We start from the raw sequence: 72,089 nt of genomic DNA, 5'->3' as shown, positions 1-72,089 counted from the left end.
TCACTAGAAACTTTCTTGAATGAATAGGGAGAGATGAACTTCCCTGACTCAGACAAGAAGTGATTCAGTTTCTGACAACCGCATAAAAAGGACAACTTTGCTCCCTCTAAATAAGAGTGTATCTCTAGAGTTGTGTGAAAACAATAGGCAGCTATTTCACTCAGTCAACCGTGCATACTTAGTTTCACCAGAGTGCAGAGAAATAGAGAGATGGGCGTTTTCAATAAAAGGTGTTATTTATTGAGCAGTCTTCTTTCTCATGCAAGAGAAATGAATTGCCACAATTGCAATACTTATCATAAAGTAAAGTGCATACAGTAAAAGTAGTATTATGAAATAATACTGTAAAAGCATTGATATGGTTTCTTAGCCATATGATACTTTAAAATGGATAAAATATATACATACATAAAAACATTTGACTAACGTACTCAACTGGTGCTTCTAACTATGCCTACCCCAGTGTACCTGACCTAAGCCTAATACTTGGGAAGGAGTAAGTAGGTAGCAGTTTAAGTTAAGTTGGTTAAGATTGTTTTGCCAAGAATCTGCATCAAGAATTCTCTTAAGGGTTTAGTCAGCTCCGTACCTTGGTAATAGAATGTGGGAGGTCTGGTATCTCTTTCCTCAGGACTCGATCCCCTAGCAACCCGCAAGGGTAGGCTGGAAACACCAGAGCTGGATTTTCTCGGCTGGAGAAAAAGACAGCGTCTCTCTCAGTGCGTCAAACGGGAGGGGCGGCTTCCGTGGGCTCTCGTATCAGCTGGGCTCTCGGGCAAGTAGATGGCCGCTCTGCTCGAAACCACTGTGTGTTTGCTTAAGGCAACTGTTGGTGTATTTATACCTGAAAGGTGCCGAGTTTGACGTAGGTTGGACATAAGACATCAATAAGAACTAACAGTTCTTTCTGACTCCAGGAGTTCTTGTTCAAATCAAAACAAAAGCAGCGGGGGATTCCCCGGGCTGCTGGAGGCTTGGTTTGTTTAAAGAACGCGTTGTGCTTTCTAGGAGTTGATGGGAGTAGCCGTGCTGTGCTTTGGACTGCATGGGCTATTACTGAATATAGATATGATTCTTATGCCTTTATCAGGACATTATTGATTATAACCAAATAAGGGCAAGAATCAGGAATATCGAATTAGGGTCCTAGATAGAAACACAACACCCACTCCACGGATTAATGTCCATCATTACTAAAAAACTAAGCAATAGTAAACATTTAACGATGCATGTGTGTTTTCCGACCCATGCCAAAATGCATATTTCGCATTTGAAATGGTATATGGTAAATACACGAAAATGAGTGTTGGTACTGCACGCTTTTCAAGCAGTGTCATCATTCAGATAAATGCATATAAATATCAGCTGAATGAATTGCGAAAATTACACATGAAATGGCTCTGAATACAGAAAAGAACGTCGAGACCATTCCATCACATATTTATACAAAATGCTGTATATGTGCTAGAGGCTGAGGTAAAATATTGTCTCTAGTATCCTAAAAATAGAAGCTTTGTTCTCTAAGAATAGTTCTACATTAAGCAGAGTATCATGTGCCAAAAAAAAGTAAATATTTTGGAAAATGGACAAAAATAATTTCTCTTTCAGGGGAAATATAGGCCCAGATGTAGGTAAAATAGATTTACCGATTTTTAATTACCGAATTCTACCGATTCGGTAATTAAAAATCGGTAAATCTAAGGGGTGGATATGTAGGAACATCCAGATGTTCCTTTTACCGAATCGGTAAACATCTGTATTTACCGATTCGGTAAATACCGACAGGTAAGGCCCCATCCATTCCTATGGGCTTTGAAGCCCATAGGAATGAATGGGGCATTACCGGTCGGTATTTACCGAATCGGTAAATACCGATTTTGACAAGGGTGCAGGGGGTGTCACTTTGACACCCTCTAGCACCCCCAAAAAAGATTTGGGGGCCATGTGGCAGGCATACCTGCCCTAAGGGCAGGTCTGCCTGTCATATGGCACAGGTGTGCATGCACACATGTGCATGCACACCGGAATCGGTATTTTACCATGAAGTTGGATTTCATGGTAAAATACCGATTCTGTAAGGCTTGTGGGACTCAGAAGAGTCCCACCTACATCTCATTGTTACCGAATCGGTAAAAATACCGATTCGGTATTTTACATATTCGGTAAATTTACTGATCGGTAAATTTACCGAATCTGTAAAATATGTGGCCCTACATACCATTTTGTGAATTTCGGTCGGTAACGGCCGAAAATACCGATTTTCGGCCGTTACCGACCGACCTACATCCGGCCCATAGTTCCAAATATTTTCTGTAGCTTTGTTTATCAAAACTGAAGGCCGAATTCAGAGTTCAGGGAACGCTTTGTTCTCATTGTTTTTATTAAGATTTATTCTCGTTGTCTGGAGAGAACATTATTTCAGACAGACCCGCAAAAAATTGGTCTACAACATCAGGTGAAAGTTCGACCAAGTTCGAAAATGCTGCAACTGTGCAGTTCTCTGCGTGATTGCTATCATCAATGTTTGGATCAGCAATGCTCATAGAAGGTTGTACTTGTTTGGTGCTGCTTTCCTCTCGTACCTCACCGCCACCTACTCGTAGTGGTGAAGTCTCAACGAATGCCGTCATCAGAATGGGTAGCCGCTGGGGACAACACGATGCATGAGTTGTTACAGGACCTAGCAAAGTATCGATATCCTTTGGTACTGCTGATAGTAGTGTAAGACAGACGTGTAACACGCATTCTTCTGCGCATAGCAGACATCGAAGCACAGGTAAGATGCAATCTTGCCAGATTGGTCTGAATGAAAGAAACCAGTTTGTATTAAGATCTCTTAGCTGGGCCAATCCGAGGACCTTAGTGATACGGTCTCGGTATCGTATTTCTAGGATCGTTTCTTCCATAGTTGCTGGAGTCTTGTCTGTGGATTGGCTTGCCATATCGGTGCAGAAGGAGCAAAAAAAAATTCCTGCCACGAGTCCCAAGATTAAGGGTAGGCCGCCAAACACAGAATGGACACAATTCGGGAAGATGCCCAGAACTGTTTTAAAGGGTGCTAACAGTCCCAAAAAAATTGTCCTAAATACATGTGCGATGCCACTGGTATCAGACATGTTTAAGATTTGGCTTAACTTTTCTACGGGGCAATTTGTCGATAAAAGGGAATGTATCTCTGCCGATGTCCTTGCCACTTGCAGATCATACATTTCTTTTGATGACGTTAAAGGCACAGTTGTCTGTAAAAGAATAGACTTCATTCTGCTTAAAGTATCAATTTGAATAGAAGAGATATTCAACGAAGGCCATAACGCAGCCCTCATATCTGGATTGCTGTGTGGATACAATACTTGCATACAGCAAACGGCCCTGGAAGTTACAGTTGTCAGATAGGCTTTTCCTGGCAGCATGCCACAACAGCTGTGGTCACTTATTAAAACGTAACTTCCGTTAGAAAGTGGTCTAAAAAATGGCTCTATCTGTTTTGCAGGCGTGCCAATCAGGTGACATGAAAGGTTATTCGAAGACCCTTCGCAGGCTCCATGCAAGTTAATACCTTGACACAGAAGTGTACCGCTTAGTGATTTTTTACAATTTTTACCACTAAGGAATACCTCCTTGTTCCCTTCACTATAACATCTGTGTGTATGAGGTAAATCCCAGGTTGATTTGATGTATTCTTTACCCAACCTTTCATGCTGGCCTGCAGGTATATACTCTTGGCAGTATTTAGACTGGAAAGTTGTTATCGGAATTGTAATCGTTCCGTGTGATATCCATTCAATGACAGGTCTCTCTGACATTGTCAATGGTAATCTCTCAAGTTTTTCAATGCTCAGAATCGTATAGTCTGCTCCTTTTTGTTCCAAACTGGTTTGTTTATCAGTAAGGTTAAAGATACTGAATAATGACGTTGTGTTGATTAAACGCCGTGTTACGTAGCCTGAACGCAGATTTTGCAACGTCCAGCCATGCTGTACAATAGAACATAATTGAGACTGACCATGTGTAACATTAGTAAGTACTGCTCTATTATATCAAAAGCAGATGATACAATGCTGTCCAGTGAACATATTCTGGAGGACAGAGTCGTTAACCCATTGTCCACAACAGAAAGTGATTTTTCCAAATTTATACGATCAATTTGTCATATTTTTTCTGCTGTCTCAATTTGCATTACATTCCAAGCTTCGCTATACGCAGTGTATATACCAGCCGCTATGAAACGTTTTTGACGCTGTTTGCGCGGTCCCAATATGAAACCACGCAAGTCAGCACCGTCTTTAAGTAAAGTCAAGTGTTGCTTAATTTCAGCCAGTGTGGATTTCTCCAGCCACTCAGGCATAGTTTCCCTACACTGTATGTTGTAACTATCCCTGGATGTTGTCTCTGGGAGTATCTAGGGTCTGGCCTGGTCATTTTGAACCCCTGTGTTTTGTTCAGGAATCTATCTTGACAGTTATTCGTGTCTGTTGGCCAGATCAGCCACTTTTTCCAATTAGGATGTGTTCTGTTTTGGTGTAAAATATGGGATACGTCTATCTCCACATCTGTAGTGCTGTCACTATCAGTTATGGGTTTCGGAATAGACGGTGTATTTAAGTCTTTTATCTTAGCTAGGCCAAGACAAGTAGTTTGTTGAATTGTGTCATTCAAGAATATCATTTGTTCTGGGATCATGTAGGCCCTAAACAATGCTTCTAGGCCTTGTACTTGCCAATCTTTGGAACCCCAGATCGTTTTTGTTTCAATGGTGTTTTTCCAAAATTCGAAACCAAATGTAGACATTTTGTCATAAAATTTTTCAGAATAAATCAATTTAGTATTTGTCAACATTGTTTTCATTCCTGTCTTAAATAACATTTTAAAATAAAACGTTTCTGGATCACTGTTATTAAAGCCTGAGAAGTACTGGAATTTCCCATAAAAAATGTTCAAACTGCCTTTTGGTGGAGTTGGACAGTGTTCCCATTGGTTATAAGATAAAACATTTCTAGGCTGAGCAGTCTTATGCAAATAGTGATCACCATAATGAATGTAACAGTATAACTCTTCATAATTCGATGAACCCTGTAAGTAATCATGTTCTGTAAATTTGGATGACATTACTAAATCTGACATCATATTATTAATGTTTTCAAAGTCCCAATCATCAGAGAAGGTACTTGGTGTCACAAAGTCACTTAATGAAACCTTGAACTGATGTGGATATTTCAAGTGCTCAACCGGGCCAAAAATGTCATAATCAGTTCTGTCTCATGCTATCCCACCAGGTATTGGATTGGCTGAGATGTTTACAGATGTCAGTTCTCTTTTCTCAATGTGGGAGGATGTGTGAGGCTTTAGGACCAAGTTGATGTTCTGATTTGCTGTGTCCATTGTACTATATTTTCCATCAACAAATTTTCCCAAACATAGAACCATGATGAGTCAAAGCAGGAGAGTAAGTACACCTAACATAATCCAAAATTCAATCCATGGTGAAATCAGATATGTTTCTTTTAGTTGGTGAAAAAGTTCAATTACTTTGTCTTTGACAGTTTTTGTTGGAGGCGTTTCTTCATGCTCGCTTGGATCTTCAGAGAAGTCGTTGAAATTGATGAAGTAGCCAGATGCAGTTCTGTCAATTGTTGGAATTTTTTCTGGATTTTCATTTGCTTTTGCATTTTTCTTTGTTTCATTAGCATAGTCAGAGGCTACATCATTGTAGACTGGTGTTTCTTGACGAACTGTTGCAATTTGGGTTTCAAGAGGCACTAGTTCCATGGCATTATTGCATAGTCCTTTGTTATTCACTGCAGGTTTATCAAATGTGATTAGTCTCTCAGTTTGAGTCTCTTTGATTGTAGCAAATTTCGGTATTCTGCTATTTCTTGGGAGTCCACTTGGCCTACTACTTATTATTGGCCACATGATTGTGGTTTTACCAGGTTGATGGATACAACTCTGTTCTCCTTTTTGTACCAGCAAGGGGCGGTAGTACAACTGATCTTGTTCCGCTGATAGCTAAGACAGGCACTGCTTTTCTGTAAGAAGGCCCAAATTCCTTCTTCACTGCGATCTTCTCTCTGACCCGATCCCCCATCTTTGGAATCCAGACAGGTCTTGCTGGGACAGGTGGTTTTTCTTCAGTGGCTGTCGGCTGTTGTTTCAACTTTATGTTACTCAGGCTTTTTCTTGTTTCATTTAAATCCTGTAAAACAGCCAAACGATCTTTAATATCAAAGGATTTTTCTTCTACCACTGAAGTGTGACAATCAAGATCCTGAATGAGCATTCAAATGCCGAACAATAGTTCGTATGGAGTGAGACCTTTTAGAGAATTTCTTGGCAGATTATTAAGACTACGTTGGACACTTGTTAAATGTTTGACCCACCCATCACCTGAACCTAATACCCTCGCCGTTATAGATTGCTTTATGTCCCGGTTTTATCTTTCTACTACCGCATTTCCCTCAGGATGGAAGGGAGAAGAGTACCACAATGCAATGCCCATGCTGTTCATGGCTTCTTTGTAAGCTCAGGAGCTAAATGCAGGACCCTGATCAGAATGTAGCATGCCAATTGCGTATGTGCAGATAAAGACTCGCAAATCTTTTATAACAGTTCTGGCGTAAGCCGAGTGCTGGGGTCTACATTTTAAGTGAATTCAGTCTTAATAATTATGGGGACGCATTCCTCTGACTGGATTTCTGCGCTATTGATAGCCTGATGCTATCTAATAGTGGTATCTGGGCTATTGGCTGGTCCGGTTCACAACTGCGATCTCTGTTGCAGTCCTCACAATTTTTTGCAAAGTTGTAGATATCTACGCTCATTCCCGGCCTCCAGTACTCTGATTGAAATTCCATCAGAGATTTCAGGATCTCTTGGTGCCTCAGACCCAATCCCATGTGTGCGTCTTCAATCAAGAAAACTCTCCGGTTTGTGTTTGGAATTACTCTATCCCCCATTCCAGGGATTCGAGCAAACGGAACGGAGTTTGCATCAATTATGTATGTATTAGTGAGTGGATAGTTGAGAGGTAATGCTGAATAATCACCTTTTGATGAGGCTTTTACCGCCAGCATGGTTTCCCCATCTATGTGTTTTTCTGAATGCTTTTCAGTGGCTACGGAAGCCGGTTGGACCGCTTCCGCTGTGGCTAATTAGCCAATGAATTCCCTGCAACGTGAACGCCATCACGTCGATGACTCAGTGCGTGTATCACGTGAGTCTTTCGTAGTTCTTTCTTTACAAGAACTACTTGTTCCTAAAGCTTTTTATGCTTTATTGTGGCACCTGTGTCATCTTTGTGACCGTTATTACTCCATGTCTGCATGTCACTGTTGTGTGATTTGACGCAGAAATACGAATCACACACTATTAGTGTGGGGAATTTGCGATCAGCATTTTCAAGCGCCATCTTTAAAGATCTTATTTCAGCTCGCTGAGCTGAACAGTTTCTGAGTGATTCAGTTTTGGTGATCATCGGTTTGAATTTAATAGAGCGCCAGCGACCTTTAACAATCGCGCACGCTGCATTGTAGAATTTTTTATCTACATCGTAGTGTTGTGCGAATCTGTCCATATAGATTATGCAGGTGTATTGTTCCAGAGGCAGAATGTCGATTGGCAGAGGATATTCTCGTTCACATTCTAGATCATCTAGTTTTTTCAGTTTCGGGTCAAAATAGTATTTCACGTCTTCTGTAGCAAAATAATTTTCCCATTCCATCCATTTTGGATCTAATGCCACTGTATTCAGATTATGTGGACTTGTTAATGCCTCAAGGGCTGATTTTGCTGTATAAACAGATATTCTTTTGCCTTGGGCTAGGGCTCGTACTTTTGCTACAGCAGTTTGAACCGCTGTCAGAATTCTTTCTGTGGAGCTGAGTTTCATTTTAGCTTGAGTGTAAAAATGTGATTTGTAAGCTATAGGTACCGTTTCTCCCTCATTAGAGGTCAGGTATCTGAATCCGCATCTTCCTGGGATGACTCAGATTACAAGATTGCGTATGTTTTCGCGAGTTTGTAATTTTGTTTTAGCTAACATGTCTGTTTGCAATGATCTCAAAATCTCTGTGTGTTTCTGAGTCCAATTGATTTGTTTGAAATCTGGTCTTATCAATTCATAGAGAGGTTTAACCCTCTCTGCATAATTTAGAATGTATGTTCTTCCAAAATTCAGGAAACCTAGTATTGATTGTAAATTCTTCAGCGTTTTTGGTGCTTGGAGTACATTTCTCTAAGAAATTGTCTGCCAGGCTTTTGCCTTCACTTGATAATTCATATCCAAAAAATAGGACTGTTAGATGGGCAATTAGTGACTTTTTAAAGTTGAATTTGTAACCCTCTGATGCGAACCCAAGTATTATGGTGTTCACTCTTTTTAAGTGAGTCTCCAGGTCATCATCTGTGAGATAGATGTCATCGACATAAGATAATGCCTCATCATCATATATTTGTAGTAACTCTGTTACCCTTGCTGAGAATAATCCTGGGCTATTCTTGAATCCCTGTGGGAGTCGGCAAAATTGTTTTTGTGATCCCATTATTGAGAAAGCGGTCAAATACCGGCTTTCAGCTGCAATGTTTTGACAGAAGAATCCATTAGAGATATCTAATGTCGTTTTATATTTTTTGCGCACAATGTTATTCATTAGAGTTGCACTATGTGAGTTTTGTACTGCAAATGTTTTACAACAGGAGTTAAGGTGTCTGTAGTCCAAAACTAGATGATATGAATCGTCGGGCTTGGAGACAGGAAACAAAGGATTGTTCATTTGAGAGGTGCATGTTTCGATCACCCCTTGATATTCAAGTTGATCTAAGATCTCCCTGACTTGCTTTTTAGCTTCTTGTTTAACTGGGTACTGCCTTTGTGCAGTGGGCTGATTTTTCAACTGGATTTTGTGGTGAGGAGAATCCTCATCCCATCCTGCATGATTTTTGTATAAAGCAGGAGCTTGGGCCAATGCCCATTTTCTTGCCAATGTGTATTTTTATGAATCGGAATATGATTTGAGAAGGCAGGCATAATTATTTCTTCGCCATGAGGGCACTCCTTGACAAACTCAGGTGGCTAGTCATTCTCAGCTAACAGGATGTCATAGCCTTTAGAAAGTTTTTCCCAAAAGAGACCGTTTATTTTCCTAGTTTTATCTCCCTCTATACGTAATGTTATTTCATATAGTTTATGGGGCACACTAACTTATGTGTCTGCAGTTTCCACCTGAATGTATTCATTCATGTCCACTGTCTCCAGAAGATTCATCAGGATCTTGCGAGCCATTGTCACTTCTGCTGCGCTGTCTAGCATTGTCTGTGCCCACTCTCCGTTTTTCAGGTGTGTCCTCAGAATTCTTGGCATGTTTAATTTTAATACTTGCTACCTTCTTTCTGGGAAATTGTAATTTTTTATTTTGATGAGCAGGTTCCTTGTCTTTGGACTTGACGTGCTCTTCTCTGTGTTCTGACCGTCCTCTTCTTTCCGATTTCTGTGAGGAAGATCGAGAAAGATTGAGTGAGAAGGATCGAGAGGGATGTGTATCAACATCTTGATATCTGTCAGGTTTTTTTATTTTATCCCTATCTCTAAGGTTATATCTTCTTTCAGAGGGCTCCCTTTGGGGAGACTTGTCTTCTCGGCCTGGAGATCTCTCTCTCCGCTGAGAAGACCTTCCTCTGGACTAGAAATGTTTTTCCCTGGGAGTGGATTGTTTATTATCATCCCAACTCTTTTTTGGAGTTTTCAAATTATTTTTAATAAATGTTTTTTCAGGATTTTCAGTTAGTTGGGATTTTACCGGTTTCCCACCCAAACTATCTCTTCCTAGTTCTTCATAGGATTTTTCTATGATTCTGGCGGGTTCAAATGGTTGGTCTGCTATATCTGTTTCCTTCCATTTCTGGAGGTACTTTATATCATTCCTTGCCAATTGAACTAATTCTCTATATGCCTTTGTTAATTCTTTTAGTTTAACTAGGAGTTCTTCGCTTGTCATTGTTTCGATGGCTGGGTGTGTTGCGTAGTTGCATAGGACCGGCCCCGTTGCTTCTGGTCTACCTAGTGGACCGAGCCTGGTGATGTGATTATTATGTTTTAGGGCGCCATCAAACCAGAGCAGGTGCTCTTAGTAATTTAGTGGGATTTCGATGTCCTCGAAAGGAGTGTATTCTCCCGGAGGTTCCTCTATTTTGTAATAGTGGAAGTCTTTTGTCACAGAGTGTGCTGCTGGAAAATGTATCCATAAATAGAATACCACAGTCCGCCGATATTCATGTGCCCCTACCACGAATATGACTGTACCACCTTGTGGTGTCAATCCATTTTTTTATAAGTTTAAGAGTTATAGTTCTTCTTATATTGACCGGAATGATTATAAAACTCGAGTCATTTTCTTGGAGAGTTGTGTCTTCCTCTAAGAGTCGAGCTGCTAAGGCTTCTCTTTCTCTCTCTTCGTCACTTTCTGACATTTTACTGACTGAAAGTTTTCTGTTGCAGATCGAGTTTCAAGTAAACAATGATTAGGTGCACAATATTTTGGAACACTGTATCCTTCAACGTTGATCAAACCAAAACCTAATACATAGGATTCTCATCCTACTACGTTCCGGCGAATATTAACCTTTCACCCACTCCAGACGTCTTTTGGAGTTTTTACGGGAAAAGGGTTCTGTGTGAAAAAGCACGACTGAGTTACTCTAGTGTCTTGCGTTAGATTATCGCCTTACCAAACGTTGGGCGCCATGTAGTGCAGTTCCTATTTTCCCAATAGGCTCTGCGCATTGGAATAACATAAACAGCAGTGTAGACATAGGACTGAGGTCTTCTAGGTCTCTACTGACTATGTTAAACTTAATTTAGGTTTGCGCCAGCTAGCTCAGAGGTCACTCGAAACTTTCTTGAATGAATAGGGAGGGATGAACTTCCCTGACTCAGACAAGAAGGGATTCAGTTTCTGACAACCTCATAAACATGACAACTTTGCTCCCGAAGAATGAGAGTGTATCTCTAGAGTCGTGTGAAAACAATAGTCAGCTATTTCACTCAGTCAACCGTGCATACTTAGTTTCACCAGAGTGCAGAGAAATAGAGAGACGGCGTTTTCAATAAAAGGTGTTATTTATTGAGCAGTCTTCTTTCTCATGCAAGAGAAATGAATTGCCACAATTGCAATACTTATCATAAAGTTAAGTGCGTAGAGTAAAAGTAGTATTATGAAATAATACTGTAAAAGCATTGATATGGTTTCTTAGCCATATGATACTTTAAAATGGATAAAATATATACATACATAAAAACATTTGACTAACGTACTCAACTGGTGCTTCTAACTACGCCTACCCCGGTGTTCCAGACCTAAGCCTAAGGAAGGAGTAAGTAAGTAGCAGTTTAAGTTAAGTTGGTAAAGATTGTTTTGCCAAGAATCTGCATCAAGAATTCTCTTACGGGTTTAGTCAGCTCCGTACCTTGGTAATAGAATGTGGGAGGTCTGGTATCTCTTTCCTCAGGACTCGATCTCCTAGCAACCTGCAAGGGTTGGCTGGAAACACCAGAGCTGGATTTTCTCGGCTGGAGAAAAAGACAGCATCTCTCTCAGTGCGTCAACGGGAAGGGTGGTTCCGTGGGCTCTTGTATCAGCTGGGTTCTCGGGCAAGTAGATGGCCGCTCTGCTCCAAACCACTGTGTGTTTGCTTAAGGCAACTGTTGGTATATTTATACCTGAAAGGTGCCGAGTTTGACGTAAGGTTGGACATAAGATGTCAATAAGAACTAACAGTTCTTTCTGGACTCCAGGAGCTCTTGTTCAAATCAAAACAAAAGCAGGGGGGGGGGATTTCCCAGGCTGCTGGAGGCTTGGTTTGTTTAAAGAACGCGTTGTGCTTTCTAGGTGTCGATGGGAGTAGCTGTGCTGTGCTTTGGACTGCATGGGCTATTACTGAATATGGATATGATTCTTATGCCTTTATCAGGACATTATTGATTATAACCACATAAGGGCAAGAATCTGGAATATCGAATTAGGGTCCTAGATAGAAACACAACAGATGAGGACCTCCGTCTTGTCCGAGTTCAGCTTCAGACGGCTGCTCTTCATCCAGTCGACGACGGCCTTCATTCCCTTGTGGTGGTTGGTTTTGGCGGTGTGTGGGTCCTTGGTGAGTGAGAGGATAAGCTGGGTGTCGTCAGCGTAGGAGATGATGTTGAGGTTGTGATGGCGAGCCACTAGTGCGAGGGGGGCCATGTAGACTTTGAACAGCATCGGGCTGAGCCCTGGGGGACGCCGCAGATGATGTCGGTGGCTTTGGATCAGAAGGGTGGGTGGCGTATGCTCTGAGTTCTGCCGGTGAGGAAGGACGTGGTCCAGTCAAGGGCCTTCTCTTGGATTCCGGCTTCTAGGAGGCGTGTCTTTAGAGCGCAATCAGACTGTGTTGAAGGTGGCTGACAGGTCCAGGAGGATGAGGGCTGTTGTTTCGCCGTTGTCTAGTTGGGGCCTGATGTCGTCTGTGGCGGCGATGAGGGCTGTCTTGGTGCTGTGGTTTCATCTGAATATGGACTGGGACGGGTCCAAGATGTTGTTGTCTTCCAGGTGGCGGGCCAGTTGCATATTGACGATTTTCTCGATGACCTTTGCCGGGAACGGGAGCAGGGAGATGGGCCGGAAGTTCTTGAGTTCCTTGGTGTCTGCTTTGGGCTTCTTGAGGAGGGTGTTGATTTTGGCGTGCTTCCAGCTTTCTGGCAAAGTCACTGTTTCAAAGGAGATGTTGATGACCTTCCGTAGTTGGGGTGTGAAGGCTGCGTCTGCTTTGTTGAATACGTGGTGTGGGCACGGATCCGACGGAGATCCTGAGCTGATGGAGTTCATGACCTTGCGTGTCTCCCCTGAATTGGGCTCCATCCTGCATGGCCAAGCCCTCAGGAGAGGGTCCGTGGACCCGAGGAGGCCTCCCCTGTGTTGCCCGGGGCCTTGACTGGGTGCCAGCAGACCGTTCGGTGGGGCCCCCCATCCTGTGCCCTGTCCTCGGGCCAGCTGCAAGGGAAAGTGCCCTGGACAGGGTCCTGAAGGCCGGGGAAAACTTCTTCGAAGTGGCCTGTCCCAGGTTCTCTGACTGAGCCCTGGGTCAGAAGTCCTTCAGGGCCCCCCCCCCCGCAGCCTTGTGCCTGAGACCCAGCAGGTGCTGAGAACCTGGGCTGCAAAGTCCCCATCTCCTCCAAGGACAAGCATAAGCCCTTTCAGTAAGGAACAGTGCAACCTTAGGGCAATCCCTTGGCAATTAGGTCACATGCAATGCTGTGCAATAGCTCGTCCAGATGGCCGAGCTACCCTGAAAGTCTTGATGAGGGCTCATTTGGAGATCAGGAGTCTTTATAGAAGGCAGGTATTACTGTAAGGGATTTGGAGGTCGTTGGTCTGTAAAATGAGTTGTGGAAGCTTGCAAAGTTCGAAGTGCGCAGACAGGCTCGCAGGGCTGGGAACAAGTCAGTGGTTGGAGCTTCTTGTCATGCAGGGATCGGTCGGCTCTTCGTTGTCATCTTCTTCATAGGACATCTGTAATCCAATGATTTAGGTTCAGGGGTATCCCTTTTTTATGTCCATTCCCTCTGTGGAGGGGGCATATTCCTAACCCTATTGGCTACAGTCCTCCAAAACAAAATGGGAGTTTCTGAAAGGAGGGGGAGGGGGTCACTTCAGATCAGGGCACCTTAGGGGTGGCACTGGCTGAGAGGGGACACGCTTACTAATTTTCCCAAGGACATTGCTGCCAAAAATGCTATGTTAAATAGTTTTATTGTCGCTGGCTACATATGCAGCATGAAGAGTCAAGGAGGAGGAATTTATAAAGAATTGAACAACTAAGTCTTGAGGGTCTTTCTGAATACCAAGAGATTAGAAGACGTTTTGATGTACAGAGGAAGCTAACTCCAGGCTTTTGAAGCTCCCAGCATAAAGCTGCAGCAACCCCAAGCCACACATTTAAATCAGGGAACAATCACGTATTTGGCAGAAGAGAACCTTAAGGGTCTGTTAGAAGTATACCAGTGAAATTATTTTTCTTAGAACACAGGACCTTGACCGTGTAGTGCTTTGTATACGATGCACAGAACCTTGAAAGAAATTCTGTGCCTGATGGGCAGCCAGAGCAGCTTTCTTGTGGGTTTGGCTACCGAGTGGTGTTTTGGGACCTAGGAGTCGGGCAGTGGTGTTTTGATGAGTTTGTAGTTCGCTGAGCACATTTTGATGTGCATTCAAGTACAGATCATTACAGTGGCATTACGCCGACTCAATGCAGATCCGGATCTGTGTTGAGTCGGCGTAATGCCATTGAGCACGCCGAGTGTATTCCGCTCGTATTGTGAGCAAGACAGCATCGTCTTTGTACTCAAGACCCTGGAAATTTTCGAGTGCCTATCCTCGTTTGGATACATTGTATAACCTCCAACACGGATAATTCATTCTAAACAGCAACATTCCTAACCAAATGGAATAGGAATTTGAGGTTTTCTTCAAAAAGTACAAACAGGCAATATATTGTTAAAGTCCTGATGATGATCCCAGTTCACTAGGAGCCAGGGATCGAAACGCCGTCGACACTTTTACAATTCTGTAACCTCCCCATTGTGTCAATATTGTTACAGTAATTGTTTGTCTGAACTTGCTTTGCTAATGTGCTAATGATGCAAGGGACAGTTGGCTCCCATGTTCTTTTTGCCTGATATTCTTTACCCTCTTTTCTTCTCTTACTTTCTCACCCCCGAACCTTGTTCGTGTGTGCTCTGGATAGGTACAGGCTTGTACCCTATCAGTTTTTGCATTAGACCTCTCTGGTGGTCTTTTTATCAGTGTTTATATTTGAATAAAAGTTCAGGCCCGGCTGGGTACTGAAAAACTTGCTAAATATAGTACTGATTGGAGTCTATATTATCATTGGTTTTGAAAAATTTAACCCTAAGGACCGTTGTTCTCCTTAATAGTTGATTGCCCAAGGTCCCTAGGTACTTATTGGGTTCCCTTGTTTCTGTTGAATAGCTAAAGGACCCAAGGCATAGGCACACCAGGGGTCCCAGGGGCTGCAGCATGTATTGTGCCACCCATAGGAGTCCACTTAAACTGTGACTACAGGCTTGCCATTGCAGCCTGTGTGAGTTGGTGTTTGCACCTCTCACTACACATATGGTTCCTGATATCTGAGGTCACTGCACTTAAAATCTATAAGCCACACCTATGGCAGGCTCTTTAGTCCTGAGGGCAGAGTGCTTGGTTATAAGTGTGAGGGTTCCCCTGCATGCACAGGGCACCCCTATAAACCCTAGAGTCGATCTCCAGGCCTTGTAAGTGCGGTCAGTCATTTTTAGGCATATAGAAGACATCAGTCATTACAAGATGTCTAACTATATAGTGGCTGCCCCGAACCCAGTCATGTTTGGCATCAAACATGTGGACATCATACCCAACATAAATCCAGTGCTGAAAGTATGATACCGTGAACTGGGGGGCTCTTCGGGGCCCATCTGTACTCCCGGTAACAGCCTTTCAAGGTCTGCAAGCAAGCTAGCGCTGCTGCCAACCACAGACTAGGGGTGTGAGGAGTTCACAGAATCCTACTATGCAGAATTCTGTGGAGTAAAAAGAAAACATCCCCCACACTATGCGGGTGCCGGTGCCCCCATTTGCTTTGCTTTGGGAATGCATAGTGCATCCGCACGCTCCAAAATCGTACGTGAAAGGCACTACGCAGTTCTCAAGTGTGTTCTTGTGTACTAAATCGTGCACGAACAGCACCACTCGGTCCACATGGGAGCGGGCATCTTGTTATTTTGCTATCTGTTATGGTGCTGGGCCTAAATTGTATCTGTCCTTAATCTTTGTACTCCTTTATTCCTTTCTAGCCCTAATTTTTATTTGTTTATATCAGCGTGAGTCTTTGTGTAGTTTATGTTTTTGTGTACATTTGTTTGTATTTTTGTGACAGTATGAAATTATTTCCCCTTCTTTCCTCATTTATTTCTTCTTTACCTTCCTTTCCTTTTCCTCCTTATTATTTCTACTCCACCCAGTGCCAAGGCAGAGGGACGACTTCATTGAGGGCAACGCTGCCCCCCAGGTGTTCAGCCCCGGGTTATCTTTCGAGAGGCGGATGTCGCAGTACTAGTTTCTTTTTGCACCACGCCACTTGCCCTCAAGGCTGGCAGCAGGCAGCAGGCCTGGTAGCGGCTACCCCTTGCAGGAGCATCAGCAGTGCTGGGGGATGATGTGCTTGTGTGCCGAGCACCGGCCAGGTTCAGAGCACCGCCCAGCAGCTAAAGCACCACTGGGCAGACATTCTGGACCAGGAACAAGACCTGCTTGACCTGCTAGGCGGTGTGTTATGGGACTCTGTAAGTATTAATTATTTGTTGTGTTTGGATTTTACATTGCTGACAATTTCTTTCTGAATACCATGCTGCTCACACTCAGAGGTAAGTTATGTTTAGTTTACGCTGGTATATTATTGTAGGACCCAGTTTCTAGTTTCTGCTAGGCAGGTGCTCAGTGCTGCCAAATCCCACTCATCAGGTGCTCGCTTTGGATGATTAATTAAGAAGCTATTGTAGACCTTTCTCCTGTCACTATAGTGAATCACTAAGTAGCGTGTTCTCTCTGTGACCTTGTTGTAGCTTGTACAGTTCCAGGTTACTGAATTAAATTTACAGTGCTGATGTGAAGTATGCATCTATGCATTAAAAAAAATGAAGACTGAGTTGGCTCATCAATGGTGGTGAGAAATGGGAATAGATAGAATCAAAGATCATTCACTGCAATACATTAGTTCCAAATGTAGTTTTTGTTAAGGAAATTTCGAATATGGGTCTAATGGCAGTTATTAGACTTGAGTCAAAACTGCTAGTATTATAGGTGATCTGTTTTAGCGACTGCATTTGCTTTTCATAAAACATTATGTGGAAATTATTAACTGAATCACTAATCTATTTTTATTTATCTTCCTAATTTCATTCATCAGCATCCAAGAGCAAAAAGAAGGACATTTATGAGGGTCTGGGAGAAGCTGGTCAGCTAGCGTTGACCACCAGAGCTGTGGCCGAGGGCTCTGCTGAACCCAGTTAGTCTGTTTATGATTGTTGTGGATTTCTTAGCTTGAGAATCTTGAGGTCTTGGAATGTTGTTACTGTCTATTGTGAAGATTTAAATAGCAGGAAATACCCAGGAATAGAACATATCTGATCCGAAACAGCATGTGTGCATCAATCACGAAGGTAACATGGCCACCTGTTGGAGGTAATCCATGTTCTAATAATTTTAGTGTTACTGCCTGACTGCAGTTTTCTGTAATGTTAAGAGAATTAGCAAATTCATCTCCTTTCGCCGGTTCAGTCATTTTGGAAGGGGAGGAAAGTAAAGTTTTAAGAGGTAGGGTTTAGCACAATAGGAGAACTTTTAATCCTTACAAGCTAGTTTAATACCTTCAGTCAATACACAGGGTGTGCCTGCTCAGCTGAGGTGGATTAACCTTCCCACTTCCGTTGGCGGCGCCATGTCATGTAGTTGCTAGGACCCCGATGGACCTGTGCATTTTGGATGACCTAAATTGTGGGCTTGGAGTACAGACAGACTCTGGACACCCCCACAGGATGAGTCCACCTTTAGACCAGCTAGCTCTACGGTACCACTATCATCCCCCTGTATTCTACAATGGTGTATGTAGTTTCTGGCAACCCCTGAAAATGACAACCCTGATTCCTCGGATATCGTGGCAACAATACTGTATCTTTCACTTAGTCATTTGTGCTTGCTTTTTTTAGAATATATAGATTGGAATGGTATCAATGATTATTTATTGGTCAAGCATCAGTCTGGTATGAAACATGTTAGCTGCGACAATCAGAAGACAGGAGCAGACAAATGTAATCGCTAGTACTAATATCATAATAAGTAGATACATTTAAACCATAGTTCTAATAAGATGAATAAGAACATATTCTATAAAACAATATCATTGACATACTCCTATAATGCGTCGCCTACCTAACTGTGCTTTGCCTAGAGGTGTAGGTAAATCATATATGTGTAAGTGCTAGGATATGTCCTAATGGAAACTAATGCAGCCAGGCATTCTCCATGGAAGTGCCGACCCCTCACCTGATGGTTCTGAATGAAGAACCCCGTCTCTACGTCAAGGATGGCACCCCACCAGGATGTCAGGTCTCTGCCTGTTGAAGGATCAGCCTGCAGAGTCTCGGTTCAGCATAGAAGGAATTCTCCTGTGCTTTTCTAAGAGGGGGGGGGTCTTTTATACTAAAGTGGTCACTCCAGGGTTTTTCCAGGATCAATATGTTTTGATAACATTTGCTAATCCCCTGCTAATCCTTTTTCTAAACAAACATGATCATGCACAGCTGGCTGTTGGCCATAGATGAAGAAAAGTTGTGACCCTTATACAGAATAAATCTACTGTGCCTGTGGACATGTTTATGTACATCAGGTACAGGGATTAAGATATGGCTCCAAGAGCCTGATGTCCGAGACACAGAAGTAGCTACTAGGTAAAAGGTCACCTATGTAAGACCGTTATGTCGTTTGGATGGGACAAAATGTATGTAATCGGTATGTACATGCTGGGTCTAACCAAAAGGACATGACACCCAATCCTCATAAAATGTCAACAAGGTCAGCTAGGTAATGATAGTAAATGCTAAAAATAGGCACAAAAAATCCTTTATATTCAAAGCATATTAAAAAGTACTTAAAAAGTCTGAAAAAGCATCCATAAGAGCAAGGTCTATATAAAAGGTATTTCTTCCCTAAAAAGTGTTCATCAAAGGTCCTCTATATATTGAAAATAATGTCATTGTTTTTCAGAAAGCCACTATGTTCAGATAGAGCAGAGAAGAAAAACAAAGTCAATTTGCCCAAATGGTTAACAGCACAGGAAGGCCAGATTGTTTAAGAATCCTGTGCTGAAGACTCAACATCACTGTACATGGCATCTGCAAGAGGCAGTCCCTCCAGTACCTATAGTATGATATCAAGTGAGTAGAGGTGGTCCTCGTTGTTTCCCACACCAGCCATTGGGGAAGTAGATGCCTGTATGCCTGTGTGCCTGATACTGATGCTTGCACATCCGTTGCAGAGCCCTTCTCCCGTCCAACAGGAGCTGAAGCGTCCTGTGGAGGGTCTAGGAACGCCATAATCAACATGGGAATACTCTGTGGGCAAATGTGCACATGGGCCCATAAAGGTGCCAGGAGCATGTCTACGTCCAGTCGTGCACCTAATGGAAGTGTTAGACAAAAGTCCAACACACGTCCAAGTATGCAAAGAGGCAGTGGAATACTGGTAGGATGCAGTTAAGCCAGGCCGCCCGAAAGACAGGAACCAATGTGACTCAGCTCTTGAAGCCGAGGTAACTCCATTAAGAGCGCCATTCGCTCATGACTAAGTCTCTCCAGCAGTGCTCTCTCCATGTCTTGAGAGATGCTGACATCTATTGCAAAGCAATAGAAGTAAAATCAGGATGCCCGCTATTGAAAGCAGGACCAAAGGAAGCCCTCCAAAAACACTTCCAAGTACGGAGTGTATATATGTTGAAATCACTCCGAAAAAGATATGATGGACCAGAGAGAAGTTTGTGTGGACTAGCGCCTGTATCTCTGCCCAAAATCTTGCCACTTGGAGATCAAAAGTCTCTCGGGCTGGAGTTAGGCCACATTACGCTCAAACAGCTTGGCTTTCAGTCTGCTCAGAGAATCAAACCCACAGTGGTGCCTCCTTAACTCTGCGACCCGGGGGAAACAATACTTGCTTACAACAAATAACCCTGGAGTTGACTGTCACTAGATAAGAAATGCCAGGCGTCAAACCACAGCAGCATTAGTCATTCAGCATCAAGCAACTCCCATTTGAAAGTAACTAAAAAAACTGATGAATTTTGGCAGCTAGAGAACCCTTCAGGTAGCAGGATAAGTTCATTATTGACGTATTACATGCCCAGCGCAGCAATATTTCTTTACATACTAAAGACCCACTTAAGGCCTTTTAGCAGTTTGAACTACTCAAGAAAACTTCATTCTCCTTGTTCCTGCACCTATATGTGTATGGTAACTCCTAGGTTTCTCGTATGTACCCTTGGCCTATACCTGCCTACTGGGTACTATTTCAGGCAGTATTGGAATTGGAATGTCATGATTGGTAGTGTGATATAGCCATGAATTACCCATTCCGTTGATGGTGATTCTGCTCCATTAAAAGGTAAATTCTATCATTTTTCAATGATCTGCATGGTGTACTTCTCATCTCTGCATGCCATGGTCAACTGTCTGTCGGTCAGATTATAAGTCGAAAACATATTTGTATCTTTAATGTAACGCCATGGAAACTGGGCATAACACAATGATTGAAGCGTCCAGCTTAGAAGCATAATAGTGTGTTGCTGTGATTGGCCATGTTTTAAAACTGACAAATTGTGTTCCATTATGTCAATACCCGAGGACATAATGTTGCCCAGTGAATAAATACGAGACAAGAGTGTGGTCATGCTGTTGTCTACCACAGCTAAAGCTCTAGGTTAATTCTATCTATCTCATGTAGTCTCTCGGTAGCTTCCTGTTGGGAGACTTTCCAAACCTCTTTCTAGATGGTGTATAACAAAGGTTTCAGACGTGGTTTCTTGGGACCTCACAAGAAATCCCTAAGATCCATGTTGTCTGACAAAAGGGACGAGTGTTGTTTCACCTGTGAAAGTGTTGGGTTCTTTAGCCAATCTAGGCACAATGTCCTGACACTATAGGAAGTCCCTACCCCTAGGTCGTCTATGTGTACGTAGTGTGGGTAGGGCCGATGGATACTAAACCCTTCGGTGGTACCCTTGAATCTTGAGTTACACATGTTTGTGTCTATGGGTCAAACCAACCACCATTCCAATCAGGAGATAATGTATTGTACATTTTTGTACTATGTGTCCCTTCATTTGTTAGCTTGTTATATGAAATATCCTTACGAGATGTGGGTGACAGGATGCTTGGTGTTTTCGGGTCTTAGATTTTTTCAAACCCATAAAAGGTAGTCTGTTGCACTGTTCTGTTCAGGAAAATCATCTGTAATGGTATGAAGCAAGCTCTAAATAACGCCTTAGTCCCCCGAACCTGCCACTCTCTTGTGCCCCAGATAGATTTTGTGTCTATGGTGTTTCTACAGTAGTCGAAACCCTGTATAGACAGTTGGGAGATAAAAGGTGCTGAATATATCAGCTTTGTGTTTTTCAGTATCATTTTCTTTGCTGTTGCATTAGTCTGTGCAGGTAAAAATTATTCTGAGTCGGGTGTATTATTGTAAGTATGCAAACCTCTGTGCGAATGTGACAGAACTACCCTTTGGTGGTGTTGGGCAATGTTCCCATTGATGGTACACATTAGCAGTGCTGGTACACTTGCTCTACATAAAAAATTATGACCATAACGCTGGTAACAAAACATGGTATCATAGTCAGTTGTTTCGTCATACAATTCTCAGTAACAAAATGCAGCAGGTTGTTCTAAATCTGTGAGCATAGTATTTACAATTTCAATGGTTCAATCATCAGAGAGTGTACTGGGGTAATAAAATAAATTAAATACATTTTGTGTGGAATTTTCGAATCTAGAAACAAAAAGGAACAGTAAAAGCTTTTTGGTTAGTCCTTAAAATTACAAAAGTCTATTGCTGTCAATTAATAATACTCAAGTAAATGTAAAAATGTCTCTTAGACAATTAACAGATCCGTTAATGGTATGCACATGTTTACAAAAGTATGTGATTAACACTGAGTAGATCAGAGGGATTAATTAGCCCATAGTCTGCTATGTGAAAAGGGAATACTTTTTAGACGTTCTCAACAACCTTTTCAGTATTTTCAGTGTACAATATTCACTCTCTAAGACCAATCAGTCTTGTTCAGCATTACCGAGCATTGGCTCGAGAATCAGTTTTTAAAGCTTGCTCATGAATGGTAAGGAACTTTATCAGTTGACAATTCAGGAAGGTGACAGTTGGGTCAAATCCAGCTATGATTGCAAATCTGCACGTCCTTATTCTTCTGATGTTCATAGCTTTTTTTAATAGAGAGACTTGTGCTTTTAACAGCTTAGGACATGTGCAGACTAGGTGAATAAAATCCTTTTTGTTATGTTATGTTATGTTACGACTATTTATTGTGCGCACAGATACTCCAGCCAAGGAGCGTCCTGGCGCAGAGACAAGGTAGCGCGTAACACAACGGGAGAGTAAAAACAGAAACTAGGAAGCAGCTAAAACAAGAAGGTTTTTATAGCCCTCCGAAAGGTCAGAAGGTCCTCCAGCAAACGGATTTCAACAGGCAGGGAGTTCCATGCTGACGCAGCCATTACCCTAAACGAGCGGCCTCCCATGCGGCTAAGCCTGAATCTGGGAACCACCGCAAGGGCCAGACCCTGAGAGCGGAGGCTACGGGCGGAAACATAGAAGGACAGACAACTCGACAGGATTTCCGGGCCAATACCTCTCAAGATTTTAAAAGCAAGGCACAAAACCTTGAAGAGGATGCGCTTCCTAACCGGAAGCCAGTGTAGGGAGCGAAGGACACCTGTCACCGAGCAGAATCTGGGCAGGCCAACAATCGCCCTCGCCGCAGCATTCTGAACCCGTTGCAAGCGGGTTAGCTCGGCCTGGTTAGCCCCAGCCAGGAGAGAGCTGGCGTAATCCAGGCGGGAGATGATAGTGGCCTGGATCACCAGCTGCCTGGTTGGGGCATCAAAGAACTTGAGAACAGGTCTCAAGCCCCTCAGGAGACCAAAGCAACAGGCCGCGGTTCTTTTAGTATGCCCTACAAAGGAGAGGCCCGCATCCAGCCATACCCCAGATTTTTCACCTCCGATACCGGCATCGGAGTAGGTCCCAACTCTGAGGGCCACCAGTGGTCACCCCACAGCTCCACTCCCTTTCCGACGACCATCACCTCTGTTTTAGTGGTGTTTAGCTGAAGGCAATTGCCTGTCAGCCAGCTAGCCACCGCCTTCAGTCCGGACTGAAACCTGGGGGCCTCAATCTCCGCATCCCCGCTGAGAGTAACCGCCAGCTGTGTGTCGTCGGCATATGAGACCAAAGTAAGGCCCCACTGCCTAGCGACATCAGCCAGCGGTCTCACGTAAAGGTTGAACAACGTGGGACTCAGCGAGGACCCTTGCGGAACCCCCATGGCCAGCGGTTGGTAGTTGGACTTGAAGGGAGGGATGGCAACACAGAAGGAGCGGTCATCTAAAAAGGAGCGGAACCATTGCAACACCTGACCGCCAATGCCAGTCTCCTCGAGCCGATGCAGGAGGATGCTGTGGTCTACCGTATCAAAGGCGGCGCTAAGGTCTAACAAAATAAGCGCCGCCGTTTGACCAGCATCCAACCTTGCCCGGAGATGTTCCACCATCACAAGTAACGCAGTTTCCGTACTGTGACCAGCACGGAATCCGTTTTGTGTGGGGTCGAGGGCATTGGTCCGTATCAGATGTTCAGACAGGGCCAGGTTGACGTGGGCCTCAGTGATCTTGGCTGGCCAGGGTAACAACGAGATGGGGCGATAACTTTCAGGCTTGGATGGGTCCAGGGTGGGCTTTTTGATAATCGGGGACACCACGGCTTGTTTCCACTTAGATGGAACAACTCCCGTTTCCAAGGAAAGGTTGACGAGGGAACATACAGCTGTACGCCCCATAAAAGCCTGATCTCGGAAGAGAGCAGGCCCTACTGGATCGGATGGAGATCCAGATTTGACTTGCAGCGCAAGTTTGTCAAAACCATCCAAGGTGAGGTGCTGCTTCCACATAAGCTACATTCTTTCAGCCATTTGTGGACCCATGTTGGCTGGTCCGTGATGGATGGCAATTTGACTAAACGCAGGGCCATTAGTTGTAGCTTTCGATAGACCGAGAAGGTGATGTTTAGATATGGTGCTGGGGTAAGTGTCTTTTAGTTGGTGATTCCATCCAGGTGTGTTTTCTCTTACTGAGGATGTTTTTGTCTACTAGCAAGGAGTGGAATTTTGCCAATTTGTTTATGGCTTGTTTGAAGGATGAGTATGACAGGCTGGTTATCCAAAGCTCACCTGTACATGTTGCTTATAAAGCTTTTTTTAGATAGTGATGGTAGAGAGACTTTTCATCCTTCTCTAATTCCTCCCACAGAGCCTTATTTAGTTCTGATTCTGCTTCATTTTGCTTCAATCTGAACCATTGCTCAATGGTTGCATACATTCTCCCCAACGTTTCATTGGTTACCCCAAATTCTAATCTCACCTGAGCTGGGGACACGAACTGATGAATTTGAAAGACTCTTTTGTATATTGAAACTTGTAATTTATTTAACAGGTCAACGTCTTTCCAGTGAAATGCAGTACTACCGTTTGATAAAGTTGGTAGCGTTTTAGCTGTTATTGCTGCTAGTAGAGGTTTCAATGATATCCCCTTCAGTTTTTTTGCTAAGGTCCTGAATGCAAATGAGAGCGCATTTTCTCTGAATCATTTGACTTTTTGCTCTCGATGATTGTGCCTGCTGACGATTGTGACCCTTATACAGTATAAATCTACCATGCCTGAGGACATGTTTATGTATGTCGTGTACAGGCTTTAAGATATGGTAACAAGAGCCTGATGTTGGAGAGACAGAAGTAAGCTACAAGGTAAAAGGTCACCTATATAAGACCGTTATGTCATGTGGAATCAACAAAATGTATGTAATCTGCATATACATGCTGGGACTAAACTAAAGGACAGCTAGCTATTGCCATGGTGTCGCTCGTCGTCGCTCGATAGACTCATAGATGGTAGAGTCCATGTGCAGTTGCAGGATTGTTGGAAGCCTATTATGTCCCTAATGCTTCATATTAGGAGGCCAGCCAACTACTTCTTGGAGTTACTCTGGGGTTCTGGGTTTAAGAAATGCAGGTCCAGTCTTTTTTATCCAGGCAAGAGGGCAGCAGGCAGCAGGTCAGCAGAGCAGCAGTCCCTTTATGTCAGCAGTCCAGCTGAGTGACAGTCCTTTCAGAAGCACAGCAGTCCTTCTCCTTGGCAGAGTATGCACAGATGCAGAAGTAAACTTAACCCCTTCGCTGTGGCGGCAATTCCCCCGCAGCGCTGGGGGGGGGGGGCCGAGCGGCGCTCGCATGCTCGTGATGGAGCCGCTCCGTCACGAGCCACGGTTGAGCTGTGCTCATGACAGATTTAGAAAAGGGGGTGGTGATGAACAGAGTCTCTGAGTTAAACAGACCACTCTTACCCAGTCCAAAGATCAGGGCTTGATCAATCACCGTTATTTATCTCACTGCCCCATCCCAGCTCAGAACCTGGCTATATGCAAATCAGTCTGTCCCTGGCCCAGTGCATCATGGGAACAGGGCAGACTAAACTACCAAGCCAATTCTTCACCAGAAAGGAGACAAGCTACCGGGGACCGGTTTCTGGCATTTCAGCCTTCTTCGGCCCGGCTTGCTTGAATCCTGATGGAGCAGTGAGAAAGGGACTCATGTCTGAGTATACCCTGCCACACCTATAGTGGCCAAAAACGATTTAGAAAAGGGGGTGGTGATGAACAGAGTGTCTGAGTTAAACAGACCACTCTTACCCAGTCCAAAGATCAGGGCTTGATCCATCACCGTTATTTATCTCACTGCCCCATCCCAGCTCAGAACCTGGCTATATGCAAATCAGTCTGTCCCTGGCCCAGTGCATCATGGGAACAGGGCAGACTAAACTACCAAGCCAATTCTTCACCAGAAAGGAGACAAGCTACCGGGGACCGGTTTCTGGCATTACAGCCTTCTTCGGCCCGGCTTGCTTGAATCCTGATGGAGCAGTGAGAAAGGGACTCATGACTGAGTATACCCTGCCACACCTATAGTGGCCAAAAACGATTTAGAAAAGGGGGTGGTGATGAACAGAGTGTCTGAGTTAAACAGACCACTCTTACCCAGTCCAAAGATCAGGGCTTGATCCATCACCGTTATTTATCTCACTGCCCCATCCCAGCTCAGAACCTGGCTATATGCAAATCAGTCTGTCCCTGGCCCAGTGCATCATGGGAACAGGGCAGACTAAACTACCAAGCCAATTCTTCACCAGAAAGGAGACAAGCTACCGGGGACCGGTTTCTGGCATTTCAGCCTTCTTCGGCCCGGCTTGCTTGAATCCTGATGGAGCAGTGAGAAAGGGACTCATGTCTGAGTATACCCTGCCACACCTATAGTGGCCAAAAACGATTTAGAAAAGGGGGTGGTGATGAACAGAGTGTCTGAGTTAAACAGACCACTCTTACCCAGTCCAAAGATCAGGGCTTGATTCATCACCGTTATTTATCTCACTGCCCCATCCCAGCTCAGAACCTGGCTATATGCAAATCAGTCTGTCCCTGGCCCAGTGCATCATGGGAACAGGGCAGACTAAACTACCAAGCCAATTCTTCACCAGAAAGGAGACAAGCTACCGGGGACCGGTTTCTGGCATTTCAGCCTTCTTCGGCCCGGCTTGCTTGAATCCTGATGGAGCAGTGAGAAAGGGACTCATGTCTGAGTATACCCTGCCACACCTATAGTGGCCAAAAACGATTTAGAAAAGGGGGTGGTGATGAACAGAGTGTCTGAGTTAAACAGACCACTCTTACCCAGTCCAAAGATCAGGGCTTGATCCATCACCGTTATTTATCTCACTGCCCCATCCCAGCTCAGAACCTGGCTATATGCAAATCAGTCTGTCCCTGGCCCAGTGCATCATGGGAACAGGGCAGACTAAACTACCAAGCCAATTCTTCACCAGAAAGGAGACAAGCTACCGGGGACCGGTTTCTGGCATTTCAGCCTTCTTCGGCCCGGCTTGCTTGAATCCTGATGGAGCAGTGAGAAAGGGACTCATGTCTGAGTATACCCTGCCACACCTATAGTGGCCAAAAACGATTTAGAAAAGGGGGTGGTGATGAACAGAGTGTCTGAGTTAAACAGACCACTCTTACCCAGGCCAAAGATCAGGGCTTGATCCATCACCGTTATTTATCTCACTGCCCCATCCCAGCTCAGAACCTGGCTATATGCAAATCAGTCTGTCCCTGGCCCAGTGCATCATGGGAACAGGGCAGACTAAACTACCAAGCCAATTCTTCACCAGAAAGGAGACAAGCTACCGGGGACCGGTTTCTGGCATTTCAGCCTTCTTCGGCCCGGCTTGCTTGAATCCTGATGGAGCAGTGAGAAAGGGACTCAAAACGGTGTTGGATCTAGCCCTGATCTCTTGACTGGGTGAGAGCTTTCTGCTTAATTCAGAGACTCTGTCCCTCACCACCCCTTGTTGTAAATATTTTTGTCCACCCTAAGCGTGGAAGGGTATTCTCAGATGTGAGACCCTTGCTCATTGCACCATCAGGATTCAAGCAAACCGGGCCGAAGACGGCTGTAATGCCAGAAACTGGTCCCCGGGAGCTTGTTTCCTTCCCAGTGTAAGAATTGGCTTTTGTAGTTTGGTTTGCCCTGTTCCCATCATGCACTGGGACAGGAACAGACTAATTTGCATACAGCCAGGTTCTGAAACTGGGATGGTGCAGTGAGCTAAAAAACGGTGTTGGATCTAGCCCTGATCTCTTGACTGGGTGAGAGCTTTCTGCTTAATTCAGAGACTCTGTCCCTCACCACCCCTTGTTGTAAATATTTTTGTGCTCATGACAGAGCGGTTCTGTCATGGCCCCGCCCGCTCAATGGAATGTCCAGCGCAGTTGCAAAATTGCAGAGCGCGCCATGACGGAACCGCTCCGTCATGAGCACAGCGGCTCATGACGGAGCGGCTCCGTCATGAGCATGGAAGGTGTTAAGGGGTAGTGTCTGAGTTCCAATATGCATACCCATTTGTGGCTTTGAAGTGGGGGAGAAGGTTCTAGGGGCTTCCGTTTGAAGTACACAGTTGCCCTGCCTCCCCTACACTGGCTCTAGACTAACTATAGGCCTTTGTGTGGATGCAAGACACAACCTAGTTAAGTGAAAGTAGTGCTGTGCTCAGCTCCCCCCTCCCATCCTTCCAGTGATGGCCCATCCAGTAACAACCAAGCTTCCAATTTTGTGTGACTGTCTGAGAGAAATACACATAGTTTAACTGCTGGCTAAGCCGCCTTGAGACAGGCAGCAAATGGATAAGACAGGAAAATGGCAACTTTTGAGTACAAACGCTGCTGCGTTAACTTCTCAACTTTCTAACAGTGGCATTTTTAGATTTGTAATTTAAAATCCAAATCCACCATAAGCTGGAATTTTTCATTAGAATTCCAAAGACACTAAACATGAACAGGTTACCTACTCCCATTGGGAGATGACAGCTTATTAAATGTGATAATGTAACTCCAATGTTATCCTATAGGAGAGGTAGGCCTTGCAGTAGTGAAAAAATCAAATTTAAGACTTAGCATTTAACATTCTCCTGATGCTCCTCATTGTACTTGCCAACACTCTCCCTGATACACTCCCATACATGCCACATGACATTCCCTCTGATACTTCCCTTAATACTCTCCATGACACTCACTCCGGACATGCCCCTGATGCAAGTTCCCATTGACTCTGTGCTCTTCTCTTGATGCCGTTCCAGGTGCTTTGCTCGTGACACTAAAATGTAACCTCTTTCTGATATCCCTCATCTAATACTGCTCCCTGATACCCCCTCTAATTAACATCTCCCAGTTTTTATGCCTGACATAATTCCGAAGTGCTTTGCCCCTAAGAGTCTCCGAGATTTTTTCCATGAAATTCCCTTTGATACTTGCCTAATACTCCTTCTGATACTCTCCATGGTGGCTTGCCTCTGATGCTCCCCTGATACTCTCCCTAATACCCCCTAGATACTCCATAAACACTCCCCCGGTACCCCTCATGACACTGCCCAAGGCCCTCACACAACATCTCCGACACTCTCTTTGATACTTACACAACACTTCCCTGATACACTCCCTTATGCTCCAGCCAATACTCCCCTAACACTTGTTCAACACGGTCCCTGGGGCTCAGCCACTGACACTAACAACACTTCCTCTGGTACTTTCCTTTATACATCACCTTGTGACCACAGCCAAGACATCATCAGACTGAAGGCTAAGAAGTTTTAGAAAAGGAAAAAAACCAAGAAAGAAGGCCTCTTCCTTCTGTGTCACCCCGGATCCATCAGGATTTCATCAATGCAGCTCCAATTTAGGAAAGAGTTCAAGACTCACGTCTTTAAAGAATGCTACATTACAGTGCATTAAATTTGCAACTTAGCTTCCTTTTATATTGATAGACAACTTTTAACTTGCCATTGACCCTGTACAGCGCTCCGCAACCTTTTAAATAGGTTTGTGCTATAGAATGCATCCAGATATTTAACATCTTTAATGTTGCAGAAGTAACTCGTTGAGTACAAACTCATCAATGAAACCCTACATCAGGATATTCCAACCATAGGCAGCGGGTGAGGCTTCCCTTCCTGCTACATAGAGTGACTGTGGGTTGAAAGTTCAAGAGCCCAACCAGGGCCTCACTGTCATGTCAATCTTAGACGCAACAATAGATGGCTCCAGAGCACGAGGCTAGAGTGGAAAAGGCCTTTCCTCTAAAAGATGGTCTTTGACATGGAGGTTCCTGCAAGAACTGCATCAAAGAAGATCGAAGGGGGCGAGAGGAGAGGGGTGAAACCTAACTTTATCTTTATAAACTCTGGGACATCACCATAGATGCATTTCTGGATATTTGTCCTTGCATGGTAAGTTTGCTGTCAAGATTATCCCAAGGATGTTTACCCTAGACTTGTGGAGAGGAAGAAAGAGGAGGTGACCATTGAGCGTAGGTTTTAACAACAAGTAGGATCTCAGTATTGTCAGATTTACAATTTTGTCAATTCTGATCTGTTCAGATGCTAACCCTGGTCACACATTCTTTGGGTTGTTTAAGCAGTAGGGTACTATAAGACACTAACCCTGATCACAAAACTCTTTTGGTGGTATAAGCAGTGTAGTACTACCAAACACTAAATTGAAACTACTCGGTAGGTGGTTCTGTAGGGTATTGGTGCTACTGGGCAATAAGCAGGTCAATATACACTAGTAATCAATGAGGATTGCGGTGCATAAGGGTCGGGAGAGCCACCCTCCTCCCCAACGCGTGGAAAACCACTGGTAGAACAAAACAGCAGTCCCCTGCACACGCTAACAGTATATAGAGTATATCAATAACAACGTAACAGAATTCCTAATTCTTTGCTGGAACATTCGATTAAATGTATTCTCAAAAGCCTTAGCCAACCATGTTTCGTCACACTGTACTCAAGTGTACAGAACTGGGAATGATAGGCATCCAACAATAACATCTTAACATCTAGTGAAAGTTTCCCATTGTGACAATATATCTTAGAAGGATCGGCTACTCAGCCGTGAGGGTCTCAAGGTGGTGAGGGGAGGGGGTGCTGCTACTGCTAAAAGAGCCAGCTCTTGAGGAGTTTTCTGAAGGCAGGTAGGTCTTTGGTCTGCCGTAGGTGGGTAGGGAGGGTGTTCCAGGTCTTGGCGGCGAGGTAGGAGAAGGAACTGTTGCAGGAGGTTGGATGCGGAGGACATCGGCGAGGGCGAGGCAGGCGGAGCGGAGCTGGCGGGCCGGGGTGTAGAAGTTGAATATGCTGTTCTGGTAGGCTTGTCCAGCGTTGTGGAGTGCTTTGTGCGCGTGGGTGAGGAGCTTGAAGGTGATCCTCTTGTCGACAGGGAGCCAGTGTAGGTCTCTCAGGTGGGGGGTGATGTGGCTGCAGCGGGGGACGTTGACGATCAGTCGGGCGGAGGTGTTTTGGATGCGTTGTAGTTGTCGTAGGTGTTTGACTGAGATTCCTGCGTAGAGTGCAGTAGTCCAGTCTGCTGCTGACGAGGGCCTGTGTCACCGTTCTTCTTGTTTCGGTCGGGATCCACTTGTAGATTCTGCGGAGCATGTAGAGGGTATTGTGGCAGGAGGAGGAGACGGCATTGACCTGTTTAGACATGGAGAGGGAGGAGTTGAGGATGAATCCTAGGTTGCGTGCATGTCGGTGGGTGTCGGTGCTGCTCGCAGTGTGGTCGGCCGCCACGAGTTGTCCCAGGCTGAGGGGGTGGGTCTGAGGATGAGTACCTCCGTCTTGTCCGAGTTTAGCTCCAGATGGCTGTTTAGCATGCAGTCGGCGACGGCCTTCATTCCCTCGTGGAGGTTGGTTTTGGCATGTGCGGATCCTTGGTGAAGGAGAGGATGAGCTGGGTGTCGTCAGCGTAGGAGATGATGTTGAGGTCGTGTTGGCGGGCCACTTGTGCGAGGGGGGCCATGTAGATGTTGAACAGCGACGGGCTGAGGGAAGATCCCTGGGGAACGCCGCAGATGATGTTGGTGGCCTCAGATCGGAAGGGCGGAGGCGGAGGCTCTGGGTTCTGGGTTCTGCCAGATAGGAAGGATGTGGCCCAGTCAAGAGTCTTCTCTTGGATTCCAGCTTCTAGGAGGTTTCTTTAAAGTGCATTGGCAGACCGTGTCGAAGGCGGCTGACAGGTCCAGGAGGATGAGGGCTGATGTTTCGCCATTGACAGTTGGCGCCTGATGTCGTCTGTGATGGCGAAGAGGGCTGTGGTTTTAACTGAACTTGGACTGGGACGGGTCCAAGATGTTGTTGTCTTCCAGGTGGCGGGCCAGTTGCCTGTTGACGATTTTCTCGATGACCTTTGCCAGGAACAGGAGCAGGGAGATGGGCCGGAGGTTCTTGAGGTCCTTGGGGTCCGCCTTGGGCTTCTGGAGGAGTGCGCTGATTTCAGCGTTTTTCCAGCTTTCCAGGAATGTCGCTGTTTCGAAGGAGATGTTGTTGATGACCTTCCGTAGTTGGGGTGCGATGGCAGTGTCTGCTTTGTTGAATACGTGGTGTGGGCACGGGTCTGATGGAGATCCTGAGTGGATAGAGTTCATGACCTTGCGTGTCTCGTCGTCGTTGACGTTGGACCAGGCGGTCATGCAGTTGGCGCTGGTGGTGTTCACAGGGGTGGTGGGGTCTGGCGTAGTCGTGGTGGTCATGGTGTTGAAGCTGTCATGGATGTACAGAAAGTTCATATCAGAAAGCAAAATTACCTAAAATCTCTTTGTGCGGTCCTAGAGATAAGGAGAATGGTAGAAAAAGGGACAATGCTATAGTTAAAACCCAGCAGGAACTGGTGAATTGTGGTATTGGCAACCAAAAACAACAGGGAAACCAACCTTAATTCCGTTTGCATTTTCGTCCTGAAAGGGAATCTAGAGGTCCAATCTTTGACACCCAGTAAAGACTGTGAGGTATCATGTGCCCCATAATAGTAACTCCTATTCCGTGTATATGTATCCTTCTACCAGACACCAACTCTGATCACACACTCTTTGGGGTATGTAAGCGATGAAGTACTACCCGACACTAACCCTGATCACACACACTTTTGGTGATGTAAGAGATGGAGTATTACCAGAGTAAACATTCTCTGGGTAGCATCAGCTTAGGTTTAACATTTTTAAACCCAAAAGACAGAATTAGTTTCACAAGGGGAAGCAGGTAGATGTGAAAGAATCGGTCATTGTGGGACTTCAGTATTTATAAAGTAAGAATCAACATTACATTATGGGACCTCTCCTTTGAAGAAAAAAATAATACTACGTTTGAGCAATCCTATGAATTCCATATGACTTAAGTCTTGATATCCTGGTGCTTGGACCAGCCAGGTTAATACCTCATTTCTGGAGTCCAGGTCATCCTACAAGTTTCTTGACAACTTTGCTTCCTCTAATCCTGGCTCTTCTTTTGCTAACGCCATATTTACCACTCATTCCCTTCTGTAGACCACTGTACAGGATCAGGAATCTAAACTCCAAATCCTCTTCACCATTAGGTCAATTATATTGTTCTACTACTCTCTCATTTTGAGTAAAAGGAGACAGGAGGCTGCCTCAGACACTCCTACATTTGATCCCTCTCCCCACTAGCGCTTCATAGATGGTTGCAGCATTAAGACACTTGACGGCTGCCCTACACTGACAGCACTAATGGATATCTCACCTCCAGAGTGGCAGAGAAGAAGTCATCTCTGAATCAGCCTTTTGTTCAACAACTAGCGTGGTCTATTCCATCACCTTAGGAGTCAGTAGCTTACCGAACTTAGGTCGGGTGAACATTTGGTTTTATGATTGTGGTAACTTTTGCCATTGCTCCATACATTTTCCCTACCACAAGTATATTAGGTTTAATTTTTCGGTCCTCAAGAATTTCCCAGATCGATAGTGGCACTTGAGGCAAGAAACATGTTTACCTACACACACCCTATTTTATGAGCTGGACAGGAGCATTACTTTCACATTCAGTCACCCTTTACCTTCAAATCATAACAAGAGAGCCCTCCTATTAAATGTAATTGGGTATCTCTTAGCTATTTTTGAAACCACATATTCACATCACACCAATCTGCACCTAGAGCAACCCTACCCTACACCCCATATTGACATCTTATGCTCAAAATACCTCCTTGATGTAGGTCATTGCAGAACTGGCCCAAAGAGGAGCTGCCCTATGATAATGCATGACACCAACACAGATGTGCCAGTGCTCTTGCTTCTTGGCAATGAGATCTCCTGATCTGTTGGCTCAGCTTCCCAGACCTAGATACTCCCATCCCCTCTACCCCCATGGAAAGTACACCTTTTGTATTACACAGTATCCTATGGAGCTCATATGTTGTAAGTGCTCCTCGTCTCCCTCTATGTTCAGAACTATCCGATGAGCAAGGACTTTCATAGGACGAATTCCAGTGGCTGTGATTTTGGTATCACAAGGGCTCACAATGTATATGAAACCAGGAGGCCTTGGAAAAAGGAAGGAAAGAGAAGGTTGTGGTTGGGCCAAATGTGATGATCCTGTCACCAGGCAACGCACCCTTGGCACATCCTGGGTCCTGCACCCTGTGGTCCTCTTTCCACCTCACAGGGGTGAACATCAATCCTGTGGCAGGTGCACCAGAGCCCCTAGATGTGAATGGCTCGCTCTACCCAAGTAAGGGTTACGTTTGGTGACCATACAACAAGTGACACTCATTCTAGAGTTAGTAGGTGTTCACTGGGCTTCAAAGGGACACTCACACTGCACCTGCCACATTGTTACTCTTAGGCCTACAGTGGCACCTGCAGATCCTCATGAGCACCATTTATGATGGCAGAATCGAACACATCCCAATTTTATTGCCAGGGATATGGAAGGTAAAGATAGTATATTGAGCTGTGAGAGTTTAGAACGATGAATAAAACACCTTGTTTATTTTTATGTTTAGTGTCATTCAAGAACAAGGCCCTGAGGATTCCTTCCTCCCTATCCCTGGTGTCTGTGGGCCCGATTCACAGAATGAACTTAAGACTCAATCCTAAACTTACTACTATTTTGGTATTCACAGAATGCACTTACTACTTTTGGCATTCACAGAATGAACTTACTACTTTTGGTATTCACAGAAGTTAGGATTTTGTCTTAAGTCTGTCTTAAGTCTGTCTTAAGTTTGTCTTAAGACAAACTTAAGGATATATGATGTTACAACGCGGACTTTTACTCCGCATACCGTTACAACGCGGATTTTACAACGCGGATACTGTAACAACGCATGTATTTACAACGCATTTTTTTACAACGCAGGTACCTTTACAACGCATACCATTACAACGTAAGTATTGGTAAGTATATATTAAAATTAATATTATAATCGTAAATTAAATTTAAAAAATATAATTTAAGGTAATGTTATTTAATTTAATTTCCGTTAATTAATTTAATTTAAAAATAATAATAGATTATTTTTACACTGTACCCCTGTACCCGAGAAACTCAAAACTGACCCTCAACACCCAAAATAAATTTAAGTAAATTAATTTAAATTAATTTAAATTAATTATTGTAATTTTTTAAAGAAAGTAATTTATTTTTACCCTGTACCCCTGTACCCCAAAAACTCAAAACTGACCCTAAACCCCAAAAATAATGTAATGTAATTTAAATTAATTTATTTACTATTAAATAATTTAATTAAAAATTAATTTTAATTTACCCTGTACCCCAAAAACTGAAAACTGACCCTGAACCCTAAAAATACCCCTTTACCCAAAAACTAAAAACTGACCCTGAACCCTAAAAATACCCCTTTACCCAAAAACTAAAAACTGACCCTGAACCCTAAAAATACCCCTTTACCCAAAAACTGAAAACTGACCCTGAACCCTAAAAATACCCCTTTACCCAAAAACTAAAAACTGACCCTGAACCCTAAAAATACCCCTTTACCCAAAAACTAAAAACTGACCCTGAACCCTAAAAATACCCCTTTACCCAAAAACTGAAAACTGACCCTGAACCCTAAAAATACCCCTTTACCCAAAAACTAAAAACTGACCCTGAACCCTAAAAATACCCCTTTACCCAAAAACTGAAAACTGACCCTGAACCCTAAAAATACCCCTTTACCCAAAAACTAAAAACTGACCCTGAACCCTAAAAATACCCCTTTACCCAAAAACTAAAAACTGACCCTGAACCCTAAAAATACCCCTTTACCCAAAAACTGAAAACTGACCCTGAACCCTAAAAATACCCCTTTACCCAAAAACTAAAAACTGACCCTGAACCCTAAAAATACCCCTTTACCCAAAAACTGAAAACTGACCCTGAACCCTAAAAATACCCCTTTACCCAAAAACTGAAAACTGACCCTGAACCCTAAAAATACCCCTTTACCCAAAAACTGAAAACTGACCCTGAACCCTAAAAATACCCCTTTACCTGAAAACTGACCCTGAACCCTAAAAATACCCCTTTACCCAAAAACCCAAAACTGACCCTAACCCCTAAAAATACCCCTTTACCCTAAAACCCAAAACTGACCCTAACCCCTAAAAATACCCAACATATAACATTTTAAAATAATTATATACTTACCAATACTTACGTTGTAATGGTATGCGTTGTAAAGGTACCTGCGTTGTAAAAAAATGCGTTGTAAAAACTTGAGTTGTAACAGTACCTGCGTTGTAATAGATGCGTTGTAACGGTAGTGCGTTGTAAAAAATGCGTTGTAACAGGTGCACACCCAAACTTAAGACAAAATCCTAACTTCTGTGAATATGAAAAGTAGTAAGTTAATTCTGTGAATGCCGAAAGTAGTACGTGCATTCTGTGAATACCAAAATAGTAGTAAGTTTAGAATTGAGTCTTAAGTTCATTCTGTGAATCGGGCCCTGTGCCTCTGTCTCTACAAAACCGGCCCCATTGGTTGCTCCACATCTTTACATCATTTCCTGCAGAAGGTCCCGCCCTCAGGAGGGTTGGGGGCTTTACAGATGAAGGCGATATTACTGTCACACCTTACATCCCCCCAGAGTCCCGGACCTACAAGAGAAGAAGCAAAAACATTTAGTCTCTGTATGGTAGTCATTACAAACATGGAATGATCAGTTCAGGAATAAATCAGGAGTAACTCACACCTACTAGAAACTCTGACACATAGTGAAAGAAAGGGGAACTGTAGTCATACTTTTCAAAAAATGGTTAGTGAGTATGGGTCAAATTCAACAAATGTCCATGAATATTTTAAATAAAAGGAGAAATATATTTACAAAATGGGTGTGAAGTACTGAACTGCTTTTGTGAAAACAAATGAAAGACCTAAAGGAAAGGACCTTTCAATGTTGGAGGCAAAAACCTACCTTTATAGTTGGAGCATACACAGTGTTCCCGTCCCCCTGAGCTGAAAGGCTCTTCCGGGTGCCAGCTCTTGAAGTCCATGAGACTTCCATCTGTCCACTGAAAGTGCCTGTCCTGGAAAAAAGAGAGCCATTGCTATGGAGGTGCTATAACTTCTGGCCTCACGGCTCACCTCATTTGTGAGCTGTAAAGAAGATTAACATAATCCCACTTACATTAATGGGGTCAGTCATCCCTCCCCACCTCTTGTTGGGACTCAGCTCACCCCACCTGCATTGATGGGTTGCAGTCCCCCCTCCCTGCCTCTTGTTGACACTCAGCTCACACCACCTGCATTGATGGGGTGCAGTCCCCCCTCCTCAGCCTCTTATGGGGCTTAAGTTCACCCCACTTGCATTGATTCAGAGAAGCTCCCTCCCTAACCTGTGTTTGGGTCTCAGTTCACCCCACTTGATTTGATGGGGTGAAGCCCCTACCACTTGTTGGGCCTTAGCTCACCCTACTTGTATTGATGGGGTGCAGTCCTTTCTCCCCTGCCTCTATTTTTTGTACTCAGCTCACCCCACTTGCCTTGATGGAGTGCAGCCTCCTCATCCCCCGTCTTGTTGGGCCTCAGCTCACCCCACTTCCATTGATGGGGAACGGCCCTCCCACCTCTTGCTTGAACTCAGCTCACCCCACTTCCAATGAAGGTGCTGTAAAATCATTTGCAAAATTAGGATAAAAATTGTGTGGGAGAGATTTTTGCACCCACTTTTTGCAAAAGTCTCAACGGCATGGCAGTTAGTCTGCCGAGAGCCTTGTAAAGGCAAGTGAATTGGGACTGCCTGTCAATTTGTAGGATAGTAAAACAGAATGATATTTGAAGTCTCATTGGCCCCTAAGGCCTCTAGACCCAGGTACCAATGCACCCGATGCACTACTGATAGCTAGTCCCCCTGATCAGGCTCTAAGCGATCATGCCACAATTGAATTACAAACGTTTTGATTTGGAGTAAGGTGATAAGTGGTTGGGAACCTTTTCCTTTCCGGATCATGTGTCTTCCCTATAAACTGCCTCAAACTCCCTAATTCTTGCCCTATTTGCAGCTTCCACTGAAGATCATGTAATGAGGCGCACACTACCTTGTAATAGTCCGATGCCCCCAACCAGTAGGCACGAGGAAAGTGCGTGTGCCAGTAGGCGAAGTCCTTTAGGTACTCATTCTCATCTTCACTGTGTGCAGATGCCAGGTGTGATCCGTTGGCGAGGCCTTGGCAGTACACCTGGAATTCAAAGAGTACAGGGTGAGTGTTGACTGAGCATCGGAGGGTGTATGAAGGGCACATTCCAGAACATGAAACCGCGACTCCTGTGTGCTTTATTGTGTAATGTCTCAGGACTCTTGTCCCTGAAATCTTCCAAATGGTTTGGTGCTGGGTCCACACTCATGGCTTCATGGCACAAACACAGTGCGCCAAGTAATAGAGGAGCCAGGGTACCTGCACCAGCAGTTGGAGTGCGTTAAAAAAAGTATGGGTACTGTGAAGCTGCATGCAATGTGGGTGGGGTCAGTGAGCGTGGGGGCAGGGTCAGTGGTGTGACTAAAAAAAGCTAAATATTGTTTAGGTTTTTTTTGGTCTTTCACTGTCAGGTAGCGCCATATCAAATTAGTGTAGCCTAAATGACAATAAATAAAACAAATGTGATGCTCAGGGAAAAATGCACTAGCCATGTTCTGAAACCTCCATTGGTTTATGCACTGCCTCTCTCTCTCCGTTGTCTCGTTCCCCCCTCACTCTGTGTTGCCTCGTTCCCTCCCTCCCTCTGTGTTGCCTCGTTCCCTCCCTCCCTCCCTCCCTCCCTCCCTCTGTGTTGCTTCATTCCCTCCCTCCCTCTGTGTTGTCTCATTCCCTCCCTCTATGTTGCCTTGTTCCCTCCCCCCTCTGTATTACCTTGTTCCCTCTCTCCCTCTGTCTTGCCTCGTGCCCTCCCTCCCTCTGTGTTATCTTGTTCCCTCTCTCCCTCTAAGTTGCCTCGTTCCCTCCCTCCCTCGGTTTTGCCTCCTGCCCTCTCTCCCTTAGTGTTGTCTCATTCCCTCCTTCCCTCTGTGTTGCCTCCTTCCCTATGTGTTGCCTCATTCCTTCCCTCCCTCTGTGTTGCATCATTTCCACACTCCTTCTGTTTTGCCTCATTTCCTTCCTCCCTCTATGTTGCCTTGTACCCTCCCTCTAAGTTGCCTTGTTCTCTCCCTCCCTCTTTGTTGCCTCATTCCCTCCCTCCATCTGTGTTACCATGTTCCCTTCTTCCCTCTGGGTTGCCTCGTTCCTTCCCTCCATCTGTCTTACCTTGTTCCGTTCTTCCCTCTGTGTTGCCTCGTTCCCTCCCTCACTCTGTGTTGCCTCCTTACCACCCTCCCTCTGTGTTGCTTGATTCCATTCCTCCCTCTATGTTGCCTCATTCCCTCTCTCCCTCTGTGTTGCCTCTTTCCCTCACTCACTCTGCATTGCCTCCTTCCCTCCTTGTTGCTTGTTCCCTTCCTCCCTCTGTGTTGCCTTGTTCTTTCTCTCCCTCTGTGTTGCCTCATTCCCTCACTCCCTCTGTGTTGCCTTGTTCCCTCCTCTCTCTGTGTTGCCTCGTTCTCTCCCTCCCTCTGTTTTGCCTCGTTGCCTCATTACTTCCCTCCCTCTAGGTTACCTTTTTACTGACCCCCATCTGTGTTGCCACGTTACCTGCAGACCAGTGGACATATTTATCAAGGTTTTGTGTTGACCATGCCCCAGTAAAACCTAAGTAAGATTAATCAAACCACATAAGGCCACTCTGCATGGCCCTGCATGGCTTGATAACTCTGGTGTAATTGAAGGTAGGGCAAATCACTGTGTTGTGTTACTCTGCCCTGAGAAGGCATTCCATGGGTAGTGAGGGGGTGTACCTACGCATCCACAGGTGGATTCTGGCACATTTTCAAATTTAGCATTAGTGTTAGACCTCGGAATACATCAAAATGCTACAGCTCTTTAGGTGAGGCGTAACAAGGCGAAATGGAGAAATATCTTTCTTTCTCCTCGTTTTTTCCTCTTTCTACATTGGCTGCATTCTGCAGCACAAGTATAAAGAGGAACATGCCTCTCTGGATTATTTTTGTTCAGGATGGTGTCCCTTCTTGAACAAAAACAATCCTGCTAACAACACAGGTACTCTTGCACCATGACACAAAGATGACTGCATTGGCGTTAGTGTACCAGAACAAGGAAAGGACAGGAACGAGTGTATAATGGTAAATATGGCGTATTCCTGCCCAGTTTCTTTCACAGAGCACAGCGCAACATGGTGGTTCCTGCCAGAGTGTGCTTCTCAATCAATTAATCAATCAATCAAGCTGTTGTAGCATGTACTACTCACCCATTAGGGTCTCAAGGCGCTGAGGGGTGGGTGTGAGCAGCTCTGTTGGGGTCATTCAAAAAGTCAGGTCTTGAGGTACTTCCTGAATTGCTGCAGTGTCTGGTTTCTCCAGAGGTGAAGGGGGAGATCGTTCCAGGTCTTGGCTGCGAGGTAGGAGAATGACCTTCTACCTGCTCTTCTCCTGTAGAAGCTTGGGACGGTGACTAGGGGGAGGCCGGCTGAGCGGAGGTTTCTCTTGGGAGCATGGAAGGAGAAGCGGCTGTTAGGGTATTGGGGTCTGGTGTTGTGGCGGGCCTTGTAGGCATGCATGAGCAGATTCAAAGTTATTCTTCTTTTGACGGGGAGCCAGTGGAGGTAGTGGAGGTGTTGAGTGATGTGGTTGTGCTTTGGGATATCGAGGATTAGACTGGCTGCGATGTTCTGAACGGTCTGCAGTTTGCGGAGGGGATTTTTGTTGATTCCTGCATAGAGGGCATTGCTGTAGTCCAAACTGCTGGTAACAAGTGCATGAGGGACTGTTTTTCTGGAGTCGGTAGGTGGATCCACTTGAATGTCTAGCATAGTATGCAGAGGGTTTTGAAGCATGCGGAGGAGACTACGTTGATCTGGCCATTCATGGTGAGTGATGAGGCTAGTATAATGGCATGGTTACGTGCATGGTCCATTGGAGCTGGTAGGTTTCCGTGGGTGGGGGGTTACCAGGTGTTGTCTCATTCAGAGGAGGTGGAGCCAATGATGAGGATTTCTGTTTTCCCCTATTAGAGTTTCAGGCATCTATTCCTCATTCAGTGCACTTCACGTGGAGAGCTGATGCTGGCTAGCCCCATGGGCCAAATCCCTAATCACCGCAAGCCCCATAGCTCACCGAGGTGACACTCTGGGTTTGGCCAGCCCCACCGGCTGAGGCCCAAGGCAGGAACTGCTGATCCGACTACATGATGTGAAGCTCTGGACCTTGTCCCCCATGTCATGCCCTTAGATACAGTGTAGACCTTGCTTTTCCTGATGTGTAGATCCAGGTCGTTTATCGATAATAATTTTTTATCCATCATTGTGCAATGCTCCCTGAATGAAGATGAGTTAAAATGAATGGGGCTGGACGAAGATGGCCGGTTGTATTTTGAAACACAACACACCCCATAAAAGTAAAAGAAGCCTGTTGTAGTGGTATGGCCTTTCTGGTATGAATGAATGAATGAAGCAGGATTTGTATCGCGCAACTTAGCCCCAGAGGGCGTCAAGGCGCCTAACCAAATGAACTCGTATGGTCAGAGAGCATGATTAGTGGTAGGCCTTGATGAAACACCACGTCTTTAAAGCCTTCTTAAAAAGAACCATGTTGGGTTGGGATTTAATCTCAGAGGGGAGGGCATTCCATAAATTAGGGGCCACGGATGAAAAAGCTCTTCCGCCCCATCTGACCTTGTTTGTCCGAGGGACGGTAAGAAGGTTCTTGTTGGCAGATCGAAGATTTCTGCTAGGGGTGTAAGGACTCAAAAGGGAGCTTATGGCCTCAGAGCTGCTGCCGGATAGGGCACTGAAAACTAGGCATAGGATTTTAAAAGAGACTCTAGACTGGATAGGGAGCCAGTGGAGACTCTTCCTTGCAAGAGAGACAGAAGCGGTGTTAGGGACGCCCAGAACGAATCTGGCAGCCGCATTCTGAATGGTCTGGAGGCGTTGGATGAGGCCTTTATTGATGCCTGCATAAAGGGCGTTACAATAGTCCAGCCGTGATGTAACTAAGGCTACCACAGTCTGTTTGCGAGCTTGAGGAGAAAGATAGTGGGCGATTTTTCTAAGTATATTGATCACTCCCCAACAGGTGGAGACAGTTCTATTAACCTGTAGTGACATGTCTAAAGAGGTGTCAAAAATCACGCCAAGATTCCGGGCGGAATTTGACGGTACAGGACAGGCTCCAAGAGAAGGAGGCCACCATTCATTGGACCAGCTGTTTTGATCCTTTCCGAAGATCAGGACCTCTGTTTTCTCTCCGTTCAGCTTCAGGGCGTTTTGAATCATCCAATCGGAGACAGCTTGCATGCAATTCCTGAAGCTGAACGCGGAGGTACTCAACGAGTGGGAGAGGGACACCATGATCTGGGTGTCATCGGCGTATGACACCACCTCCATCCCCTGAGCTCTTACTAGTCTAGCAAGTGGGGCCACATAAATGTTAAAGAGGGTCGGGCTCAGGGCCGACCCCTGTGGAACCCCACATTGCACAGGCTTAACAGGGGAGAGGAACTCTCCTAGCTTGACCCTTTGTTCTCTCTGATCGAGGAAAGAGGACAGCAAGCTCAATGCAGGACCCTCCACCCCTATCTCCCTCAGACGAGCAGTTAAAGTCGAGGGAGATAGGGTATCAAAGGCGGCAGTCAGGTCTAAAAGGACCAAGAAGGTGGTCTGGCCTTGGTCGACCTTTGATCGTATATTGTCTGTCACTACTGTAAGAGCCGACTCAGTACTGTGAAATTTTCGAAAGCCATGTTGAGACTGGTCCAGGAACCCAGAGGCATCCAGGAAAGTAGTCAGATGGTGATTGAGATGTGATTCCAACATTTTGGCTGGAGCTGGCAGTAAGGAGATCGGCCGGAAGTTCTTAAGGGTGTCCGGATCCAGGGTGGGTTTTTTAAGCAGTGGCTTGACTATGGCTTGTTTCCAGGAAGCAGGAAAAAGGCCCTGGGCCATAGCCTGATTCATTACCTCAAGAAGCGGGGGTAACAGAGTCTCCCTGCAGTCTTTCAGAACCTTCAAAGGGCAGGGGTCCATAGGAGAACCTGACTTTGTCTTGTTTAGCAGGGAGTCTAGCTGGTTGAGAGTAAGGGGCGGGAAATTGGTAAGAATCTTAGAGGGGTCCTTGGCCCAAGACTCTGCGAGTATGCGAGTATGCGAGGTGCAATAAAGGTGGCACCCGCCTGCACTTTTACAGGTTAATAGGGATCACTGATACATTATCACTCCTAAAACCTCAACCTATTGAAATTTTCGGAAAAAATATCATATACAAAAATATCAACACCCTATGTTTAAAAAGAAATTACACAAACATTGATAAAAATATATTGTATAAAAAATTATCGATGCCAAAAACATAGCTTACAAAAATATTGATTACATTGGAATAAAATGAAACACACCACAAATATCGATATTAACAATATTGACTACAGTATCAATAAAATACATATGAACTATATTGAAAATAACATTTAATCTTAAAAATATGCTATTTATAATTATATAATTAAATTATATGTATCAAATATTTAAAATAAAGAAAAACAATATTAAAAGAAAAATTTAACAAATACAATAATAATACAAACACAAATAAATAAATACATTCAAAATACAGCATTAAATAAATATCGAACCAACCAAAAATAAACAAATATTAATAGAAATCAAATATAAATAAGTTACATTTATTTAGAAATATATTTAAATAACAACAATAAATAAAAGAAATACAAACATTTAATAAACATTACATATATTAAACTAATTCAAAGGTAACTGCTAAAAAATTCAAAATAGCTATCTCAATCAATAAATTTAAACTAAAGGACCACAAACCAATAAAAAATGCTAACTAATTAAATAGACACTATAAAAACAATTAATTAATGAACACCAATTTTACCATATACCAGCCAAACAAGAAGGAAGAGTGATACTTTGCAAGAGAGAGAACACAGAAGGAAGAAAAACTACATAAACTCGAAAATCCAACGATGCAGGTATGAACAAAACTTTGTAACAAAAATATACATGCTTCGCCTTTTTAAATTTAAGAACTAAAACCATTACATGTTTTACTTTAAATATCACAGATTAAACTTCATTAAAAATCCACCTGGAAAATACAGGACAAAGATTTTCGTGCCCACAAAATTTAAATCAACATCAATAAAAAGATAGCAAAGTAAGTATGTAACTCAACCGAAAAAGAAAGTAAATTATTTTGATTTTTTAAACGTAATAAAAATTCAAAACATAGCTAACAAATATTTTTCTCCTTATAGCTTCCATACAATTACGCAAAACAACATCAACGAAAGACACATCATCAGTGAAAAATAGTAAGTATATAACTTGTTTTACAAAACATTTTAAAATACAGACTAATGAGCACATGCATCAAGCTTATTACTGGTCACAAACAAGCTGATTCTCAGGATAGCCTACTTTGAGATCTGTAAAAGTAGTTTTAAGATACATCAACTGAAAACACAATAGCAAAATAGGTCCTATCAAACTGCAAATAGTTTCCAATTCGTTCCTACGGCCCTCTAGGACCATGCGAATTATTGACAAAAGATTCTAATCCCTATAACAGATTGTGTATAAGTAGGAATTTATTTAGCTATTCTTACATGTGTTAATAATTGTGACTCTTAAACAGCAATTCCTTAAAAATCACTATTAAGGATTCGCAATTCTTTAGCTCTATACATGTGGTTGTAAATAATTAAAGTAATCTAATTAACTAAAAATATAACCTTTTCTTTTTTATTTCACAGCTTACACTTTACTGCAACCGCACCAAAAACTGTGAATACAAACAACAACGAAAAAAAACTACAAAATCTGCATTAAATAATTCAAACTAAGTATGTAACTAAATTAACTAACAAATAGAACAAACTAATACCCAATAAATTAAATAAAAAAGCAATTTTAACTAATAAATACTTTTCTCTTCCCAGCATCTACAAACTACACCAACAAACAACATTACCGGACTTAAGCTCATCAACTACAATTAATGAGTAACAATTGTTTTACTACTAAATACAATCAAATATTAAATATATGTAACATTTCAGTAACATAAACATGTTGCTTTCATACCAACAGAAAATATAACAGTGAATAAACAATGAACATCAAAAACAAGTAAGGCAACCCTAATGTTAGTATATTCCCTGCGATATTAATTATACTAACATGTTTATTAATCAACATTACATAATTATTAAATATATATATATATATATATATATATATATATATATATATATATATATATATATATATATATATATATATATATATATATATATATATATATATATATATATATATTTATATATCAAGAAAACATGATCCCATCACTTCCCAGGTGGGCGAAATGAAATCCATGGACCCAGCGGATTTCGCAGGTAGTTTTTTTATTGAACCTTTCCTCTTTTACGCGTTTTGAGCACCAAGTGCCCTTGCTCACACCAATATATATATATATATATATATATCTTTACAGATATAAGAAAAATGGCAGAAGGAGCAAAATTCATTACATCGCAAAAGGGGAAACTACTGCTTTGCTACATGGGCTACACCTATGCACGAGAAAACGGTATTCTAAATAAAACTCATTGGAAATGTAGCAAATATTACTCCAATGCTTGTTAACTGAGAGCCACTACAGTAGAAACCAATGTGGTCAGTGTTAGAGAACACAACCATCTCCCCAATGTAACTGAAGTTGAAGTAAGAGATGCCCTAGAGACAATAAGGGAAGCAAGCACAAGTTCCCAACAAACAAGCACCAAAATACTTAAGAATGTTTTGACTCGAGTTCCAGAACATGTCACAGGAAAACTGCCATCCATCCCAACTTTAAAAAGACTAATAGCAAGTACTAAAAGAGCTACAGCTCAAACTACACCTATCCCCCAAACTTTTGGAGAATTTAACATAATACCATCACCAAAAAAGAGGACAAATTCCTTCTTTATGACAATGAAAGTCATGAGAAAAGAATTATCATCTTTGCAACAAATACACATTTACAGAAACTTAGGAACTACGAAACATGGATGATGGATGGCACATTTGAAGTTTGCCCCAGCCTTTCTACCAGCTGTATACCATCCACGGCGAATATGAGACTACAAATACACCCTTCACATCTGCATGACTAATAAACAGAGCACCACTGATATACAGCTCCTAACAGTAGTAAAACAATTCACAAAAAATTACTATGCTGAAAGAATAATCTTTGACTTTGAGCAGGCAATGATTCAATCCTTCTGAAAATTACACAAGTTACATAGGTCAGGGCCCTGTAGACAACCAACATTTCAGATCCTCTGGTGGAACGTGTATGCTAGTACTGTAGCTCAAAAAGCCAAAACCAACAACGTGGTGGAAGGATGGTGTAATGCCTTCCAATGAGTTTATTAGTAGGGGTGCACATCTGTTATACTCCTTCTTAACCTCAAAACTTTTTATGGGTGCTGCAACATACAAGAGCTGTCGACCCTTGTTACTAATAATGCCTGGTTATCACAAGCATCAAGGCTTGACTTAGTTGCGCACACTTCACCTGGTGTGATAAAACCACAATATAAAAACCAAATATTAACAGTATATTACAGTATTTATTTCTGTATTTTCAAAAATATATTTTAAACTCCTAGACGATGATGAAAAATTGTTGTTGAGTTTCAAATATATTTTTGAAAATACATTAATAAAGACTAACTCCCCACAGACAACAATCGAAAATATTGAAATAAATGTTAAAAATGATATGTACAACTTTCTTCATTGCAATGTTTTTTCCAATCTTTAAAAAATATTTTAAAAAATCATAAAAATATACATTACCTCTATAAAAAGGAAAAATTATAATACTTAATTTATATGAAAATATTTTTATTTCACACATTGTAAATGTACAACAAATATAAAAATGTGATAAAAAACATACATGTGGTACAAAATATTTCTGTTTAAAATATTGTTAATTATTAACATTTTAAATATTATTTTATTACAAATAATATTAAATATACTAAATAATAAAATATAGAAAATATTAACCTTGTCAAATCTATATTATACAATTTTCAAAAATCATAAAATTATATCAAAAGTATTGGAAAAATATAAACCAAAATGCATACAAATGTTTTCTTTTAGTACCAACACATTATAAACAGTACAAATGAAACTGTTTAGAATAAAGAGCTAAAGATATTTTACTTTACTATTACATGAATATGCTACCAAAACATAGTATATTTTTCAAAACTGTAAAAAAGAAATGTATATGTTTAAACATTATAATTTATAATGAAATATGAATAACATCAGAATTTATGATTTCTGTTTTTAATATTATAATAAATTTTATAACAAAAGCAAATGAAAAGAAAGTAATTGTGAATAAAAATATACATGTGTTTGCGTAATATAATGTGACCAACAAAAACTAGCATATATCTATTTACTTATTCTGTCTCTGCACCGGGTAATAGATATCCCCTTGCAGAGGGATGTCAGGGGGGGTCCTATTAAGTGGCACACTGTCAGTGCACCTCCTGAGGGCTGCTTTGACTCTTCGCCTGCGTCTATTATATGGTGCAAGTGCAAAGTCAAAGGAATTCCCTCATTTGCATAGGGCACCCCCTATGCAAATGAGGGAACACCCTCTGAAGGTAGCGCTGGCGCTTTAAGTGTTGCAGGGCTATCGGTAATATAGAAGGGGACGCAGAAGCATCTGAGCCCCCTTCTATAATACCAAAGTGCCCCAGGGGCACGCACATCGGGCACATATGTCCTTTGGGCCCCGGGGCACTTATTGTAATAAGGCCCCAGGTGTCTGGGAGAAGGAAGTGAGTGGCAAGCTTCCAATTTAACAAGCGCACTGATGGTGATGCGCATACCCAATTGATTACTATATGCTTTCATTTGTGCATTCACGGTGATGCGCACACCAAAGTAGAAGTAATGGGCAAATTAACAGTGATGCGTGCACACAAATGATTATTAATTACTTTTACTCGTTCACAGTAATACACACACCTAACTAGAAATGAAACATTGAAAGCATATTTTTATTATATTCTAAATTGTTCTTTTACGTAGTAACTTTATATACTATTGCAATCCGTGGAAAGTTTTGCTATTATATATAGGGAGAGAATGTAGCCTTAAGGTTAGAGCAGTTGACATCAAAGCTGGGGAACCAGGCTCAAGTCTCGGCAATGCCGCTCAACATCCTGTGATTCTGGGCAAATCACTTTACCTCCAAGGGCCTAACAAGGTGTACCGAAACTGGTGTTCATGTAAAGGGCTCTGGTACCCGATGTCTCGAGTCTAGCTTGCGATATATAAAACTAAAAAAAACCAACAACAATGAATTAAGAATTATTATGGGGAGCATTTTACCACCCCCTGTGTTTCTGCTAGCACCTGAGGAGCCCCCCATGTATTGGCAGCCGCGGCCCGTGGAGGGAGTTCCATGGGGCAGAAAGGTGGGGCGGGGAAGGGGCAGGGGCGGTACTGAACACTGGAATATGGATATTTGGAGGTAAGTACACAATTTAATAAATAAAACGAATTTCGTAGCGCGCCTTGCATTGCAAAATGATACAGAGCGTACGCTACGAAATTCGTTTTATTTATTAAATTGTTTACTTACCTCCAATTATCCATATTCTGGTGTTTAGTACCCCCTCCCCTGCCCCGCCTTTCTGCCCCATGGAACTCCCTCCACAGGCCGCGGCTGTGTATTAGGAAACTTAGGAAGCAGTGTTTTTTGTTATGTAGACGTTTTGGAAGGTGACCTGAAAGAAAGTTTAGTCCTTGAACTTTACAGGTAATCTGCGTTCTCTACTACTCGTTGTACATCCAATATTGACATCAGATCTTTTCTGACAGAAATTGATTATCTGGTGCACTTGTGGAAGGTATTCATCATTGTTTCCAAATCTACATGCCATGTTTGGTACATCGATAAAAAAAGTCTCCCTTTCTCTTCTTTACACTCCATCCTCCCCTTGTCTTCCTTCTTCCTTTATTTCCCCTTTAAATTGGGAAACACGAATGAGATTCCACACTTCTCTATCGCCTACATGCACAGCATTTGTAAACACTTCCATAACTTTCACTGCCTGAAACTGCCTCTACGTCAATACCAACCAATGGCATAAATGCATTCTCCCAATTTAATTTCCAGACTCTCCCACTTACCTATTCTAAAATGTTGGAATGTGTGCATTTCCATGTGCATAAGGCAAACTACTGACTGAGCTGCTATTAGAGTGGGAATTCATGAAGGCAGGCAACACAGAGACTAGGCATGCATGGAAACATTGCCCCATACCTCAGCATCTCCCCAGGCAAGCTCAGCAGTGATATATCGATAACAGGAACCATTACGTGGGAACCAGCGGGTCTTGCCTTTCCAGATCAATCCTCCATCGCGGTGATGGCTCTGGTAGGTGGTCTTTCTCAACGTCCTGGGGGTCACCTCAGAGTTCACTAGGGAGACAAGCAAAGCAAGCAAATAAGAGCAGATTCTGATTGTATGTACATCTGCAGGGCTTGTCTCTGACCCTATGCTTTTCCGTATTCATGGCTCTATGCTTTATTCATTGTGCAAAGCATAATACAGGGCCTCCCGTACTTCAGCAACTGGCCAGTATTTATCAGACCAATAAGAATTTCAGGCAAACAATCGTGAATTTCTCCTTGTCCAAAGAATCAAGTGAGCCAGGAGCGGTCTTTAACCTCTCTGGCAACCCAAGCGTTGTAACACTTTGCCCATCAGTCTCAGAATGGAGGATCATTTGATGATTTTTAGGAAAAAACTTAAAACAAATCTTTTTCCTTCATTTTAATTTTTCATGCTTTCACTCCAACCCCTTCTGCGAGCATTGGAAGCCTGATTTTCAGGTGGCCATGAGCTCTATAAAACTGATGAATAGAATATAACATTTTGTGGTCACAATACATGACTGAAATAAACCAATGCAATGGACTTTGACACATTGATAGTATAATCTGCAAAACTAAGTATTATGAATGTGGCTAAGGGAATCAGTGTTTAATAATTTTATTTTCCGGGGGGTTTAGCAGTGCAGATTTTATTTAACAAAATAACAAGTTCTACTCCTTTGATTTCCATCGCGGTTCTCTATGAATAGTACAAGCAGTACATAAATACAGTAGGAAGCCTCGTCTACTGTGCTACATTGCTGTATATGTATTAAAACACTCCTATGAACTACTATGTAGAAGAGGAGAGTATTTTCACTATGTGTAAACTGATGTTGACTTAGTAAAACACTTGCCGGGGTCCATGTAGCAGATGATAGAGTTTTAAGACGCATATTACACTGCGGATTTAAGGTAATTACAATATTTTTTGAGGGAAATATTTCAAAGGCATCATTGCATTCAGAGCTCCTTTATTGCTGAGCCTTTAGCGCTGAAGGATATTATGCAGGCTTCTGGAAACTCTTGATCAGCCGTATAATTGCTCTCTACAAGCCTGTTGAGGGCTCCTATCCAGCCTGCAATCTTCTTGTAGGCTCCAGTCTGCCTACTGTACTGAGGGCTCCTGTTCATTTATTACAGATTAGGTCTCTTGTCTACTCTGCAGTACTGAAAGCTAATATGTTCGCTGCAGTGCCAAGGGCCGTTATCTACCTTCGGGTTCTAAGACCTCTTGTCTACCCTTCAGTGCAGAAGACTCCTTTTAATCCTGCTGTACCAAGGGCTCTTGTGTACTCTTCTGTGCCAGGACTCTTGCCAACATTGCAGTGCTGGGGGTTCTGGTCTACCCTGCACCACAGAGGGCTCTTGTGTACCTTTCAGACCCAAGGGCTCTTGTTCACACTGAAACTCTGAGGGCTCTTTTCTACCCTGAAGTGCTGAGTGCTCTTACCTACCCTGAGGTGTAGAGGGCTCTTGTCTACCCTGAAGTCTCAAGGCTGCTTGCTTACCCTGTAGTAACGAGAGCTTTTGTCTATCCTGCTAAGCAGACAGCTCTATCCTATCCTGCAGTACCGAGAGATCTTACCTACCTTGCAGTTCCGAGGGCTCTTGTCTACCCTGCATTTCCAAAGCCTCTTGTCTACCCTGCAGTGCCAAGGGATTTTGTCTATGCTGCAGTGCCTAGGTCTCCTGTCTACCCTGCCATGCCAAATACTCTTGCCTACCCTGAAATGCTGAGAGCTTTTGTTTACCCTGCAGTGTAGAGGGCTCTTGTCTAACCTGCAGTGCCAAGGACTCTTGTCTACCCTACAGTTCTGGGGACTTGGTACTATCCTGCAGTGCTAAAGGCTCTTGCCTACAGTGCAGATCCATAGGCTCTTGCTTAGCCTGCAGTGATGAGGGCTCCTATCTACCCTGCATTGCAGAAGGCTCTTTTCTACCCTGGAGTCACAAGGGTGCTTGTTTACCCTGCAGTAGCGAGAGCTCTTGTCTATCCTGCAGTGCACTATCAATATCAAAGGGGGGGAGAGAGAGAGAAATTAGGTCGAAAATGGATTCATTCTCCCTTGGCTAATGTTTTTAAACAAAGAGAATCCACTCTTTCAAAGGCGGGTGTATTCTCCAGCGGTGGGGAACACCCTAGTTGTTTTGATACCCCCCACACACCAACAGGCCCCTTGGTGTCATGCTTCATCATCTGGATCCTCGCACCCCTCTCTGGGGTGCGGCGTGCTGCAACCTACGACTACGCGGGAGCACTTACAAAGACTATGTGTGGTGTGAGTGAGGATTTTCTATGTGAGTGCGTGGTGAGGTTTTATTTTTAAGTGAGTGACGTTAAAAAGTACCTGGCTCGTGGGTTAACAAAAATCTTTATTGGGCCCCCGAGCTGGTGCTATTAAAATTAAGTGTAGGTAGTATAGTATGCAAAACAATGTGCATCACCTCCTTTTTGTGTGTGTCAACATGTTTCAGTTTAAAGAAACCTTCCTCAGAACTGGGGTACACAAATCCCCACCTTACTCACGTTTTTCTACTTTTTGACAATTTTTTAATACAAAAAGTGAAATATATAGTGCAGGTAAATCAATGTACCTAACAAAACACCGCTTGATAGCTGACCTGTAAAGAGAAGAGAATAAAAAAATTTTTTGTGGTGGTCCGCTTCTTTTAAAAAACCGCAGGTATGGTGACCAGTGGGTACAGGTAACAAAGTGCGGTTTCAATATCTAGACAAAAATGTCATACTACAGGTGCAAATTGTGCCTATAGTGACTTATAGAAAAAAGCACAGACCATACTCACAAACATTTAACATAAAACACACACAATAGGTTAGGCGAGTTCATAAAGTGTCTTTTTTTGTGGTCATAAGGCTCTCCCACAGCTGTTTAAAAGGGAGTGAAAGTAAAGCATTGTGATAGCTCACCATTCATGTAACATTCTGTTTTGAAGGGGTTCAGTTGCCTCATGAGCCAAAGTCCAAACGTAGGGGCCCCTCATGCTATTCTGCTACCTGGGAGACAAGCTTGGCTAGAGCGTTGCCGTTACTTACATTGTCGTAGGGATCGTAGCTGAAAGTACCAATACCTTGGAGACGCGAGCAGAACCGACAAAACCCATGTAAGGTTATACCAGATACCTTAATTAACAATCAACTAATTAGTTTGAAGCCGGAAAGGGTATAAATAGCCCGGCCGGGCCAACACCATCCTGGCACTTTCAACGGAGCCGCGGAAGGGTCGGTCAGGAGGTATTACTTTGCAGAACTCGTGAGTATTGATATCCTGAGCAGCGCAATGTGCAGGCTGATTGCCTTTCTCGCCTTCCCATGGCTGATGTTAGTGTTGAGTTTGACGATCCTGAGTGTCAGGATGTGAGTTCTATTGCTTACATCGATGATGTTGTGCAACTGTCTGGTGGTACCTTTACCAAAGAAGAGTGGTGTCTGGCTATGAGCAAGGATTTGGTGTTGAAGGAAGTTATTGATATGGTTAAACTAGGTGCAAAAAGGGAGAGTTATGTTTTACCTTCTGTATGTCCTTTCATAAAGATTCTTGATGAACTTTCTTTGTATGGTGATGCAATACTTTTAAGAGGGATAGGTTTATTCCTCCTTTTGACTTGAGACATAAGTTGTTGAGACTAGCTCATGAGGGGCATTTTGGTCAGACCTTCACTCAGCGTAGGATCAAAGCTGATTTCTGGTGGCCAGGTATTGACTCACAAACGGCTTCTTGGGTTGAAGACTGCCGTACTTGTAGGGAGGGTGAGAAAAGGTTAAAGGTTGCTGGCAACCATAATGTTTCTCACATTGAGTCCAAGGATCAGGCTTGGCATAGTGTTTGCCTTGATTTTATTGGCCCTATGTATGAGTTACCTATCTCTTGTCGTTTTGCAATTGTAGTCATTGATATATTTTGTAAGTGGCTAGTGGTTGAATTTGTGAAAGAGATTACAACAGACTGTACAATTCTTTTTCTCAAAAAGTTGTTTTTGGATGAGGGTTTTCCATCTGTACTTTTAACGGATAATGGTACGCAGCTCACGTCTAATAAGATGCGTTTGTTTTATCCAGTTGTGGAATTTCACATCACCGTACCACTTTGTACAATCCGCAAGGGAACGGTTTGTGTGAAAGGGTCAACAGAGTTGTCAAAGGCATAATACAGATGTCTTGTGCTTCCAATTCTTTCTCTAATGAGGTTGTTCAAGAGATGGTATGGGCGTATCGCACCACTTCCCATGGTAAAGATGAAAAGAGCCCTTTTGAGCTCATGCGCGGGAGGCGTGCAGGCACGAAACTCACTCCTTCCTGGCTTAAAAAACAACAGTCGGGACTTGATATTTCCTCATCTTCTTCTTCTGCAGGTTCCAAAATGTGTAAGTTTGCCATTGGTGATTTGGTAAAGGTTAAGTCAGGTAGAGTGAGTAGAGGTCTTGCAAAATTTAGAGGTCCCTTCCGCATTAAGAATGTGTTTCGTGACCATGTCTTGCTGGAGAATGGTGAGAAATGAAACATGCGGAGGGTGGCTCTCTATCAGAGATTGGCATCTGTTAAAAGTGCTATTCCTCCTTTGAGTGACTGTGGTTTGAGTGGTAATGAGTGCATTCCCTTGCAAAATAATGGGTACATGTTTCCCTCTCCTGTGGAAACGTGTGTTCCTTTACTTTCCAATCTTTCTAATCGCAGGGAGGAAGGTGGTGGGGATGCTGATGGTCTTGATAATGTTCCTGATCTTGATGGTCTTGTTGCCACTGGTCCCAGTGAACAGGGTGTTGTTAGTCTAGATCATTCTGCTTCTCGTAGTTCCAGGTGCTCACGTCTTTATAGACTTCCTCTCTATTTAAATGATTACATATGTTAAAGTTCCCCTAAGGGAAGGAGGTGTGTTGTACATTGCCTCTTCCTTGTGTGTTTGTTCGTGTTCCCTTAAGTCCTCTCCAGAATGTGTGCCCGACATCCTAGGCTGACTCAGCTGATGTGTTCCAGCTGAGACAGTTGGTGTCTGGCTGGCTGGAGGTTAGGACGTTGTTCTCCTACTTATGCAAATAAAGCTACGTTTCCTGTCTACAACAACTCGTGTAAGCCTACAATCTTTCTACAACACAGAGCATCTGATGGATATCTTAAACAGCTTCTATCTTCCCGAACAGGGGACGTGCCGGACGACACTTTCTCTAACATAAAATACATCATAAAGAAAACATTCCAGTTTTAGAACTTTCAAGCAAATATCAAACTCCATGTCACTAAGTATAGTCCTCTTTTATTCACAGCTCCGTGACAAGATAGGTACTATGACATTGCTAATGCTTTCCTTTACAATGTTTAATTAATGTTTATAATGTTTTACAGGTTTGGAGATACCCTTAATTCCTTCAGGTAGGTCGATGTTGTTGTTTATTGCCAAAGCATACACAAGGAGATGATGGACGGAGCGCTGAAACTTTTCAGACACTCACCACCAGTCAAAGATCTGGGTTAAATCCATCAACATTCTTTAGCTCACTTCACCACCTCAATTCGGACCTAGCTATATGCAAATCAGTCTTGACTCTGTGCCTCATGGGAACAGTTCAGCCCCAACTGCCAATCCATGTCTTGCCTAAAACCGGAAACAAGCATCCTGGGACTGGTTTCTGGGTAACACCCTTCATCAGCTAGGCTAGTTTGAATCCAGTGGCAAAGTGAGCAAGGGACCCACATCTGCCAACTTAGGGCGAACAAAGCAGCCACAAGGAGATGGTGTTTCTTGCCACCCTTCCAATTTCTGTTCGGGTTTGTTTGTGGTTTTTTCATTTTGGAATCTGTTGCGTCTTTCCCCTTGGTATTGAGGGGCTTAGCAGCTGAGCTATCAGGTGGGCGCTTGATTTTCCAAATGTTGTACAGGCTGGGGCACTCGCCATGGCCTGCGAAGATTTGCTCACTGGCCATGCTCCTTTTTAAAGATGCGTGGGATTTCAGGCATCAGCTATGCTCTCCTGCTTTTCAAGAAGAGGGTATCTGCCTGACAGATTGCAGGCATCAGAGACGCTCTCCCATATTTTGGAAAGAGCGCCTCTACCTCCATTGGGCGACCATCTTTTCCTGACAACATATGGGCACAGCTGAGTTCTCACTTAAGGTTAGAAGTGGTCTCCAAATATCGGCGTCCATTTTCGATTGGGCTGCAGGATTTCTTTGTGGATGTGCTCAGCATGCGTACAGCTTTGCTATAGCAACGTGGTCTCCTGTCAAGTGTTGCCTGTAATATTTTATAAGAAGCATTTGCAATGCAATAGGTCTCACGTTTGGGAGAATTTGAGCTATTGGCATTGTAAATGGCAATGCCTTTTATTTATGTGTTTTGAAAACATGCACTTTGTACTAAAGTCATTGCTTAACAGAAGCAAGTCTGGCAGTAACTGCACCTCTAAAATTGGCAGCCTTTCTTCTGGTAAGCAAGGACTGCAAGAACAAAGTGTGTGTTTATGCGCTGCTTGCACTCATGAGAGACCATTCAAAATGGAACTACAGGCCTGCATTGCAGCCTGTGTACGTTGGTGCATGCACCACTTACTAAAGATATAGGTTTCCTATATCTAAGGGTCACTGCACTTAAAACCTATAGGTCACACCTATAAAAGACATTTACAATTCTGAGGGCAGGGTGCTGGGTTCATAGTGAGAGTGTGCCCCTGCATGAACAGGACACCCCTGCAGCCTACAGTAGAACAATAGGCATCCTGTCACAGGGAGGTGTGAATGCCTCCCACACAGGATTTAGTGCATTAGGGCTGGGTAGGTGCACTTGCCAGTGCCTGAAAGTCTTCATGAGGGGCGCATTTGGTGTCCTTGTGCATAGTCCAGTTCAAACCAGTCCTGGGAGCTGTTGGCTACTGCTCTGACACAAAACTGGACAAAGGACATGGTAATAACCTCCCCCCTATCCAGACCCTCCCCTGGGAGGGTCTCCTGAATCTTCTCAACCCTTTCCCTAGGGTACTTGAGGGCTTACCTGGGTGTAGGTCCCTAGATTCACTGTGTGATAAGATTCAGAATTTAACCCACTGCACTTCTACCGTCTGGGCACTTTGGACTTAGATTGACTTCTTTTGGGCCTGACTTCTTCTACCTTCCAGTCTTCTGCATTTTCTGTGCCTGTGCATCATACAGGAACCTTCCAAGGCCTGTGAAGCATCAAGGACTACCAAATTATTCTCCCTTGGAGTTAAGGAGTCACTCCCCAGCATTTGCAGGCACTGCAACTAAGTCAAGCGGTCTGCAAATCCTGAGCTACTCTGGACTCCGTGGGCTCTGCAACACAGGTGGTGGTTTTCCCTAGCAACCAAGGCCTGTTCTACCCTTTCACAAAGTTTGAGGCAAGTAGTCCTCGTGAGGGTTGTAATAACCAAATCCCTGAGTACCACGCCCCCTTTGCAGTTGCAAAGACTTGTTGACAGGAAGATCTTCAGGCTCCACGTACCTCAACCTCGAGCCTAACCTTGAGCACCTCCAGTGACCATAATCTTTTGCACACATCATCATGTGCATCGTGGTCTTGATTTGATTTGACTATCAGATTTGTAGAGCGCACAAATGCCCGGGGTCTTCTTGGCGCTAGCAATGACTATGTCTGCCCCGGAGGCAAAGCGTTGTGTGTGCACAAGAGCCAGGACTAAGCAGAGGAGAGCCAGGTCTTTAGGTTCTTTCTAAAAGATAACAGTGAAGGGCTGTTTTTTTTTATTTCTGCTGGTTGTTTGCTCCAAGTTTTAGCTGTGTGCAGTATGAAACCTCTCCCCCCCCCATCTTAGTTGTTTAAATCTGGGAGTCTTGAGGAGATTAGCACTGCTGGACCTCAGAGTCCTAGGTGATTCATACTGTACCATGTTAGTTTTCAGAAAATGCGGGCCTGACCCATGCAAGACTTTGTATGCCAGCAGGCTGACTTAAATTGGATTCTTTTCTCTACCGGTAGCCAGTGGAGACTTCTCAGTCTGGAGGCCACCGGCTCGAACCTGGGAATGTTCAATTTAAACCTGGCAGCAGCGTTCTGTAGTCGCTGAAGTTTTAGCAGTAACTGTTTTTGAAGCCCTGCATATAAAGCGTTCCCATAATCCATCTTGGACAGAGCCAGCATAGTTACCAGTGTTTTATAGGTGTCTGATGGAATATATGGCAACAGTTTTCGGATCAACTACAGCGTAAACCAGACGGAGGAGGCGAGTTTATTAATTTGGGCCTTAAATGTGAGTTTAGAGTCAAACATGAATCCCAAGTTCCTTATGCTGTCCACTGGTGACGGGCAACTGCGTAGACTGTCAGGCCACCAATTCAGTGACCAGATGTTGGATCGGCTCCCAGCAGCATGACCTCAGACTTATCGCCGTTTAATTTCAGGCAGTTTACTTGCATCCAGTGATTGACCATATTCATGCGGGGCTGTAATTTATCGGCAATCTCAGAAGTGTTGTTGGATATAGCCACCAGTATTTGTGTGTCCTCAGCATTGGATATTGGTAGGAAACCGTATTTCCGGATAATGTTTGCTAAAGGGGCAGTGTAGATATTAAAAAGGGTTGGGCTTAGTGAGGAGCCCTGGGGGACCCCTCAGGGTTATTTAAATGATTTGGAAGAGAATTCCCCAAGCTGAACCATGAAGGATCTTTCTCCCAGAAAAGAAGCCAATAGTGCAGTCGCTAATGCATGCAGACCTATTTCTTCTAGACGGGACAGGAGTATATCGAGATTGACGGTGTCGAAGGCTGCTCACAGATCTAACAGAATCAGGGCAGCCTTCCCATCTGCTTCCAAAATCCTCCTGATCTCCTCCGCCGCCATAATCAGAGCAGTTTCGGTCCCATGTTCCTCCGGGAACCCGTATTGTGATTTGTCTAGTGCCTGGGAGTCCTTAATAATTCTTGAAAGTTGGGTGTTCAAGTGTTTTTCTGAACTTTTTGCCGGGAAGGGGATTCTCGAAATCGGTCTATAATTAGCTGGGATTGAAGGGTCGAGGTTAGTCTTTTTGAGGAGTGGGAGAACAGAGTCGGCTTTCCAAGCTTTCGGGAAACAGGTGGTCTGAATTATTCTGGTGAAAAGCAGCTGGAGTTGCTTACTAAGCAATTCTGGGAACATGTGTAGAACCTTGGGCCTGCATCTTTTGGTGATCTGCTTGAGAGCCTGTTGCGACTTATGCGCCTCTGGCCTGCGGGTTCATTTGAGGGTCACCTTTGTTTTCCACGGGCTCCACTGATTGCTCAGGGCCTGCCCTGTCTCCCCTGCTTGTGGTGAGTCTCCTGGTCCTTGCTGGTACCAACCGTGAACCTTCTTGTGTGAGTTGCTTTTGCCAAGGCTCGTTGGTGCTCCCACCAGACATCAACCCCTCAGTACTCAACATGCTTTGTGGGACAGCTCGAATCCGGGTCCTGGTCATCCTAAACGTCGTCTGGTCTTCACAGCTGCAGAGTCAAGGTCACTGTGATCTTACCTGAAGCACCCGACATCAACGGGCATTTGACTTCCAAGTCTCCTGGTCACCCCTGAGTGACATAGACTCTGTCCCCTCTGCTTTCAGGTATTCCTCTTCAGGAATACATGTTTGTATTCCTCTAGACACTTTCTCCTCTTCTAGCAGCAGCTCTTTCCTGACGTCCTCCATTGGGTTCGAAGGCAATTTCCGATGTCACTTCATACCTATGCACCCAGCTTCCCTAGGATAGGGAACTTGGATACCACAGTATCCACGAATGGAGTGGCACTCCAACCTTCTGTCTTCAACAGGGTTTCTTCAGGTTTCACTGGGAAGGAGCTCAAATCTTTAAAATTACAACCACGACTTGCACATAGACTTGTATGGAGCACGTGGTCATGTTCACACACTGCAGATGCTCTCCGTGGGGTCCCTATCTACTTACATTGGGTGGTTCTGTGAGTCCCCTGCAATTCTACGCACTCTCAACATTGTCTTGACTCGAGTTCTTATATCACTTTCTTAGTATATTATTTGGTCCTCCCCTGGAGCCCACTCTGTATTAGTGCTTATTACTATGATTTATTTGCTTTAGTATTGTATGCTCTGTGTCTATCTCCTTGTGGGAGAAACTGTAACGAACTAGATAGTGTTATATAATAAATACATATTCATAAATACTTTGTGGGGGTCTTTTTCATTTAGTCCATACTATAAGATTGCATTCTGGTAAAACAAGCTGCTTTACACTCCTCCAAGACTATGCCTGAAGTCTGCTCTCCACAGCTAACACTTGAATAGCTTTCTAAGGTTGTCTGAGACTTCTTAAATCACCATGAGGGTTGTCTGGACTGGTGCAAGGTGCCCATGTACATTAGTGGACATAATATACCATGCCAGCGTATCACATTGCTCAAGGGGGCAATTTGCAAACTCATGGACTCAGAAAAGGGGTTTATAAGTAATGTTTTCCTAGCAAAGAAGAAGGACAAGTGTTAGCGACCCATAACAAACTTGAAGAAATTAAAAAGGGTTTTGGTTTACCGGCACTTCAAGATGGAAGGGATCCATCTTCTATGAGACATTTTACAAGAGAAAGACTGGCTTGTGAAGTTAGATCTGAAGGACGCCTACTTCTCAATTTCCATGTATCTAGATTCTGAGAAGTATTTATGATTCAGCTGGAGAGGTATTTTTTTACCAGTTCCCCTGTCTTCCCTTTGGTCTGTCATCAGCCCTTAGGCCCTTCACCAAGTTACTGTACCCTGTAGTAGCTTTTTTTGAGAAATAGGGAAGTAGGTTTATTTATTTTCCAGGAAAAATTACTATTGTCTCTGGATTAGTGGGAATTTCCGAAGCACATGAAGAGGTCAACGGATCTCTTAGAGGCCTAAGGACTCATTATTAATGTGGAAAAGACACCCATGACTCCAACACAGGATAGGAAATTTCTGGGCTTTCAGGTGGATACTAATTTGACCCAGCTTTGTTTCCCTCAGAAAAAATTGACAAAGATCAAGAAAGAGGTAGCCACGTTCTAGCAAAGGAAGTGTTGACTTTGAGGGGTCTAACAAGAGTAGTAGGACTTTTGTCATCCTTGATTGAGGCTATTTTTCCCGGGCCCTTTGCATTACAGGGCTCTCCAGAGACTAAAAACCCTGAGTTTGAGTTAGGTCTTTGGTATTCAGATGTAATTCCCCTGTCCCAGGAGGCTCGAAAGGAACTACAATGATAGTTGAGCAACCTTGAGAGCTGGAACGACAAAGCAATATTTGGAATGTTCATGAATTTACTGTAGAGTCAGATGCAAACAACTTTGGTTGGGGAGCAAGATTAGAAGAGATAGATACTTGGGGACAAATGGTCCAAGGAGGAGCTGTCTACACACATAAATCATTTGGAGATGTTAGCAGGGCTGAATACTTTGATGAGTTTCAGTCTGTTTTAGCAAACAGTGTGCTATTGATTTTGACGGACAATGTCACGCCTATATCTTATATCAATTGTCTAAGGGGAGCAAGATCGAAACAACTCATGGATCTAGCGAGGGGAATTTGGTACTTTTGTCATGATTAGAACATTTTCTTGAAAGCAGAGTTTATCCCAGGTCATCAGAACAAGTGAGCAGATTAACAATGGGCCTATGCACACGTCAACGGTGTATGCAGAGCAAATTCTCTGTATCAAAACTTCTCACAGGTTGGTGATACAGTGTTACACAGTAAATTGCACATGCAGAAAAACACTCAGGAGTATTATTTGTTCTTCCTTTTAATTCAGAATGACTGGCCAGCAAACACGTGTTTTGTCTGGGGAATTCCCCAAGACTTCTTCAGGGCTTGCAGGCAAGTAAAAAGTCATGATCCCTGCCACCATTCCTGATTGGTTTACTTTCATTTGTATTACAGTTGTGAACATGTTTTATTGTCATTGTGTCATTAACTTGATATTTTGGTTTGAGAGGTAAATGGCTATTTACTTCAGAAAAAAAATTTGGGGGTACCATGTGGTTTCTTTTTTCTTTCATTGAACTCTTTGCAGTAAGAATAATTTCCAGTCAATCCAAGGGGCATCTTTTGTTTTTGTCGCATCCAAAAGAGGACTATACTTAGTGACATGGAGTTATTTATTTGCTTGAAAGTTCTAAATCTGAAATATCTGAAATATTTTGTTTATGATGTGTTCTATGTTCTTCAAAGGGCTGCACGTTGGGCCAGCAATAAAAGGTTATTACATAATGTTAGCCTTGTTGTCTTTCATGGAATCAAGATTCTCTTTGCATGTTAACTGGAGAATCACAACTCTCTGCTGTGTCTGCTCTGGGAGACCGACAACAGAACTGGTCTCAGATTCACAGATCTATGTATTCTGGGCTATCAGTCCCTGCACCTGTGAGGCACAAGAGTACTGGAAGAAGAAGGGATAACTGAAGCACCTTTAATCAAATTAGGCAGTTCTTCTATCCTTTCTTTAAAGGAGAGTTATTTTCCACGTTCATTATTGTTAAATATTAACCAGATCTAGAGTCCTTTGTGGCTATTTAGTTTTCAATCAGCGTTCAGAGCTAGGCGTCGTCTAGTCTGCTATGAGGTGGTGGTTCCTTAAGAAAGCTCCAGAACCAATGCCTGGTCCTGTCCCGCTGGAGGAGTTGAAGCAGACCAGGTAGTGTGTCTTCCTTAGGCGCGGTGCACCCCATTTCTATGGCATTTGGAGTTTCGGCCTCTGATGCATAAAGGGGCACTGCGTGTAGGATACCATTTAGAATTGGGTTGTATTCTGAATTTTACCCCCACTGCCCAAATATACATGGCCCCAGACAACACTACCTGTCTACATTCTCCCACTGCCTGAATAAACAAACCCCAGACAACACTAACTGCTTACATCCTCCAACTGCCCAAATGCAGAAGCCCCAAGACGACACTATCTGCCTACATCCTCCCACTGAGCAAATACAGAAACCCCCAGATGACTCTAACTGCCTGCATCCTTCTACTGCCCATAAACACAATCCCTCAGACTACACTAACTGCTTACATCCACCCACTGACCAAATACACAAACCCACAGTCTCTAAACGGCCACCATCCTCCCGCTGCCTGAATACACAGCCCAAATACACAATCCCCAGATGACACTATCTGCCCAAATCCCCCCTCTGCCCGAAGACACAGCGCTCAGAGTACACTTACTGTCGAAATTCTATCACTGCCCAAATATGCAAGCCCAAAAACGACACTGACTACAGACATCATCCCACTGCTCAAATACATAAACCAACCTCAGTATTTCACCAGACCCAAAGTGAGAAGCTACTTCTGAGACTAATAGCGCATTGTGATGCACACACAGCACCAGGGTCAAAGGTCAGCTAACACTTTTCAAACGCAAACAAGTTTTTGAGTGAGCCTTAAACTGCGGAAAGACAGAGCAGCAAGCTGCTGGGCCTCTCTGAACTCACGTATGGTGCCACCCAGTGATGATGAGCGGTACTGCACATACAAAATAAAAAGAAAAGAAAAGCACTCCTACTGTGAACAAGCACCCTCCCCACGAGTCAAGACAGCCATCAGTGCCCATTTGCAGACAATGTTTGAGCAGGAGAGGTGAAACACTTGCAAAAGAAAAAAAATGGGACTAACCACACATCAAGTATAGGGTGCTGCCAACTACAGCCTAGCACAAACTGGACTACAGTGCTTCAAGCCTCCACTCTGCGGCCAGAGACATTCAGTCCCTGCCAGGGCCCCCCTCCACAGGCCACCAGCCAGCAAAATAGACATGACCTCAGGAAGTTGAAACATGTCCAATGGTGCAACAAAAGAAAAGACTGGCATACAAGAGGACGCGCCAATTACTGAAGGGAAAAGCTAGACAGCAGAGAGCATCCTGTGAGGACTGGGACCCACCAGAACTGCACACTGCCCCACGCCTGCATCATCACCCCAGCATGGCTCCGCAGTGGCAGTAAGCCGGCCCAGCACCTGAACAATAGCCATAGTGCCCCAAGTGGGAGTGCGTGACATGGCACCTCAACAAGCTTGCACCATGCTCGTGGCAGGAGGAAAGCTGCTGAGGATCAGTGAAGTCACCTGCACAGTCAGCAGAGCAAAAGCAGCATAGGAGAAGTAGTTGGCTGCAGCGCAAAGGCTTCCAAGCCCCAAACCCCAAGAAGTCCAAAGCACCCAATGACACAGACTGGCCGCTCTAGCCAGACGGTGACACCCACTGCAGCAGTTAATGAAGTGCACTGTACAAGCACACCAAGTGGCTGTCTGATGCCACCACAAGTGAAGAAACAGTGACCCCCGCCCCTGGTGGTGACCAGCCACCACCACAAGGTCAGAGGTGTGCAGAAGACTGCGCTGGCGAACTTGACCGTATGGGCAGGCGCCCGGGAGATAGAGGCATCTCCACAGTGTCGAAGCACTGCTGAACGCAGCAAGGAGAGCATCCATGTCTCCCCAACACCAGCCAAGCCCCGCAGTGGGCTGAAACCAGCAGAGTGCCCCCCTCCCATTGCCTCAAGAAAAAGTCGCCAATGACCCAAGACAGGCAAGAAGAGAGTCACACACTCCGTGTGGCAAGCCGCCACCGTAACATGTGCTACGACGACAGGAAACACGTGGCCGGACGCCACATCGCACCACAAGCAAGGAGTGCGTCACACAAAGTGACCAACTCTGCCAAGCATGCCTAAAAAGAGGCAGGAGCAAGCGCCCCGACGGCGCAGCCTCGAGGCACAAGCACAACGCCCTAGAGTGAAGAGAAGAGGATCACCGAAAAATCCCTGAGGAGGGGATGGTGCCGGGAAAGGTCCCCAATAGGAGGAAGCAAGTCCTACTGACAGGACAGACCTGTGACAGGTCTGCAGGACAGTGAAGACCGTCCCAAGAACTGGACGCGACCAGAGTGATGTCCATGTTGCGAAAACATGAGACATGTGGCAGGATGCCACAGCCAAGTGAGGACCTGGTCGCAAAGAGGAAATGAGAGTGGCAGGACGCCACTCTGCGAAGGGAGAAAGAACAGTGGCACAATGCCACAGGGCAGACAACCACCAGAGGCGCGCAGGGGAAACAGGAGCAGAGCGGCAGGACAGAGGACTCACACCACCACAAGATGAGCGCACCCAGAGACACCAGAGAGCCATCAAGCCAGAACAACATCCCTGGAGACAGCCCAATGGAAGAACCACATGTAAGCCACAGCTAGGGCGAACCAATTCTTCCCAGTGCGACCGTCCAGTCCCGAACAAGACAGATGTCCCTGGAGTCAACCCAATGGGAGAACCAAGTGTAAGCTGCAGCCAGCATGAACCGCGTCTCTCTCTAATGCTTCCCAGCACGACTGTCCAGTCCCAAGTATCGGCAGTCCAAGTTGGACGGCATTCCTGCTTCTCACCGCAGATGCCACAGATGAAGTCCAGCATCAGCCAAGACTAAGACATGGACTGCGAAGACCCCTCACTCCCTGAGGTCACCTAAAGCCAGAGATCGCCGCCTATTTGCCTAACTGATAGAAAATAATTATGTTCATCATCCAGGTGCATCATCACCAAGGAACATCACACCACCAGAGTGGATGCCCGAAATACAGACAACCGGAGTTCAACGAGGCAAGCCACCCAGGAACCTTCTGTTTGCCCCGTCAACCTGAAGCCGGCTGAACTAAATCATACCCGACCATTGGAATATCCACCCTTGGGATTACACAAGACTTGGTTGTGGCCCTGTTGGGAGTTCGGCAGCGACCACTCAGCATGGCCTATGAAAAGGGCTGCACAGTCCACGCGGTCACATGGTAATCCAGGGCCAAGGGGCTCGACATAGTTCCTGTGAGAGGGAAATCCAAATGGAAGAGATGTGTGGGCTGCAGTCAGAGTCGAAGACTGGTCACTCAACAGCCATCAGAGGAAGGCACAGAGCCTGAGTACTGACGGCAAGAACATCTAGACGGAAACACCACCCTCTACGGCTACATGAGCGACTTGGCTGTGAGTACTGTTGGCAGTTCCTCAGCGATGCCTTCGCACAGCCTACACAAAGCCTGCCCAGTCCACATGGCCCTTGGGAGCCCGGCAGGAAGGCCCTCCAGGAGGCTCCAGTGAGAGAGGAGTCCAGGTGAGCGAGAGGCAAGTCTGAAGCTGCTCGGCCGTCAGGAGCTAGAAAGACCATCAAACATGTTGCCTCCAAGGAAAGGCCTCACACACCCAGATCATCCCCAACAGCTGTAGGTTTGTCGTCCACTGGAACCTGAGCACCTGCGAGAGCTCCAGAGTGGACTCCACCACTGCTCCAGATGCGTAGATACTTGAACTTTGTAAATAGACTCGAACACCGCGAGACCAGGCCGATCTGAACTACATCGCCAAGGCGGACAAAATCATCCCTATCCTGCGGTCTAAAGCTCCAACGCTGCCTGGCTGATGGCCTGAAGAGACTCGTCTGGTGCTGTGCATTGTTTATGTGTTTTCTTACAGGTTGGAGTTTTGTTTGTTTCTTTTCATTAAAGTTTGGGAGGGAAGTAGTGTCCGGCTAGACACGTTCTAGTGTTTTTCCTAGTGCTAACCCACACTTTACACCCACCCACCAAAGGCGTCACCGGTCAGGTGACCCTGTTAATAAAAGGGGCCTGGCCCATGTGCTGTGGGTAAGTTCCAGTACCATACAACTGAGTGTGCGTGGCTTATTCTGCAAGCATGTGGGCCTAGGGCCCAAGACACTACACCGTAAGTGAGGTTTTTGCTGTATGGTTATATTTTAATGGTCTGGTTTTTTTTTTTTTTGCAGATTTATATAGAGAAAACTCGACACGAATGTATTGAAGTGCTTTACATGAGCACCGGTTACGTTACACAAGGACACATTCATTTTTTTTGTTTTTGGTAGGTTAGTGTTCCCCTCTGTTCATCTAAGACATTCAGAACATGTTTGCCAATGCTGTATGCACAGGCCGGGTGGAGCAAGGCCCCACAAGACTCCCCTAATCCCTCATGTGAATAAACCCTCAGTGTGTAGGGGTGCTGCCTACTGCTGCAGCCCCCAGCCTTAAAGTCTGATCAGCCATATACCATCCCAGAAAAGTGCCAAAGCCAACTCGAGGGGCCAGGCATCAGTTCAGTCAGTTAGTAAGGGACTCTTTTACCCACCCGGCTGGTGTTCCTATGACCTAAGGTGGAACCAGAGTGAAGGGGCTGGAATGCCATTACTCAGAATGTCTGTAGTGAATGGATGAAGTGGGCTGAACCAGTGACCCATGTTCCACGCTGGTTTGGGCGGAAATAAGATGTAATTGGTCCTAAAATAGACTAATAAATAAAGAGAACTGACTGAGGGCCACTCTATGTATGTAGTATATCTGTGTTTGTTTAATGAATTTTTTGGGGAAAAACAAAAGGTCTTGGCTAATGCCAGACCTAAAAAATATAGCAAATAAGCAAGACAAAGCATGTCTTCGAACAGCAAAAAAACTCGAGAACAGTTTTTGTAAATAATGATGCGCATTTATCCCAAAAGTGGGAAGCCAGTATCTGGGTAGCCACACGCTTTACAAGAAACCATAGAGTAAAAATAATAATGTGCAACGGTATTGGTAATACGAATGTAAAATCAGCAAACCTAACAACTGTAAACACAGCACTAATACTACACCAGAATCAAAAACATGCAACACCTCAGGCCTCTATCATATATACGAACTGTGCGAGAATCACCGTGGAGTGCACAATGGCCTGTCACAATCCGCCTAGGAGAGTGATGTGGCTACGACGCTTTCTTTTACTTACCCCAACCCACAGTGAAGAAGAGAGTGACACAGAGTAGCCGAACCCAGGACCTGGCACCGACCAACCTCCTAGACTCTTCCATCCTCTGGGCCTTTAAGAATGCGTGGAGGGCACACTTTATCAATAGTTGTGTCAGCGGGGCACACTCTGCAAAACAATATCACCTGTCACCCAATATCTGCTTCATACAAATCATTCTGGCATGTTCTTCAAAACTCACAACCAGCTAATTCCAAATCTTCAAAAAATCCAAAACACGTGTGAACGGAAAATTTAGGAAAACCTAAGAAATCTACAGACACAACAGTTAAAAGGTGCATTAATGTTTCTTAAAAAAAAAGAAAAAACTACATTCACTTACATTTTTCTTTTAGTGTTCCTGAAAGTCTTGAAAACAAGATAATTGACATGTGTAAAGCTACACTTTTCCTCTTACATCTCTCTTCAGCCCATGAGCGTGTCCTTATGCTAATGCATGTTCTCTTCTCACATTTCTCTACAGGCTCCTGTGTGTCTTTATCTTAATGTCAGGGCCACGGGAATCATGCGAGTGTGCGGCCACGACTATTTTTGCATAATTATAGATTTGCCACATAACCCATCATCTGCTGCATAATCTCCAGATTATTCTCCTCCCACAAAAAACGTTTCTAGCTCAATCGGTAGTAAAGTGACTACAAATGGGATGACACGTGTTGCAGCGCAGTGGAAGGCTCTTTGCAAAGCTGGAGCCTGGACTCGTCACCTTTCTGCTTCTTATTACTTTATTTGGGTTTAAAAGGTGTTAATGAAGTGCACCAATGCCCCAGAGAATTTTACCAAGTTTAAAAATGAACAAAACAATGAAATAATACTATTACAAAATGTGGTGCATTATGCTTAATAATTTGCCTTTTCTTGCTGCATAATTAACTCAAACATGCTGTACAATTTGGCCCTCTCCTGCCGCTTAATTCCAGTGGCCTTGGTTAATGTCTGTTCCCCAATCCCATCTCACTTCAGTCCCTCATGTCCCTTATGTTTTTTTTCATTTCAATATCTTTTTTATTTAGTTGAGGCAGTAAAAATAAGCATCACACCACTGTTTTGAACAGAATGACAGTAAAATACGACAGTATAATATTGTATAATATCAGATTGCTTCAGTATAGCAAGTAACCATCCTACCTTCACCTCGCCTAGGGCACCATTTAGGCATCTTCTGCATGTATCAAGGAGTGTATCACTCCTCTCATGGGTGAAGTGCATGGATTTCCCCTACAAACATTCCATTTGCACCATACTTTTCCCTATTTTCTGGGGCACCCTTCTATTCACATAGATTGATTTTTCTTCCACCATACACCAATCCATGTCTTTCTTCTGGTCCTGAAAGACTGGTGGGTCCTCCACCCCACAATTCCACGCCATGTTGTGCTTCGCTAAAATCAGGCCTACAGTAAGCCAAATTTGATCAGCTCGTCCCAGGTCCGTGCCTCCCAGACACTAAGGAGGGACCATTTGGCCGAGAGTATTAGTTTCCCCCCACAAAGCTCTGTTATGGAAGGCAACACGGCATCCCAATAAGAGTGAATTTTAAGACAAGACCACAGAATGTGGTAAAACGACCCTTCCACTCCCCATTGTCTATGGCAACGTTGATCTGTCTTCCTACCCATTTTGACCAGCGTGTTGCATGAGAGGTAAACTCTATGGAGAATTTGGAGCCGGATTAACCTAAAGTGAGTTCTAACTTCTCTATGGGACGCCAGGGCTTCTGGCCAGTGGTCTTCGTGTATATTTGTAATGTCACTTTCTCAGCATTTCTGTAGGGCTGTAAGGGTGTCAGGGGAGTTGTTAATGAGTTTCTGCTATGTAAGCAAAGTTGCCCTGCGAGTTAAAAGTTCTTCTAGGAGTCTACATTCTAATTGTGATGTATCTGGCAAGGTCGTCCCATGGGGCATGACAAATCTATAGGTCTGGATGGCATGACAAATCTAGAGGTATTGGAAGGTTTTGGTGGGGGCTAAGTTGTGGGTTCTCTATAGCTCGATGAAGGATATTATGTCTGACCTGGTGTGAAGGTCACCCACTCACAACATCCCAAACAAGTCCCATTTCTCAAATCCTTTTCTTGCTCCGTTTGCACCTAGATGCACGTATTTCCATAGGGGCGTTGCCCTGGTAATTGTATTCTTCCATTCTAACTTGGAGACAGTCGAGTGCTAAAGGTGGACTGTCAGAGCTGTGAGTCCCACCTGTAGGAGGTAACGGGGATGGTATATAAAGCTCGGAGGTATATAGCCCCTCGGTTGGAGAACTAGTCGGTCCATCCAATAGGCAGGTTCAGATACTGGGTGATTCATAGTTGCTAATGATGTCCCTCTATAATATGTTTGGATTCCCCCTCCATACCAACTCCGAGTCAATTTGCTAAGCACGATTCGTGGGGAGCCCCCATCACATAGGATGGTTCGAACAACAATTTCTATAGATTTAAAATATGCATCAGGAATCGGAAATGGTGAGTTTTGCAACAGGTAGAGAAATCGTGGTAGTATCATCTTTTTAAATAATGCCGCTCTTCCCAGAAAGGAGAGGAGGAGAGACCGCCAATGTTGAACCTAATTTTTAAGTTGGGTCAGGGGACTTTGTAAATTAGGGAAATGGAAGAGAACTGGGTCAGTAGTGACATAAATGTCAAGATAGCGGAACCCACCTGAAACGATTTGTGCCTCACATTCTCTGGGCAGATAGGACATCGTTCCGTGAAGGACAAACACCACCGATTTAGACCAGTTGATTCTGTACCCAGAATACCTGAGGAAAGTCGCAACAGTATTTAATATTCTGGTAATAGAGAACGCGGGAAAAGCTGCATAAATAAGGATATCATCTGCGTCTGGTGATATTTTGTCTTCCCAGTCCTCTGACCAACGAAGGCCTTGAATGAGTGGATCGCCTCAAATCCAGGTTGCCATAGTTTTAGGGATTAAAGCAAATATGAGGGGCACTTGGGGGCAGCCTTGTCTTGTTCCTCATTGCAGGGGGAAATCCTGTGACATTTCCCCATTGACCACTACCTGTCCTAAGGGCTCTGAGTATAAGAGGAAAAGCCAGGACAAGAAACGCGGTCCGCAGCCCATTCTCTTATGCACCGCCAAGAGGTATGGCTACTCAATGTTTTTAAAAACCATGCGCGCGTCAAGGTATAGAACTACTGCATCTTCTCGAATCCTGTGAGTGCCTCCAAACACGTCATGAAGGCGTCTCAAGTTTAGTTCTGTGCTGCACCCTGGCATCAAGCCAGACTGGTCCAGATGGACTAAACTGGAGAGAATCAGAAGAAGTTGCGGGGCTAGTAGCCTAGCTAAATGTTTTCCCTTCCTTATGAATAACGACTATGGTGGCAAGTCTCTGATTTAGGGGGAGCTTACCCAGGCTTCTACTTTCATCAAACATTTTTAACAGGTGTGGCTCAGTAGAGGAAGCTGTGAGCTTGTATAGTTCTACAGGGACACCCTTAGGACCATTGCCTTATCCAAATTAATGGCCCTAATTGCCTGTGTTACTTCATCGTCTGTGAGGTTACTCTCCAGAAGTTGTATATCATCTTGGGTCAAGGACGGGAGGTGATGTCTGCTAGGAACACCAGGGCTCCCTGTTCTGAAGATATTGACTCTCCAGAATAAATCTGAGAGCAATGGTCTGCAAAAACCTCAGCAATTGCTTATGGTTGTGACCCATTGTTTTGCTCTCTTACGCTGGCCGAGCCATGCGAGCACTTTTCCTGCTTTGTCACTGAGCTCGTACACCCTGTGTTGAGAGGCTTTAATTTTGGCCCTGTCGTCATCCGTTACCCAGTCCTTACTCCCAGTCCTTACTCTTCAATAATATAGCTGTTTACAAGCCATGTAATTAGATTGCATGCCATTACAACGTGGTTGTTACAAAGAGCACGTTGTTAGTACGCATACCATTCCATTGCAAGTCATCACAACGACTTGCTGTAGGGGACGTGCTTGACTTAGGAATAGTATTAAATACTATTCCTACTCCAGTTTGTGCAACGGCAGGGAAGGTGTTGGATTTTAAATCCAATACCAGTGCGCCCCCTACAGCAAGTCGTTTTAATGACTTGCGATGTAATGGTATGCTTACTAACAGCACGGTTGTTATAACGACCGCGTTGTAATGGCATGTTTTGTGGAGACAACATTGTAAATGCTGTTTCCTGTGGTTTAATGTTTAGTGTGTGCTGTATGTTCTCATCATTGTAATCCACTATTTGGGTTTTAATTTCTAATATCTCCTGCTTGAGTCCTGCCACCTTGGCTCTCTCGTCTTGTTTGTGCCCTACTATCAGAGAGAGGGACTGTCCCGTGACCACTGTCTTATATGCCTCCCAAAGTATCAGTGACGAGGTAACCAAATGTGTTTAATCTTGAAAGCAGTGTTCAGTGACTTGATTATTGCCATTGGGCCAGTGCGGTGTGGGTTACCCTCCCTGTATCTTGCCCATAGTGGGGAAGGATTATAGATGACTCTCGCCAATTGTCTCGCATCGGTGAAGTATGGGAGATGCGCTGCTAGGTATAATAGGAAGTCAATTCATGAGTGACTCCCATGTGCCCCTTAGTGAAAGGTCATTATGAGGGAAAATTGTTTCCAAGGGAGGAACCCTTTACCTTTAGACCCATATGTGTATCTTGCATGCACTCTCATTTCAAATGCCCATCAGTCTGGGGTTTTGCACAAGTTGCCCTTAAGATGGGTTTCCTGCAATAACACAATATTAGGATAGCATCTTTTAATAAAGTGGAGTACTATTCCACGTCTAACTGTATCCCCTAAACCGTTTACATTTCAGGTGATTAGTCGATTCCTGAGGAGGGGCTGTCCTGCCATATGGAGAGTAGTGTTATACGTGCTATGACCCTGATCTTCGCCATTCAGGATTCCTTGCCCAGTTAGTCGTTGTCAAACAAAAGGCAATGGTCTTGATACATGAAA

General features: G+C 44.0%; 1 protein-coding gene across 1 annotated transcript; it reads right to left on the bottom strand.

The window, feature by feature from the left end:
- Positions 1–36,317: 36,317 nt before the first annotated feature.
- Positions 36,318–67,188, bottom strand: LOC147730527 (lectin-like). Its single transcript, XM_086958569.1, has 5 exons — positions 67,098–67,188; positions 49,243–49,400; positions 37,856–37,996; positions 36,733–36,844; positions 36,318–36,415 (listed from the first exon to the last, which is right to left on the bottom strand). Exons 1-5 carry the CDS (start codon positions 67,177–67,179, stop codon positions 36,318–36,320), a joined length of 591 nt encoding a protein of 196 aa, XP_086814695.1. The 5' UTR covers positions 67,180–67,188.
- Between the last annotated feature and the right edge of the window lie 4,901 nt (positions 67,189–72,089).

Source organism: Lissotriton vulgaris, chromosome 2_1, assembly GCF_964263255.1.
Source record: "Lissotriton vulgaris chromosome 2_1, aLisVul1.2, whole genome shotgun sequence".
In the NCBI taxonomy this organism is placed as follows: Eukaryota; Metazoa; Chordata; class Amphibia; order Caudata; family Salamandridae; genus Lissotriton; species Lissotriton vulgaris.
Note: the sequence above shows the minus strand (reverse complement) of the source record. Positions and strands in the feature narration are given on the sequence as shown.

What these genes read in the sequence shown, in the direction of transcription:
- LOC147730527 (XM_086958569.1), bottom strand. Translation starts at nt 67,179, where the DNA reads ATGGAAGAGTCTAGGAGGTTGGTCGGTGCCAGGTCCTGGGTTCGGCTA. An exon ending in TTGCCTGGGGAGATGCTGAG is followed by an intron (nt 37,997 to 49,242) that starts GTATGGGGCAAT and finishes TTTGAATTCCAG; the next exon opens with GTGTACTGCCAAGGCCTCGC. An exon ending in TGTATGCTCCAACTATAAAG is followed by an intron (nt 36,416 to 36,732) that starts GTAGGTTTTTGC and finishes CTTCTCTTGTAG; the next exon opens with GTCCGGGACTCTGGGGGGAT.